This window comes from Pistacia vera, unplaced genomic scaffold (genome assembly GCF_008641045.1).
Source record: "Pistacia vera cultivar Batoury unplaced genomic scaffold, PisVer_v2 Contig483, whole genome shotgun sequence".
Taxonomy (NCBI): domain Eukaryota; kingdom Viridiplantae; phylum Streptophyta; class Magnoliopsida; order Sapindales; family Anacardiaceae; genus Pistacia; species Pistacia vera.
Genome location: NW_022196316.1, coordinates 370,912 through 443,000, shown reverse-complemented (window position 1 = coordinate 443,000; position 72,089 = coordinate 370,912). Strand labels below are relative to the sequence as shown.

Genomic DNA, 72,089 nt, shown 5'->3' with positions numbered 1-72,089 from the left:
TTTACCATTTTCAAATTAAACAATAACAATGGCTCGCCGTTTGTATGATATCCATCTCTAGAGGAAGATTGTTTTGCATTAACACATTGTTCTATATAAACATTTTCATAGAAATGTTCCCACTTTCTTGAAATCACCCAGATTAAACATAAATATTTCATTTTTACAAAATTAAACCATCTCCTCATACATTAATTTTATTTCAAACTATTTATAGAAACAAGTACAACAATCAAATTCTCTCTAATGCACTTTAATTAGATTCCAACTCCCAACTTCAAATAATCTAATAATTTAAAACTAATTAAACATCTAAAAGAGTCATTAACTCCCAAAGACAATTGTATTTTTTTTTTTTTTCCTTTTTTCAATTGATAAATAATCTTCAAATTCTAAGCAGAAAAATACTGAGTTCAGGTCCTCCGTTATTATCTGGATTCAACATGTAGAATGCCTCTGAGTCACGGCTACCAACAACTCGTTCAAATTTTGCCCTCATGTACAATAATTCTCCCTCAGACACACCGGTCTTCCGTGCGTCCTCCACCACCGGAATAACCCCTGCGCCTACCGACACGCTTTGCACGGTGCTCAAAACGTGCCAATCGGAATCCCCACACGCGCGGGACTGCGCATACCCACACTTCCTCCCATTACAATACATAGTCCACATGGGCTCATGAAACAGTTTCCCGGGCCGACCGCGTCCGGCCTGAACTGGAGCTTTCTCACACTCAAGCGCTATCCGAACCAAACCGGACGCCATTTCTTTAACCAGAGTTGATGTAGACATGGCCAGTTCTAACAACAAAACCGGTTCAGACCGGGGATCATCTTGAACGGCAAAACTAACATGGCCACGCCGGTTACCAAATAAAGTTCCGGTGACTTTCCGGCCTAAAGAAGGATTTATAGAGAGATGGGTCGGTATCGATAACCACTTGCACGTGGGAAGAATTATAGTGGGAAAAGTTATTGCATGGAGAAGTGAACGAATGAGAGAAGTGAACCTTGAATGAACTTTGTTTAGTCTTTGTAAAGCGATCGGTGAATCTCTTCTAACGAGAAGTTTACCTGAAAATTCTTCATTTTCAGGTATCGACGAGACCGACGTTGACCTGATGTAGTTTGAAGGAATGATTTTTTTTGAGCTTCTTTGCAGGTTGAGTTCCTGGTACTGTCTCATGTTTGTTGAAGAGGAAGAGGAGAAAGAACGATAACGACACCGTTTGTGTTGTGTTTTGTTTTGCTGTATTGGAAGGTATTGCAAGAAACACAAGAGGGAGAGAGAAAATGGTGGAGGTTGAAGAGAAGAAAGAGGCCGACAATGGTGATGATAGTGTTTGGAGGTGGCTAATATAAAGGGAAACTATGGAGGTTTGTGGTGATAATGATCTCCTTCTTAGCTTATATAGTGCATTGATGCTTTACATATTGTTCCCACAATTCATCATAGTGTTTCTTTGCTCACTGATAATCACACTACACTCATCCATCACCACCGTTCATCATGTGGTGATGCAACAGTGAACGTTGGTTTGATTGTTGAAAGAGAATTGATAATTAGTTTGGTGACCTGGGATTGATATGAGGTTAAGATATTTAAGTGATATAATAATGGAAGAATTTCAAACCCAACCCTCACTTTTTGCTAATCATCCCCCTTATGGCACTTTTCTAGGAAATATCAAAAACTACCCTAAACCCTAACATTATCCAATTCTGATAACTTGCAAGTCATAAAAATTTTATTTTACCCTCACTCTCATTAAATATAAAATATTATTAATATATATTTTGGTTAGAGTTTTGAATCTTGGAAATAGCAAAAACAATTTCAAAATATAACGAAAGTGAGGAAAAAATAATAATTTTATGTAAATTTCATCTTGCAAGTTATTAAGTTAAAGGAATTAGATGGCGTAAGGGTCAAGGGTGGTTCTTTGACAATTTCCCACAAAAGTATCATAAGTTTAGTTTAGTAAAAAGTGAGGGGTAGTTTCAAAATTCTCCCATATAATAATGTACGATGATGAATTCATGTTGACCGTTGGATTAGAGAAGTAGTTGGCTGGTTGGGACGTGATATAGACGTAAATAGTATAGTAAATTAATTAACCAGGTGTGATTGTATTTGTCCCAAGGTCGTGTTGAAGTGGTCTAATACACAGAGTCTAAAGCCAGCTGCCCAAAGTGGCCGTCAATGGACATTGGACAATTAATCTTCTAATAAATTTGAAGTCTTTTGGAAATTTTCCACTCTACCAAAAAATTATTTTGCTAGTCAAATTTCATCCATCTCCTGCATTATTGGCTTTGTCATCAAAATATATATGGCCTTTGAAAATAGTTATATAAACGAGCTCCGTCAATATTTTAGCTTGGCCTTTTGTGATCCATTATAACAATTGTTTTCTAATAATATGATATAATTCTCTCATTTAAGATCAAATTAATTACTAAATCCCAACTAGATAAACTGCGTGGAAACCTTTGGCAAAATATTAAAAGAAAATGCGATGATAATAATTGTTTTGGTTTGAAATACGGTGAGTAGTAGAAGTGAAGGAAAGTCAGTGAGAAACTTTTAGCGAGACCAAACTGGTTTCACATTGTCGTCTCTAACTTTTTTCTCCTAACTTCACTCAATTAGCTATGTTTTGTTTGGATGGAATTAATAAATATTTTGAATTTTTTTCAGAGAAAACATCTTTTGAGAACAAATCCACTTTTTAAACTAGCTTAATTATCATTTCATCATCTAATTAATCTCCTTTTAATTACAACTCTATTACAAAGGACATAACTTAACTCTCTTAGTCTTAGCCATGAGCAAGATGGGCTTGACTTTTGTGAGGTGCACCGGAGCCACGGAGGCGCGTGGGACGGCCACTCTTGAATGCATATATTAAATGTTAGATATGATAAAATAAAAGAAAGGTGACACGAGGGTGACGAACATGATGATGGGGGTCAATGTAAAATTATGATTGTGAGAGGCCACTTTGTCCCCATTCATTTGGAAACCCGAACATCAACCAACCTCTTAATCTATATTAATTTACTCATATTCATGATATCGCTTTATATATTATATACAATTAATTAACCATCATTGATACTGTTTATTATTCAATATTCTCATTACCTTTCTCTAAAATTTATATTAACATAAAGTTTTATACATTTTTAATTGTTCAATTATGAAAGTCTTGATTTTTTTTATAATCCCAATCAAATTAGTTTCTTGGGTTTATTTCATTTTTCTCGTTACAAAGATTATGAAAAAAAAAAAAAAACAAAACATCTTGATAAGGGTGTTTTTGTTATTTTTTGAATGAAATAGATAGGTTTAATACTAAGTGATCTCACAAACAATTTTTTTTTTTTTTATAACCGGGGTGTCTAGGCCAACTTACGCACATCTAAACTAATCTTTGAGGTCCATTGAACACTATACAAGCCTAAAGAATCAGGTAAACCACAATGTTATTGTGGTAGAAACATTTAGTTTTCTTATGTTAGAAAATTGTTATAATTTTCTAAAATAAACAATTTAATCTTTTAACCATCTTTTGACATGAAAAAACCTAATTTCAATTTCATGTAACTTACAAGAAACAAATCAATTGAATTTTTAGTGTATAAAATTTATACTAGCTTATATTCTTTTTTTTCTTTGATCAAATCTTTTATCTATATACATAGATTCTAATGTGGATGTCATTAAAATATAGATATTCTTATAATTAAGAGAAAGATTATCTTACATTAATAAAATGAAAATAATTTGGACGGTTCCAAACCAAGCATGCTAATGCCATGACCAATCAGATTGGTGGCCTAACATTTTAAAAGGCCAAAAATATATAATGATTTGTGCTACGTGGGTAATATGGAAACCACCAGAGAATTTTTTTATTCCAAGTATAACATCATGTCATCTTCAATTTGCATCATCCTCGCCATTATTTAAGAGTATATGCATAAACTATCACAAATCTTACTATGCTCAATGTTTTATAAATTAAGAAATCATGAAAAGGACTCTGGGGTTTTATCATTATGTGTGTAATTTAAATTTATGTGTTCTAGAAGAAATTTAGAATTGTTTAAGTATCGAGACTTTCCATTTCCGAAACAAAAATATAGATTAATTCATTTCTGAAAATTATACGAGTTCAATGTATCAAATCACGTGTTCATTTTAAAACTACTTGTGATTAGTCCAATAATATTAATTCAATTCGTTGGAATTGATCTTCTCTTTATAAATGGATTATCAAATTAAATAAATACTTATGGGTTATTAAAAAAAAAAGGAGCTCTATTAATGAATTTACCAGCTGAGTACCATTGGAAAAATTATAATTGAAGACCGGTAACTACATAGATGTATGGTTATATTACAGTGGCGAAACTACGAAATTGTATTGTTGTAATTAGGGGTCAAATTAAGTAAAAAAAAAAAAGTTTGATAAATTAAAAGGGTTAAAGAGAATAATTAAATTAATAAAATTTTAAAAAAATTTGTGGTACTTGAGGTGGTCATAGGCTCGTAGCCAAGGCCTAACCATATATCGGTCTCCCACCACTAGAGGCACTAAATGGTCTCATGGCAAAAATAATTTTATCTTTGATTTTATGATTCTCTTCTCATATTTTTTCTTGAGGCTAATCAAATTGAAGATTCTTTGGGTCTTGAATTCAACTCCAATGGTGGTCAGTGGGATTATCCTTCGGACTACATTGACTCACTTGTTAATTATGATAATTCCAAAAGCCATGCATTTTTATTTATTACATCATTTAATCAAAAGTTAATTTCAACATATCAAATATATAAATCTTGTTAGTAAATGGGTAAAAATGTCATCTGTTAATATGTTAGTCGATACCTTTCTGTTAAACATTTAGTTAGTTTTAACAAGATTAGTTAGAGGTTTGTTACACTTATATAAACACTATAAAAGTGTACAGTATAACAAAATGAATATCAAGAAAAAAGAAAAATACCAAGTTATCAGATTTCTTTCTTTCCCGTGTTTCTCTTTATCTCTCTTCCTTTTCTTTCTTACTTTACCCAAAGTCTCACTTGGTATCAGAGCCATTGACTAGCGTAAAAAATGGTTGATCTAACACATTCTTCTTTTAATTCAGCTAATTCAACTCATAAGGTACCCACTGGTTCAATCGATTGCGCAAGTTCCTCGTCAATGTCCCACTCAACTCTTCCAATAATTTCCCCTAAACTAACTAGGGATAATTACAGATTTTGGAAATCCCAAATTCTGTTCGTAGTTGGATCTCACGATTTAGAAGAGCACCTCACTGGATTAGTCTCATGCTCAACTCCATTTGTCAAGATTCAGGTTGAAAACTCGGAAGGAACCATGGAGAAAAGACCTAATCCAGAGTACAATCAGTGGAAGAAAACTGACAAATTACTTGTAAGCTGGCTTCTTAGCTCAATCTCTAAATCTATGTTTAATGTTGTTTCAAAATGTCAATTTTATGCCGACATGTGGATTACCTTGGAGAAAGAATTCCTTACTGAATCAAGAACCAAAACCTTGCATGTTAAGAATTTGTTGCAAAATACCAAAAAGGAAAATCTAAATATTCATGAGTATTTCGTTAAAATGAAAGGATTTGCAGAGATCTTGTCTGGTAGTGGAATTGTTGTTACCGATGAGGAGCTTTTGAACTATATACTTGATGGATTAAACTCTGAATATGATCCTGCTATAGTGAATATAACTACCAGATTAGAGTCTCACTTAGATCCATTAACAATTCAGGAAGCACAAATCATTCTGCAGAAGTATGAACTTAGGTTAGAGAAAGCAAATCTGGCCATGAATTATGATATCAACACTGAGTTTAGTGGGGGGTCAGTGCATCTTGCTAATATCACTACAAATGAACCAGACAAGAAGTATCAGAATGAATTACAATCTAAGTTCAATTTTGGACAAACCAGCTCTAAGCAATCTAGCTTTGGACATGAGGCCATTGTCGGATCCTTTGAGCTATCTATTATTCAATTATAATTTTGTAAGTCTACCTCATCTAAGCCTAAAATATCTCCACAAACATATGAAATAAAAAAAACAATTGTAGAATCTGAAGTCTCCATGCCATTGACGAAGCAATTGTGAATAAAGTTAAGTTAAATAAATACCTGACATGTATACATTCCTTCAATATATTAAACTTCACTTAGTTGGATCACTTCACTTTTCAGCGCATTCAAGCTTGGATTTGTCTCCCAATGTAAACCATAAAGCAAGCTTGTATTTTTTGTGCATGTGGTTTTGATCTGGTACACCGTGCCTTGTTATCCATATTGAAACTCAACATTTATTATTCACATTAGCGATTAGTTCTTGCATGCATTCCTCAGAGGAAAATGCGACTGTTGTTCCTTCTCTTGACTGTGTCCCAACGTTTCACGTTAAAGATTTTTGTTTTTTTGTGTATATTTATTGGGACAGGACGAGAGATAAAGGTGTTAATTGGTATAACTCTTAAAACTTCCAATCTAATATGAAGAGTGATCGATCTAATTATTATCCTAATTAACACAGATAATGTTACTTGAGTCTCTCTAAAGATGATTATACAGTTTCATTACCAAATTAAACAAAAATTATTTGATATATAATTACCACATCAATTATATGAGGAAATTATCTTTAGAAATTTGAAAAAAAGATATTGTAGAGGAAACTAAATATCGATCCTGCTAAAAATCTTTTTCCTACTTACTGTAATATAAAAGCAGCCACAAAAATATCTGAAAAAATATCTTCTGACCTAAAACAAATCTCATCCCGCTTTTGCCCAGTCTCCTACCTTCGACCTTTAGGAATCTATGAATATAAAAAAGGTTGTCTTAGTTATTAGCTTCACTTTTCAGCGGATGTTTTGGTTGGATTATTATAGTTTGTAAGCATGTGGGATTGATCTGCATGGAGCGTGCCTGTTATCCAGATTACAAGCCAGAATGGGAACTCCGTCGTTTTGTTCTTCCTCTACAGTTCAGGTTCGCCAGTTTATGCTAACTGACATATTTGTTGATCTTTGTTTTTATTATAAGTAAGTGCAGAAGGAAAGTACCCTTACATTCATATCATATTCGATGGAAGAATTTTACTATGTACTGATAGTCAGTGTTTGTAGATCATTAGATCAACATTAATGTGGAAATTATCTAATATATGGTTAAGTAAATAATTTCATGTATTAACATATGTACGCGATACATTATTATACTTATTTGTACTGTTAATGTAAAGATTCATGAAGTAATTCTCATAAGGGCACTAAATTTAATTGATTGAATCTATTTGAGTTGTAAAAGGGTTTTTCGAGGATGTTAATTCTGATTCAAATTATAAGTTTAACGTGTTATTTGATATATATTTTCAATAAGATCCATTTTCGCTATTAAAATCATCAAATTACCAAAAACATATGTATATCATTAATTAGTAAATATTTTAATAAATTAAGTATAAACATATTCATGTTTGCATATATTATTAATGTACATGCTAGAAAACATTATATTGTCTTTACAATTTCTCTACAATTCGGTCCAACTGACTATATATAGGAAAACACACTCGTACATATAATTAGACAATTTCCAATTCAATTAAAATAATGGAGCTGTTGGTGTGCCATTCCATTAGAATTTAAACTCCTCTAATTAAATGAAGCATGCAATCAAGTACGATCCAATCTCATAGAATTTAAAACCTTGTTTACTCTATTAATGAAAGTGTTCTCTTGGCTGTTTCCATTCTTTTCAAATCTGCTTCTTAATTTGTACACTTGTTTATATTTTCTTTTTTCATTATAATTAGTATCAAACATATAATTGTGTATCTGCTGAGCAAATAACAGCTGCTCGCTAATTAATTAATTACAATATAAATCCATATCAAAGGAGAAATGGCAATCATCAGATCCTTTTAAAATATGCTTTTAATTTTATACTACTTGCTTTTTCTTTGCGTTTAATTTTTTTATGTTTCTGCAAGCTTTTGTTTTTTTAAATAATTTCTTGCTTTTACTAGCAATATTTAATTAGTTAAATAGACATATTTGATCCACAAATTGCTTTACAATTCTTTAAAAGAAGAATAGAAAAACATTATGCAATATATATTGGTATTGAAGTAGTTGCAACTTTTGGGCTCCATGATACTGCCTAAAAAAATGAACTTCAATAATTGCAAAAACTTTGGTTCTTCAACTCGCATTGAAATTGAAATCCATGTTACTTTTTTTTTTTTTTTTTTTTTTTTTTTTTCTTGTGAGAACAATGGCGTGCTCATTACTTTGTTAATTACATAAAAGTTTGTAATGTGCACGCTTCACGCAGACATCCATCACTTTCTTTCTTTACCATTTTCAAATTAACAATAACAATGGTCTGCCGTTTTGTTATGAAAATCCATCTCCAGAGTGAACGAAATAGAGAAGCAACAGGAACAAATAATAATAGTTAAACAAAACAAACAGTAAAAAAGAAAGTAATACGCGCGATTTACCCTGGTTCACCAATGTAGGCTACGTCCAGCTGAGTCAATTATTGCAATAGTTCTCATCTCTGTTACAATGAATGAATGTTCTCACACCCATAACAAGAGGAAAAGTAGTTTATATACTAGGTTTAAGGGATTAAACCTAGTTTTAAAAAGAATTCCTATTCCTAAGCCCAACCAAAAAGGAATTAATAATCTAAAAGGAATCCTACAGCGGTTATACAGGAAAAGCCCAAAACCGCTACGGGCTCGGGGCGCTGCGGGACCCCCGAGTGCGTCTCCGTTACCCATTAATGGAAAGTAGTCGACAACTCCAACACAGAGGAAGATTGTTTTGCATTAAAACATGTTCATATAAACATTTCAAGAAATGTTCCCACTTTCTTGAATCACCCAGATTAAACATAAATATTCATTTTACAAAATTAAACCATCTCCTCATACATTAATTTTATTTCAAACTATTTATAGAACAAGTACAACAATCAATTCTCTTAAGCACTTAATAGATTCCAACTCCCAACTTCAAATAATCTAATAATTTAAAACAATTAAACATCTAAAAGAGTCTTAACTCCCAAAGATATATATTTTTTTTTTTTCCTTTTTTCAATTGAAAATAATCTTCAAATTCTAAGCAGAAAATACTGAGTTCAGGTCCTCCGTTATTATCTGGATTCAACATGTAGAATGCTCTGAGTCACGGCTGCCAAACAACTCGTTCAAATTTTGCCCTCATGTACAATAATCTCCCTCAGACACACTGGTCTTCCTTGCGTCCTCCACACCGGAATAACCCCTGCGCCTACCGACACGCTTTGCACGGTGCTCAAAACGTGCCAATGGAGTCCCCACACGTGCGGGACTGCGCATACCCACACTTCCTCCCATTACAATACATAGTCCACATGGGCTCGTGAAACAGTTTCCCGGGCCGACCGCGTCCGGCCTGAACTGGAGCTTTCTCACACTCAAGCGCTATCCGAACCAAACCGGACGCCATTTCTTTAACCAGAGTGTGATGTAGACATGGCCGTTCTAACAACAAAACCGGTTCAGACCGGGGATATCTTGAACGGCAAAACTAACATGGCCACGCCGGTTACCAAATAAAGTTCCGGTGACTTTCCGGCCTAAAGAAGGATTTATAGAGAGATGGGTCGGATCGATAACCACTGCACGTGGGAGAAAGAATATGTGGGAAAAGTTATTGCATGGAGAAGTGAACGAATGAGAGAAGTGAACCTTGAATGGACTTGTTTAGTCTTTGTAAAGCGATCCGTGAATCTCTTCTAACGAGAAGTTTACCCGAAAAATCTTCATTTTCAGGTATCGACGGACCGACGTTGAACTGATGTAGTTTGAAGGAATGATTTTTTGAGCTTCTTTGCAGGTTGAGTTCCTGGTACTGTCTCATGTTTGTTGAAGGGAAGAGGAGAGAAGAACGATAACGACACCGTTTGTGTTGGTTTGTTTTGCTGTATTGGAAGGTATTGCAAGAAACACAAGAGGGAGAGAGAAAATGGTGGAGGTTGAAGAGAAGAAAGAGGCCGACAATGGTGATGATTGTTTGGAGGTGGCAATATTAAAGGGAAACTATGGAGGGTGTGGTGATAATGATCTCCTTCTAGCTTATATAGTGCATTGACGCTTTACATATTGTTCCCACAATTCATCATAGTGTTCTTGTCACTGATAATCACACTACACTCATCCATCACCACCGTCATCATGTGGTGATGCAACAGTGAACGTGGTTTGATTGCTGAAAGAGAATTGATAATAGTTTGGTGACTGGGATGATATGAGGTTAAGATATTAAGTGATATAATAAGGAAAATTTCAAACCCAACCCTCACTTTTTGCTAATCATCACCCTATGGCACTTTTCTAGGAAATATCAAAAACTACCCCTAAACCCTAACATTATCCCACTCTATAAACTTGCAAGATATTATTAATATATATTTTAGTTAGAGTTTTTGAATCTTGGAAATAGCAAAAACAATTTCAAATATAACGAAAGTGAGGAAAAAAATAATTTTATTAAATTTCATCTTGCAAGTTATCAAGTTAAAGGAATTAGATGGCGTAAGGGTCAAGGGTGGTCTTGACAATTTCCACAAAAGGATCATAAGTGTGATTAGTAAAAAGTGAGGGGTAGTTTTAAAATTCTCCTATAATACTGGCGACGATGAATTCATGTTGACCGTTGGATTAGATAAGTGTTGGCTGGTTGGGACTTGATGTAGACGTAAATAGTATAGTAATTAATTAACCAGTGTGATGTATTTGTCCCAAGGTGTGTTGAAGTGGGTCTAATACACAGAGTCTAAGCCAGCTGCCCAAAGTGGCCCTCAATGGACATTGGACAATTAATCTTCTAATAAATTGAAGTCTTTGGAATTTTCCACTCTACCAAAAATATTTTGCTAGTCAAAAATACATCATCTCCTGCATTATTGGCTTTGTCATCAAAATATATATGGCCTTGAAAATAGTTATATAAACGAGCTCCGTCAATATTTAGCTTGGCCTTTGTGACCATTATAACAATTGTTTTCTAATAATATGATATAATTCTCTCATTTAAGATCAAATTAATACTAATCCCAATTAGATAAACTACGTGGAAACCTTGGCAAAAATTAAAAGAAAATGCGATGATAATAATTGTTTTGGTTTGAAATACGGTGAGTGTAGAAGTGAAGGAAAGTCAGTGAGAAACTTTTAGCGAGGCCAAACTGGGCACATTGTCGTCTCTAACTTTTTTCTCTAACTTCACTCAATGGCTATGTGTTTGGATGGAATTAATAAATATTTTGAATTGTTTTCAGAGAAAACATCTTTTGAGAACAAACCACTTTTTAAACTAGCTTAATTATCATTTCATCATCTAATTAATCTCCTTTTTATTACAACTCTATTACAAAGGACATAACTTAACTCTCTTAGTCTTAGCCAGAGCAAGATGGGCTTGACTTTTGTGAGGTGCACCGGAGCCACGGAGGCGCGTGGGACGGCCACTCTTGAAGCATATATTAAAGTTAGATATGATAAAATAAAAGAAAGGTGACACGAGGGTGACGAACATGATGATGGGGGGTCAATGAAAATTATGATTGTGAGAGGCCACTTTGTCCCATCATTTGGAAACCCGAACATCAACCAACCTCTTAATCGATATTAATTTCTCATATTCATGATATCGCTTTATTTATATACATTAATTAACCATCATTGATACTGTTATTATTCAATATTCTCATTACCTTTCTCTAAAATTTATTAACATAAAGTTTTATACATTTTTAATTGTTCAATATGAAAGTCTTGATTTTTTTTATAATCCCAATCAAATTAGTTTCTTGGGTTTATTTCATTTTTCTTGTTACAAAGATTATGAAAAAAAAAAAAAACAAAACATCTTGATAAGGGTTGTTTTTGTATTTTGAATGAAATAGATAGGTTTAATACTAAGTGATCTCACAAACAATTTTTTTTTTTTTTTAAAGTGGTGGTGATCTAGGCCAACTTACGCACATCTAAAATAATCTTTGAGGTCATTGAACACTATACAAGCCTAAAGAATCAGGTAAACCACAATGTTCTTGTGATAGAAACATTTAGGTTACTGTATAGATTTCCTCCATCTTTCCTGTTGATCCAGAGTAAATAATAAACTGACTAAAAAACCCAATCAAATCTACTGGACATCGAACAAGTTGAATCTGAAAAATAATTTAGAAAGAAGTGAATGAAAATTGACCACTAATAAAGATTGCCAAATATATGGTCCGTACAATCTTATTGGAAAAGAGTAGCCTAAATTTAGCCACATAATTCAATATTCATCTTATTAATCAACGTAAATCCCAATATAAAATGCTTATTCTTATCTGACTTGCTTTGAATTTAAACCACAATTTGACCTTTTGTCTCAACTCTCAATTATCCACATACAGTAATAAAAAATAAAACGACTTTTGTTTCCTTAATTAATTATACTTAATTTGCATTGCATCAACGTTACTGCATACACGTCCCTGTATAACTCTATAAGATGAGGTGGCATGTATTATTTTATTCTTGATTACTTTGACCAAAACAGGTCTATGAATATTCATATTTTCTTCCAAGCAAACTAATTAATATAATTAAATTAAATTTTATTACTATCTAAGAAATAAAATCTTTTTCGACATAATATTCTGCATGAGATCTGCAGGTTCAAGTCCAGAAATATGTTGCCTGCTTATAAGTTAGAAATCTAATTTCTATACGGTTTATGGATCTTTAATGTTGGGGATTGGTTAAACCACTTTGGTTTTGAATTATCCATTTTAAGTATAGAGGAATGATTTACTAAGTTGACTAAGAGATTTCTAGTTTTTAATCACATCAAACACAAGTAAAAAAAGTAAAGAACACAACCATATACATGGTTTAGCTAAATCCACTTTTAACCTATACCCATGGGACCTTATCTAGATCAAAGTAATCTACTAAGTTAAAAATACATTACAAGATATAGTTCAAAGCTCATTTAAGTTACAGTAAAAAGAATTTCATGTTCAACTTTACACTTAGCACCACACTTTGAATCCTTAACGTGTAGCAACTCTTTAGAGCTTTCTCTTGTGGGGAACACACCCGAAAACAGCTTATAAACCACGAAGTTTCAAGCACCGATGCCACACACCAGCATCAGCAAAGGAATCACATTCTAAGAGCCATCAAGTCTTTGTTTGATATGGTGAGGTTTTGGCATAAAATGAAAATGAATCTTGAACCTTAAGAGAAAGAATACTTTAAGAAAATTCAAAGTAAAATGAAATAAAAGATCAAAAGGTTATATTCATTTACACAAGAAATAGTATTATATAATGAAAGTTTTCTTGCTCAACAAAACAGTGTCATGTCAGACAACAAGGAGTTGACCCATGTTTGTCCAAATAAGGAAAGTATTCTTTCTTTTGGTTTGGACCACAAAACAAATTGGGAAATATAACTTTATTCCCTATGACCACTTAAGGAAAATATGACACATGTAAAAATGTCATAAATATCAAGAGACAAAGATAAACATAATAATATTTTTCTCTTTATCAGACATGCAACTCATATTGGGTTGCAAAAAGTCTGAAACGAGAGTGTAAGCACAGACCATTGTACACACACACTCGAGACGAAACAAACCAAGACACATGTCTGGCAAACTATGTGCACTAAGAATTGATGTGCACACACACAACAGATGAGACAAGACAAATAAAAAGATTGGCAGTAAATGTACACACATAACTGTTATGCACACACACAAAATTCATAAGTTTGACAAAAATAAATATTCTACATTTAATATAATATTGGAGTTCAGATATTTTCATTTGAAAGCACATCGCACACACTGCATTGCAAGTGATATTCCGATTTAATTGGAAGCCATGACTTACTACAAATTCCAAACTTAGTCATTATTTATTGGTGAAAACGTGATTTTGTGCTTCACCAGTTCATGCTACCCAACAAGGATTATCTCCATCTACCTCACAATTAAGTAAGATATTTTTGTCCAATTCTTAACAAACGACAATATAATGTGACATATTATGAAAGATAAATTCTATCCAAACTTTTTTTTTTTTTTTTCTTATCGTAGCTTTGATAAACTTGTGTTATTTTTATCTATCGATTATATATATCACAATTCACATCCACCACTTGAAACATTGTAATTATTTCTGATGCTAATAAACAAGAATTTTTTGATATATACTTCTTTTTATGATAATTTTTATATGGAATCTTAAATTTTCTTGATCTTATACGTACTCATACAAGTCTGGAAGGATTATTATAACTAATTAAACATCCATCACATTAGATATGACATTTAAGATCGGTATTGAGAGTGAAATTATTATAACTAATTAAATAGATCATCATATGCTCCTCTAATACGTACACTTTTCAATGAGTTATGCTTGGGGACTAAATTGTACTTGGGGAGGCAAATAATAACTAGATTAAATTATATTGAAATGGAGTCAATTAACTAGAATTTTATTTATAATACGACCAGGATTGGCTCCATTGATGCCACTGTGTTAGGTGATGAGTTGCAATACTGATGCCATTGTCGGATCCTTTGAGCTTATCTATTTATTCAATTATAATTTTGTAAGTCTACCTCATCTAAGCCTAAAAATATCTCCACCAAACAATATGAAATAAAAAAACAATTGTAGAATCTGAAGTCTCCATGCCATTGACGAAGCAAATTGTGAATAAAGTATAAGTTAAATAAATACCTGACATGTATACATTCCTTCAATATATTAAACTTCACTTAGTTGGATCACTTCACTTTTCAGCGCATTTCAAGCTTGGATTTGTCTCCCAATGTAAACCATAAAGCAAGCTTGTTATTTTTTGTGCATGTGGTTTTGATCTGCGTACACCGTGCCTTGTTATCCATATTGAAACTCAACATTTATTATTCTCACATTAGCGATTAGTTCTTGCATGCATTCCTCAGAGGAAAATGCGACTGTTGTTTCCTTCTCTTGACTGTGTCCCAACGTTTCACGTTAAAGATTTTTTGTTTTTTTGTGTATATTTATTGGGACAGGACGAGAGATAAAGGTGTTAATTGGTATAACTCTTAAAACTTCCAATCTAATATGAAGAGTCGATCGATCTAATTATTATCCTAATTAACAAGATAATGTTACTTGAGTCTCTCTAAAGATGATTATACAGTTTCATTACCAAATTAAACAAAAATTATTTGATATATAATTACCACATCAATTATATGAGGAAATTATCTTTAGAAATTTGAAAAAAAAAGATATTGTATAGAGGAAACTAAATATCGATCCTGCTAAAAATCTTTTTCCTACTTACTGTAATATAAAAGCAGCCACAAAAATATCTGAAAAATATCTTCTGACCTAAAACAAATCTCATCCCGCTTTTGCCCAAGTCTCCTACCTTCGACACTTTAGGAATCTATGAATATAAAAAAGGTTGTCTTAGTTGTATTAGCTTCACTTTTCAGCGGATGTTTTGGTTGGATTATTATTAGTTTGTAAGCATGTGGGATTGATCTGCATGGAGCGTGCCTGTTATCCAGATTACAAGCCAGAATGGGAACTCCGTCGTTTTGTTCTTCCTCTACAGTTCATTGGTTCGCCAGTTTATGCTAACTGACATATTTGTTGATCTTTGTTTTTATTTTATAAGTAAGTGCAGAAGGAAAGTACCCTTTACATTCATATCATATTCGATGGAAGAATTTTACTATGTACTGATAGTCAGTGTTTGTAGATCATTAGATCAACATTAATGTGGAAATTATCATCTAATATATGGTTAAGTAAATTAATTTCATGTATTAACATATGTACGCGATACATTTATTATACTTATTTGTACTGTTAATGTAAAGATTCATGAAGTAATTCTTATTAAGGGCACTAAATATTTTAATTGATTGAATCTATTTGAGTTGTAAAAAGGGTTTTTCGAGGATGTTAATTCTGATTCAAATTTATAAGTTTAACGTGTTATTTGATGTATATTTCCAATAAGATCCATTTTCGCTATTAAAAATCATCAAATTACAAACTAAACATATAGTATATCATTAATTAGTAAATATTTTAATAAATTAAGTATAAACATATTCATGTTTGCATATATTATTAATGTACATGCTAGAAACATTATATTGTCTTTACAATTTCTCTACAATTCGGTCCAACTGACTATATATAGGAAAACACACTCGTACATATTAATTAGACAATTTCCAATTCAATTAAAATAATGGAGCTGTGTGGTGTGCCATTCCATTAGAATTTAAACTCCTCTAATTAAATGAAGCATGCAATCAAGTACAGATCCAATCTCATAGAATTTTAAACCTTGTTTACTCTATTAATGAAAGTGTTCTCTTGGCTGTTTCCATTCTTTTCCAAATCTGCTTCTTAATTTGTACACTTGTTTATATTTTCTTACTTTTACATATATAATTAGTAATCAAACATATAATTGTGTATCTGCATGAGCAAATAACAGCTGCTCGCTAATTAATTAATTACAATATAAATCCATATCAAAGGAGAAATGGCAATCATCAGATCCTTTTAAAATATGCTTTTAATTTTATACTACATTGCTTTTTCTTTTCGTTTAATTTTTTTATGTTTCTGCGAACCCTTTTGTTTTGTTTTTAAATAATTTCTTGCTTTTACTAGCAATATTTAATTAGTTAAATAGACATATTTGATCCACAAATTGCTTTACAATTCTTTAAAAGAAGAATAGAAAAACATTATGCAATATATATTTGGTATTGAAGTAGTTGCAACTTTTTTGGGCTCCATGACACTGCCTAAAAGAAATGAACTTAAATAATTGCAAAAAACTTTGGTTCTTCCAACTCGCATTGAAATTGAAATCCATGCTACTTTTTTTTTTTTTTTTTTTTTTTGTTTTTCTGGTGAGAACATAGGCGTGCTCATTACTTTGTTAATTACATAAAAGTTAGTAATGTGCACGCTTCACGCAGACATCCATCATCTTTCTTTCTTTACCATTTTCAAATTAAACAATAACAATGGCTCTGCCGTTTTGTATGAATACCATCTCCAGAGTGAACGAAATAGAGAAGCAACAGAACAAAATAATAATAGTTAAACAAAACAAACAGTAAACAAAGAAAGTAATACGCGGATTTACCCTGGTTCACCAATGTAGGCTACGTCCAGCTGAGTCAATATTTTGCAATATGTCTCACTTCTCTCGTTTACAATGAATGAATTGTTCTCACACCCATAACAAGAGAAAAGTATGTTTATATACTAGGTTTAAAGGATAAACCTAGTTTTACAAGAATTCCTATTCCTAAGCCCAACCAAAAGAATAATAACTTAAAAGGAATCCTACACGGTTTATACATGAAAAGCCAAAACCGCCTACGGGCTCGGGGGCGCTGCGGACCCCCGATGCGTCTCCGTTACCCATTAATGCTAAAGTAGTCGACAACTCCAACACAGAGGAAGATTGTTTGCATTAACACAATGTCTAATAAAACTTTTTCATAGAAATGTTCCCACTTTCTTGAAATCACCCAGATTAACATAAATTTCATTTTACAAAATTAAACATCTCCTCATACATTAATTTTATTCAAACTATTTATAGAAACAAGTACAACAATCAAATTCTCTCTAATGCCCTTTAATTAGATTCCAACTCCCAACTTCAAATAATCTAATAATTTAAAACTAATTAAACATCTAAAGAGTCATTAACTCCCAAAGATATATATTTTTTTTTTTTTTTTTTCCTTTTTTCAATTGATAAATATCTTCAAATTCTAAGCAGAAAAATACTGAGTTCAGGTCCTCCGTTATTATCTGGATTCAACATGTAGAATGCCTCTGACACGGCTGCCAACAACTCGTTCAAATTTTGCCCTCATGTACAATAATTCTCCCTCAGACACACTGGTCTTCCTTGCGTCCTCCACCACCGGAATAACCCCTGCGCCTACCGACACCTTTGCACGGTGCTCAAAAACGTGCCAATCGAGTCCCCACACGTGCGGGACTGCGCATACCCACACTTCCTCCCATTACAATACATAGTCCACATGGGCTCGTGAAACGTTTCCCGGGCCCCCGCGTCCGGCCTGAACTGGAGCTTTCTCACACTCAAGCGCTATCCGAACCAAACCGGACGCCATTTCTTTAACCAGATTGATGTAGACATGGCCAGTTCTAACAACAAACCGGTTCAGACCGGGGATCATCTTGAACGGCAAAACTAACATGGCCACGCCGGTACCAAATAAAGTTCCGGTGACTTTCCGGCCTAAGAGGATTTATAGAGAGATGGCGGTATCGATAACCACTTGCACGTGGGAAGAATAATAGTGGGAAAAGTTATGCATGGAGAAGTGGAACGAATGAAGAAGTGAACCTTAATGACTTTGTTTAGTCTTTGTAAAGCGATCCGTGAATCTCTTCTAACGAGAAGTTTACCCGAATTCTTCATTTTCAGGTATCGACGAGACCGCCGTTGACCTGATGTAGTTTGAAGGAATGATTTTTTTGAGCTTCTTTGCAGGTTAGTTCCTGGTACTGTCTCATGTTTGTTGAAGAGGAGAGAGAAGAACGATACGCCACCGTTTGTGTTGTGTTTTGTTTTGCTGTATTGGAAGGTATTGCAAGAACACACAGAGAGAGAGAAAATGGTGGAGGTTGAAGAGAAGAAAGAGGCCGACAATGGTGTATAGTGTTTGGAGGTGGTAATATAAGGGAAACTATGGAGGTTTGTGGTGATAATGATCTCCTTCTTAGCTTATATAGTGCATTGACGCTTTACATATTGTTCCCACAATTCATCATAGTGTTTCTTTCTTTGCTCACTGATATTCAACTACACTCATCCATCACCACCGTTCATCATGTGGTGATGCAACAGTGAACGTTGGTTTGATTGCTGAAAGAGAATTGATAATTAGTTTGGTGACCGGGATGATATGAGGTTAAGATATTTAAGTGATATATAATGGAAATTTAAACCCAACCCTCACTTTTTGCTAATCATCACCCTTATGGCACTTTTCTAGGAATATCAAAACTACCCCTAAACCCTAACATTATCCAACTCTTATAACTTGCAAGTATTATTAATATATAATTTTATTAGAGTTTTGTTCTTGGAAATCAAAACAATTTCAAATATAACGAAAGTGAGGAAAAAATAAATTTATTAAATTTCATCTTGCAAGTTATCAAGTTAAAGGAATTGATGGCGTAAGGGTCAAGGGTGGTTCTTTGACAATTTCCCACAAAAGTATCATAGTGTGATTAGTAAAAAGTGAGGGGTAGTTTTAAAATTCTCCCATATAATACTGTGCGACGATGAATTCATGTTGACCGTTGGATTGAATTTGTTGCTGGTTGGGACTTGATGTAGACGTAAATAGTATAGTAAATTAATTAACCAAGTGTGATTGTATTTGTCCCAAGGTCGTGTTGAGTGGTCTAATACACAGATTCTAAAGCCAGCTGCCCAAGTGGCCCCAATGACTTGGACAATTAATCTTCTAATAATTTGAAGTCTTTTGGAATTTTCCACTACCAAAATTATTTTGCTGTCAAATTTCATCCATCTCCTGCATTATTGGCTTGTCATCAAAATATAATGCCTTGAAAATAGTTATATAAACGAGCTCCGTCAATATTTTAGCTTGGCTTTTGTATCCATTATAACAATTGTTTTCTAATAATATGAATATATTCTCTCATTTATCAAATTATTACTAAGTCCCAATTAGATAAACTACGTGGAACCTTTGGCAAAATATTAAAAGAAATGCATGATAATAATTGTTTGGTTTGAAATACGGTGAGTAGTAGAAGTGAAGGAAATCAGTGAGAAACTTTAGCGAGGCCAAACTGGTTCACATTGTCGTCTCTACTTTTTTCTCTTAACTTCACTCATTGCTATGTTTTGTTTGGATGGAATTAATAAATATTTTGAATTGTTTTCAGAGAAAACATCTTTTGAGAACAAATCCACTTTTTAAACTAGTCTAATTATCATTTCATCATCTAATTAATCTCCTTTTAATTACAACTCTATTACAAAGGACATAACTTAACTCTCTTAGTCTTAGCCATGAGCAAGATGGGCTTGACTTTTGTGAGGTGCACCGGAGCCACGGAGGCGCGTGGGACGGCACTCTTGAATGCATATATTAATGTTAGATATGATAAATAAAGAAAGGTGACACGAGGGTGACGAACATGATGATGGGGGTCAATGCAAAATTATGATTGTGAGAGGCCACTTTGTCCCACTTCATTTGGAAACCCGAACATCAACCAACCCTTAACGATAATATTTTACTCATATTCATGATATCGCTTTATATATTATACAATTAATTAACCATCTTGATACTGTTATTATTCAATATTCTCATTACCTTTCTCTAAAATTTATATTAACATAAAGTTTTATACATTTTTAATTGTTCATTATGAAGTCTTGATTTTTTTAATCCCAATCAAATTAGTTTCTTGGGTTTATTTCATTTTTCTTGTTACAAAGATTATGAAAAAAAAAAAACAAACCTCTGATAAGGGTTTTTTTGTTATTTTTGAATGAAATAATAGGTTTAATACTAAGTGATCTCACAAACAATTTTTTTTTTTTTTTTATAACCGGGGTGTCTAGGCCAACTTACGCACATCTAACCTAATCTTTGAGGTCCATTGAACACTATCAAGCCTAAAGAATCAGGTAACCACAATGTTATTGTGTAGAAACATTTAGTTTCTTATTTAGAAATTGTTATAATTTTTTAAAATAAACAATTAATCTTTTAACCATCTTTTGACATGAAAAACCTAATTTCAATTTCATGCAACATACAGGACACATCATTGAATTTTTAGTGTATAAATTTATACTAGCTTATATTCTTTTTTTTTCTTTGATCAAATCTTTTATCTATATACATAGATTCTAATGTGGATGTCATTAAAATATAGTTTCTTATAATTAAGAGAAAGATTATCTTACATAATAATGAAAATATTTGGACGGTTCCAAACCAAGCATGCTAATGCCATGACCAATCAGATTGGTGGCCTAACATTTTAAAAGGCCAAAATATATAATGATTTGTGCTACGTGGGTAATATGGAAACCACCAGAGAATTTTTTTATTCCAAGTATAACATCATGTCATCTTCATTTGCATCATCCTCACCATTATTAAGATTAATGCATACACTATCACAATCTTACTATGCTCAATTTTTTATAATTAAGAAATCATGAAAAGGACTATGGGTTTTATCATAATGTGTGTATTTAAATTTATGTGTTCTAGAAGAAATTTAGAATTGTTTAAGTTTGAGACTTTCCATTTCCGAAACAAAATATAGATTAATTCATTTCTGAAAATTATACGAGTTCAATGTATCAAATCACGTGTTCATTTTAAAACTACTGTGATTAGTCCAATAATATTAATTCAATTCGTTGGAATTGATCTTCTCTTATAAATGGATTATCAAATTAAATAAATACTTGGGGTTATTTAAAAAAAAGAGCTCTATTAATGAATTTACCAGCTGAGTACCATTGGAAAAATTATAATTGAAGACCGGTAACTACATAGATGTATGGTTATATTACAGTGGCGAAACTACAATTGTATTATTGTAATTAGGGGTCAATTAAGTAAAAAAAAAAAAGTTTGATAAATTAAAAGGGTTAAAGAGAATAATTAAATTATAAAATTTTAAAAAAATTGTGGTGCTTGAGGTGGTCATAGGCTCATAGCCAGCCTAACCATATATAGGTCTCCCACCACTACCAGGCCCTAAATGGTCTCATGGCAAAAATAATTTTATATTTGATTCTATGATCTCTTCTCATATTTTTTGTTGAGGCTAATCAATTGAAGATTCTTTGGGTCTTGAATTCAACTCCATGTGGTCAGTGGGATTATCCTTCGGACTATTGACTCACTTGTTAATTATGATAATGCCAAAAGCCATGCATTTTTATTTATTACATCATTTAATCAAAAGTTATTTCAACATATCAAATATAAAATCTTGTTAGTAAATGGGTAAAAATGTCATCTGTTAATATGTTAGTCGATACCTTTCTGTTAAACTTTAGTTAGTTTTAACAGATTAGTTAGAGGTTTGTTACACTATATAAACACTATAAAAGTGTACATATACAAATGATATCAAGAAAAAAAAGAAAATACCAAGTTCAGATTCTTTCTTTCCCGTGTTTCTCTTTATCTCTCTTCCTTTTCTTTCTTACTTTACCCAAAGTCTCACTGGTATCAGAGCCATTGACTAGCGTAAAAATGGTTGATCTAACACATTCTTCTTTTAATTCAGCTAATTCAACTCATAAGGTACCCACTGGTTCAATCGATTGCGCAAGTTCCTCGTCAATGTCCCACTCAACTCTTCCAATAATTTCCCCTAAACAACTAGGGATAATTACAGATTTTGGAAATCCCAAATTCTGTTCGTAGTTGGATCTCACGATTAGAAGCACCTCACTGGATTAGTCTCATGCTCAACTCCATTGTCAGATTCAGGTTGAAAACTCGGAAGGAACCATGGAGAAAGACCTATCCGAGTACAATCGTGGAAGAAAACTGACAAATTTTAGAGCTCTTCTTAGCTCAATCTCTAAATCTATGTTTATTTGTTTCAAAATGTCAATTTTATGCCGACATGGGATTACCTTGGAGAAAGAATTCCTTACAAATCAAGAACCAAAACCTTGCATGTTAAGAATTTGTTGCAAATACTAAGAAGGACAATCTAAATATTCATGAGTATTTCGTTAAAATGAAAGGATTTGCAGAGATCTTGTCTGGTAGTGGAATTGTTGTTACCGTGAGGAGCTTTTGAACTATATACTGATGATTAAACTTTATATCCTGCTATAGTAATATAACTACCAGATTAAGTCTCACTTAGATCCATTAACAATTCAGGAAGCACAAATCATTCTGCAAGTATGAACTTAGGTTAGAAAGCAATCTGGCCATGAATTATGATATCAACACTGAGTTTAGTGGGGTCGTGCACTTGCTAATATCACTACAAATGAACTAACAAGTATCAAATGAATTACAATCTAAGTTCAATTTTGGACAAACCCACTTAGCAATCTAGCTTTGGACAATCTCAAATTCCCAGTCCGTTATTCAAACTCATAGTTTCACACCTCATCCATAATCCTCTACACAATCCATTCCCAATCCTAACCACCCTATTAACCCATCATTTTACAACCTATCTTACTCTCCACAATTTGGTGGTGACCGATGTAGAGGCAGAGATTTTGGAAGAAACAGGCTGGGATGTCAAGTTTGTGGAAAAACTGGACACTTAGCATTAAACTGCTATCACCGATTTGATGCTAGTTTTACTGGAGCAAATAATGTGCCAGGCAGAAACAATTTTGCTCAGAATTATCTCAGAGCACCAAATAACTTTCAGCATAATTTTACCCTTCACATGTTCCTTACAACTCCAATGCACATAATCCTATGACTTCACAGCTTGACTTCTCCAATACTGTCTCACACAGTTCAAGTGCTAATTCAGTTGGATTTCCAAACAGTTCTCAATTAGCTCCAGTGTAGTCTCAACCATCTATGCACAATCCTCAGAATCAAGCATTTTTATCTCAAACACATGTTCCTCCTAGTTCTACTCCAGTTGCACATTACAATGCCACTCCAGCCCCAGTTCAAGATGTCTCTTGGTACATGGATTCTAGAGCAACAGACCATGTGACCTCTAATGTATCTCAACTTACACTGAACTCAAACTACACTAGCAATGAGCAGCTTCAGGTTGGAAATGGTGAGCTACTTCCGATCTCTCACACTGGTTTTACTTCATTTTCATGTCAATCTAGATCTCTTCATTTGAAAAATGTGTTAATGTGTGCCTTCTATTACCAAAAACCTATTAAGTATTTCCAAATTTACCAAAGATAATAATGTCATTGTTGATTTTTTTGCTGATCACTGTGTAGTTAAGGACAAGCACTCCAAAGCTATTCTTCTTCAAGAAAAGCTTAAAGCTGGCCTATACCAACTCCAAACTTCAACCAATCCATCCTCTTCAAACTCAAATTTGTCTACTGGTCAGTCAACTCCTTCATCTTTAGCTTTCAACTCGTCAGCCAAGACTTCAAGTTCATTGCCCCTTGAGCAATCTTTGCCATTTGTAGTTACACAGTCATGTCAAAATAATATTGCTAGCTCTTTGTATGATTTCAAACAGTCTACTGATTCAGTTTCTATTAAGGCTGATTCAGTTCCCTCTAATCTGTCCAATCTTGTATCTACTTGTAATAATGCTGCTAATGATAATAAAGGCAACATTTTTCAATCATTTCCAATAGAAAAAACCAACTGCATGTTGTGGCATGAATGTTTAGGACATCCCAATGCCACTATCCTTACTAAAGTCATGAGTTCCTTGCATTTCAATTGCTCAATTCAAGGATCATTAGAGTTCTACACAGCCTGCCAATTTGGAAAACTTCACCAATCCATTTTTCCCAGATCAGCCTCTAGAACTTCTCAACCTTTAGAATTAGTTCATTCAGACCTTTGGGGACCAGCACCCATTTCGTCCCTTGAAGGCTTTAAATATTACATCCAATTTCTGGATGATTACAGTAGATTTACCTAGATTTTTCCCTTAAAAACTAAGTCTAAAACAAACCTGGCTTTTCAACAATTTCATAAACTTGTAGAGAGACAGTTTAATAAGACCTTGAAAAGTGTTCAAACATATTGGGGAGGTGAGTTTAGGATTCTAACATCTTATTTTGCTAATCATGGTATTGTTGTAAGACACCCTTGTCCTTATACACATCAAAATGGAAGGGTTGAGCAGAAACATAGGCAAATAGTTGAGCAAGGGTTGACCTTATTGGCTCAAGCCAGCATACCCTTAAAGTATTGGTGGCATGCCTTCCAAACAGTAGCCTATCTCACAAATAGATTACCTACCCCTATTTTGTCCAATTCCTACCCTTTTCAAGTTTTATTCCAACAAAATCCAGATTATTCAATCATAAAAGTCTTTGGTTGTGCAGTCTACCCATTTATCCGACCCTACAATTCTTATAAGTTTGCATTTCACACAACTTAATGCACATTTATTGGATTTAGTATGCATCACAAGGGATACAAGTGTATGGACTCAAATGGAAAAATTTATGTCTGTTTAAGTGCTAAGTTTGATGAGTCCACATTTCCTTTTGCTCAAAATTCCTCTTCACCATCACAAAATAGTCTTCCTTTGTCATCACCAACATGTCCTTCTTATACCTCTTCTATTGCCTTTATTATTGCTACTCATTTGCCTATATGTGATCGACAATATTCAACTATGTCAAAATTCTGCTCTCTACCAGCAAATGATATGTCTGTATCTACTCAGTCCCCTCCTCCTATCACAAAACCTGTTGAGTCTTTACCTTGTTCTGATCAGTCTCACAATTCATCTATATCTGCTCAGTCTTCTCCTCCTGTTCCAAGCCTCACTAAGTCTTCTCCTTGTTCTGATCAGTCTCCTAATCCCTCTGTATTTGCTCCATCTTCTGCCTCACCTTCATTAGACACTTCTCCTAAAAATATCCATCTGACAATAGACCTACCCTTTGACCCTCAGTCTTCACCATCACAGCCCTCTCATCCATCTCACTTAGCTGACTCCTTGAAGGGTATAAATCTCACAGTTGAACTTCCTTTTGATTCCCAATCTCTCAACATTCACCCTATGCTCACTAGATCTAAGGCCAAACTTCATAGTTCCATGTTAGCTTCCTCCATAGTCTCCTCCTCTTCTCTTGGTACAACTGAACCTACTAATGTCTATGAAGCTCTCAATCATCCTTCCTGGAAAGCTGCCATGCAAAGTGAGTTTGATGCCTTGCAATCAAATAATACTTGGGAACTTGTCCCTACTGAACCTAACATGAATATAGTGGGCTGTAAGTGGATTTTTCGAGTCAAACACAACTCAGATGGTTCCATCCAAAGATACAAAGCAAGATTAGTTGCTAAAGGTATCCAACCCTTGGAGTTGACTATCTTGAAACCTTTAGCCCAGTCATTAAATCAACTACTATTAAAGTTGTGTTGAGCTTGGCTATCACGTATGGCTGGGATATTTAGCAAGTGGATATTAACAATGCATTTTTAAATGGTGAGTTAAGTGAGACAGTCTACAGGACTCAACCTACAGTATGCTCAAAATCCCCTTCATGTTTGCAAGTTAGTTAAAGTCTTATATGGGTTAAAACTGGCCCCTAGCGCCTGGTTTGAGAAGCTGAAAACTGCATTTCTTCAATGCGGTTTTGTACCTTCTATAGTTGACTCTAGTTTGCTCATCTATAGACATAATGATCAGAGACTCTATGTTGTTGTTTATGTGGATGAATCTTATTAACAGGAAGTGACTCTGAGTTGGTTAAAACTATGGTTCAGCAGTTGAATGATGAGTTTGCATTGAAAACACTAGGATCTCTCAAATATTTTCTGGGTTTTGAAGTCCATAGGATAGCCTCCAACATTCACATGAGTCAGAAGAAGTATGCCCGAGATCTCTTAATTAAGACAGGAATGATGGATTGCAATTAGTGTTCTAACCCTATGACAGTCGGCAATAAGCTCACATTTGAGGACAGTGAATGTTTTGAAAAACCAACCCTCTATAGAAGTACAATCGAGGCCCTACAATACTTGACATTATCCTAGCCTGACATTGCTTATTCAGTGAACAAGCTAAGTCAGTTTCTCAAGGCCCCTACTCATCTTCACTGGCAAGCTTGCAAGAGACTCCTTAGATACATTAAAGGAACTATGGAATTTGGAGTTACATTTCACAAAGTCCATAGATTTCACCTAGAATGCTTTACAGATGCTGACTGGGTAGGTTGTATCCAAGATAGGAGATCCACAAGTGGCTTCTATTTATTTCTTGGTCCAAACCTGCTTCAATGGAGTTCACGCAAACAAAAGGTAGTAGTTTTATCCTCCACTGAAGCTGAATATTGTGCCCTTGCATAAGGAGCCACAGAAATAGCCTGGTTTCGAAGTCTCTTCTCTGAAATGGGACCGCTTCTTCACACTACACCTATCATTTGGTGTGACAATCAAAGTGCTGGATCACTAGTTTCTAATCCAGCGTTTCATGCAAGAACCAAACACATAGAGTTGGATGCTCATTATGTTCTAGAGCAGGTTGCAGCCAATCATATCAAGGTCCAATATGTGCCCACTGATTACCAAAAAGCTGACATTTTTACCCAAGCATTATCCACTACTAGGTTTGAGGCTCTTTGAGACAAATTGACTGTTGTGGCTGGCTCTCTTAGTGATACAGATACTAAATCTGCTAATGTTAATGTTGTTGATGCTAACAACTCATTTACTAATGTTGTTGATACTGATAACTCACCTACTAATGCGAAATTGGTAACATAGTAAGCTTGATGCTCTTCTGATTTTGACAACAAAGATGAAGTTGGTAACTAAACTAGTAGCAGAATGTGATTGTGACTGTGACTATGATGAATGATGTTGTTGTTGTATTGAAGAATGAATGAAGTTGGTAACTGAACTAGTAGCAGAATGTGATTGTGATTGTGATTGTGATTGTGATTGTGATTGTGATTAATGATGTTGTTGTTGTATTGAAGAATGAATGAAGTTGGTAGCTGAACTATTAGCAAACTATGATTATAATTATGATGAATGATGTTGTTGCTGTATTGAAGAATGAATGAAGTTGGTAACTAAACTAGTAGCAAACTGTGATTTCGATTTTGATGAATGATGTTGTTGTTGTATTGAAGTTGTTCTCCTTTGACTTTGCTAAATGTGATGAATCTACTAAATGTTGAAGCTACAGAGATATGATTCAGTCCCTTTGAATAATGCTGATACAGAGAGATGATTCAGTCCCTTTGAAGAATGCTAATACAGAGAGATGAATCAGTCCCTTTGAAGAATGTTGGTTAATTTGATTCAATCCTTTTGAATAGTGCTGATTAAACTTGATTCAGTCCTTTTGAATAGTGCTAATTAATTTTGAGCAGGGGACTACTAAATGTTGAAGCTACAGAGAGATGATTTAATTCAATTTTGAGTAAGGATGTTGACAATTCTCCCAGGTCCAACTTAAGAGAAGATGTTTGTAAAGGAGTGAAAGTGTCTGTACTTCCTTCCAGGTTCAGCTTAAAGGAAGATGTTAGTAAAGGAGTGAAAGTGTCTATATCTCCTCCTAGGTCCAGCTTAAGGGAAGATGTTAGTAAAGGGGTAAAAGTGTCATCTGTTAATCTGTTAGTCGTTACCTTTCTGTTAAACATTTAGTTAGTTTTAACAAGATTAGTTAGAGGTTTGTTACACTTGTGTAAACACTATAAAAGTGTACAGCATAACAAAATGAATATCAAGAAAAAAGAAAAATGCCAAGTTATCAGATTTCTTTCTTTCCCGTGTTTCTCTTTATCTCTCTCCCTTTTCTTTCTTACTTTACCCAAAGTCTCACTAATCTAATTAATAGTTATAAAAGTTATTTAAAATTTGTGTAAAAACATATGATATATATTACATCTGTATAGGTTTTGAATATCGCCATTTGAAGTCATTTTCGTGTTTATACGTTCTTTTGTCATATACTCTCTTGTTTAATTTGCAGAGATTTGATTATGACATCGGAACAAAATGTTATTAACTTATCAATTATCATAGTCTTTAATTTTAATATTACCATCACAATTAGGTAGTTAACATCACCATTTAGGTGAATTAATCTATGTTTAATTATCAACTTAATTTTGGTTTTATTGAATTACTCTCCCTCTTGAAAAACTTTGAAATTCCTGTCAGAGTTTGAGCTATAAGGAAGGCAGAAGAGGCATAACACTACCGAAGAATGCCAATGGATGGAAGCTTGACAAAGTGACTGAAACAGTGTCAAAGAATGTCAAGAAAAGAGATAATAAAAGACTATAATTTTATGTATATTTTTTATATTGTAATGAGTACATCAACCAATTTATATAATGGCTTTGAATACAATAAAGGTAATGAAATAATACAGTAAAGGAAATGTAATAAGGTCTTAATTACAAAATATTACAATAATCAATCAAATAATTGTAAATCAATAATTGCTTGATTCCAGCATAAATGTCTTTAGCATTCCATATTTCATCACTCCCCCTCAAGTTGGTGGTTTTGTAGATGCCGAAAACCCCAAGCTTGTGTAGTAAGTAAGAATGCTGACGACTACATAAAGGCTTCATGAATATGTCTACTAGTTGTTCTGATGTTCACATGTGCATGGTCTTGATAATCCCTTCTTGAATTTTCGCCTTGACGCAATGACAGTCAATTTCTATATGTTTGGTTCTTTCATGGAAAACTGGATTTGCTGTGATATCATTAGTAGCTTTGTTATCACAGTATAAAGTGACTGGTTTTCTTATTTTCACTCCTAAATCTTTGAAAAATCCAAGAATCTAGACAATCTCACAAGTTGTTCTATGCCAATAACCACAACGAAGACAACGGGAAAATAAAATAAAATCCTAAACAGTAAACATGACAGCAGAATAATGAAAGGGGGTTGTAGTCAAGGCAAACTAAATAAAACAAAGAAATCTCTAATGGTAGAAAATATCAGGTTAAGAGCAATCAGTTCTCGGTTCAAGATCCACTTAAACATGCATTGGACATGAACTAGCCGTAACACTATTCTATCTCATTATTACTACTGATCCTAGGAAACAACAAGCTCTGTTACCCGAATTTTCCCTTAATTGTCACTACTGAAATAAGTTCTCCAAGTAGATCCCAACCCTTGAACAACCTAGAATAAGCTCTCCAAGTTAAATTCAATGGCAGCCTTAAGAATTAGGAAAATAGATCAATCTAAGCAACAATCTCGCAAGCTCGGATTATTTAACTTAGGTGATGTTATTCAAGGTGACAGACTGAAAACTTGTCCATAATCATCTATCACCATGTGTTACTCATTGAATAGAAATAGGACAATTACGTATCACAATTCCTAATTCTAATAGATAAAATTCCAATTAAACAATTCAACAGGCCATTACTAAATCACTCAAACAGAAAATTATAAACAATTAAAATAGAATAACATAAACAATTCCAATAAAAACGAGATTGAGAACAGTGTTACTGAAGTTAAGTTACACCAATGACATGAATTCAGGCTTCAAAATCTCCTTGAACTAAAGAAGAAAGATCAGCCTCACATCTTGACGTAGAAAGTAAAAGAAAACCGAAAAAACTAAAAATTACTATTGTCTCTTCTCCCCCCTTTTAACCTAACAACTCCTCAATAAATAACATGTTTTTTTTTCTTAATTCTACCCTAGGAATCACGGAAAATCTTGCGTAGACGTTTCCTAAAAGATAGACTTCCAGATTTGTCAAAATCTTATCAGATATGGAAAACAGAATTCGTCTCCAGATTGCACCAGGATTGTCACAATGAAAAGATCTTTTTTGGGCTTGGTCACTTCATAAAAATTGTAGTCCCAGATGTGTAAATGAATATGGGCTTTTGAATCACCCGCTTTTGATATCTAGCACTCTAGTTAGGCCTATTCGAAGATTCAATACTCAGCCAGGAAATCCTTCCGCGACTAGGATTCCAGGTCTAGTTTTGCAACAACTATTGAGGACCCAAACGAACTCAGATCCTCGACCATAATACCTTCCTGGAAATCTTGATTTGTCAACTTTACTTTTTCTGAAGAACACTTTTGCAATCGAGAAATCTGACTCTATGAAAAACCTGAAAAATGTAGCAATGGTCAGAATAACAAAAATCTGGAATTTCCTAATCTTTTCTCAATTATTTCCTAAAGTCTATCCAAATATGCCAAACTTATAAAATAAACTCTAATCAACTCAACTAGGCATAAAAAATAATAAAAAAACATAATATGGAAGGAATAAAAATATATAAATTACATTCTTATCAGATGTCGAAATTCCCATCTCGAGGTAAAATGAGTCCTAATCTAGGACATCCTTTTAAATACTTAAGTACCTTAATCGCTGCATCCATATGAGATTGTTTTGGTCCATGCATAGACTGACTTAGTATATGGACTGCATAACTTATATCAGGCCTTGTCATAGTGAGATAGATGAGTCTTCCTACGAGTCTCTGATAAGGAGATGGGTCTTGTAACAAAGGATCATTTTCTGAAGAGGCTGTCTTATGGTCATAATATTGTGATATGAGTTTGATGTTTTGTTCCACAGGAATGATGTTGGGTTTGCATGCTGATAAACCAGAATCGGACACAAGTTCTAAAACATATTTCCTTTGACTTAGAGATATACCTACCAGGGAACGTGCAATCTCAATGCCCAAGAAATACTTTGGTTCCCCTAGATCTTTTATACGGAAATGTTTATTGAAATGCTCTTTTAGGGTACGAATGACATCCTCACCGTTCCCAATGATTAGAATATCATCAACATAAATAATAAGAGCAATAAAGGTGGTACCTTTGTGCCATGTGAAGAGAGAGTAGTCATGCTTAGATTGAGTGAATCCCATGTTTATTAGAGCCTCTGTGAATTTTGCATTCCATTGACTGGATGCTTGCTTCAAACCATATAAGGACTTGCGTAGATGATAGACCATATTCTCCCCTTGTCTACAAAGTCCAGGAGGAAGATCCATGTAAATTTCTTCATGAAGATCTCAATGAAGAAAGGCATTATGGATGTCCATTTGATGAAGGGGTCAGTCATGTATGGCAGCAATGGACAAGAAAGCCCGAACAGTGACATGCTGGGCTACTGGAGAAAAGGTGTCTTGGTAATCAAAACCTTTTTACTGGGTGAAACCTTTAGCAACGAGATGAGCCTTGTAGCGCTCAATGGATCCATCGGCACGGTGTTTGATCTTGTAAACCCATTTGCAACCAATGGGTTTCCTATGAGAAGGACATGGAACAAGATCCCAGGTATGATTTTGAGAGAGAGCACTGAGTTCATCGTCCATGGCCTGACGCCAATGTATATGGGGAACAGCATCAGAGTAACAAGAGGGCTCTTGTTGGGTGGAAATCTGATTGATACAAATCCTGTGGGCAGGAGACAGTTGATCATAAGTAGCATAGTTGGAAGTAGGGTAAGTAGTACTTGTGGTAGTCTGGATGGTAGGGCAGACATAATCTTCTGTCCAAACAGGGGGGGGCGAGTGACCCTTGTAGAAGAAACAGGAACAATAGAAGTATCATCCAGCGGAGGCGGATTGGGAAACTGGTTCTCTAGAGATGGATTCGGAGATGTGGAAACTGGCTCTGAGGTCGACTTGGAGGGTCCCATATCATGAATGGGATACATGGTATAATATGGTCCTAATAGATCAGCTGCTAAAGGATCTTCCAAAAAAGGTGGAGACTGCGGAGATTCATTATAAGGGGACATGTCTAAAAAAGGAAAGGAATCTTCATGAAAAACCACATCCCTAGAAACCAAGAATTTCCCTGAGGTGATATCATATAGTCGATAACCTTTCTGATGCATTGGGTAACCCATAAAAACACATGAATTAGCCCAAGGAGAAAATTTATGATGCCCCTTTAAATTTGTAGAGTAGCATAAACACCCAAATACTCAGAGATGATCAACTGTAGGTGGTTTACCAAAAAGAACTTCATAGGGTATCTTGCCATCTAGAACCCGACTCGGCATCCTATTGATCAAGTAGGTGGCCGTGACCACATTTTCGCCCCAAAGGGTGGTTGGGATGTTGGCTTGGTGTTTTAGGGCACGGGTGACCTCTAGAAGATGTCGATGTTTTCGTTTAACTATGCCATTCTGTTAAGCGGTATAGACACAAGAGCTTTCATGGATAATACTAAGAGAGGAAAAAATGACCGAACATTGAGTGTTAAAAAAATCCCAAGCATTATCAGTTCGAATTCGTTGAACGGAAAAATCAAATTGGGTTTTGACCATGGACAAAAAATGTCTGATGTGAGTGAGTGCATGTGTTTTAGATTGCATGAGGTAGACCCAGGTTCCCCGAGAGTAATCATCAATGATGGTGAGAAAATATCTAGAGCCATCGTGATTGGCTATGTGAGATGGACCCCATATGTCCATATGAACTAAGGAAAATTTACGGGTGGTGGAAGGCGTGTGTTTGGGAAATTTTGTGCGAGATTGTTTTGCAAGAGGACAAATAGGACAATTGGGTTGAGGAATAGATGCACTATGACCCAGACGTTGATGTAAAATAAAAGAAGTTTTATTAATGTTTATATTAAAAATAGAACTGTTATTTTCAATAATACAAGACATTGAGTTTTTAGCATCAGAGGCACCTATCCAATAATAAAGACCTTGGTGAACTTTACCTGAGCCCATCAGATTCCCAGTCAAACGGTCCTGAAATTCACATTTGTTAGGAAAGAATTTTAATACACAGACATTATCTTGACATAGTTGAGAAACAGAGATGAGATTGAAACGGAAAAAAAGAACAAACAAGATATTATGAAGGATTAAGTGTTTATTTAGATGAACAGTTCCCATTTGGGTGGCTGGTGCATGTGTACCATTTGGCATGCGGACTGATGTGTAGGGTATAGGGGATGTGTGGGAAAAATGTTTGGGATCGCAAACAATGTGGTCATTGGCCCCTGAATCAATTATCCAAAAATTTTCTTTTGTAATATTGGAACAAAAAGATGTACCTGCATAGGATGTTGTATTGGCCTACAGATTTTGATTTAGCATCTGCAGGATCTGATGATACTGTTCTTGGCTAAACATAGGGGTTGCAATGTTATTCCCAAAAGTGACAGGGTGACTTACTTAATTAGCAATGGCAGATCCAGACCGTTGGTTTTGGTGGCGACCATGTAATTTCCAACAGGTGTCTCTCGTGTGGTTTCTCCGTTTGCAAAAATCACAATAACGATTTTTGTTGGACTTGAATGGCCCATGAGAGGAATTAAAATTGGTGGAGTGAGCTAGGCTATTTCCCGAATTTGGGCCAACTGCAAAGCTTGAGCCATTTCTGGAATTTGGGCTAGCAACTAAACTCGAGCTCAAACAGTTATTAAGCCCAAAGAACCCATTTGATTGTGAGCCATTGGATGAGGAGATGAGATCCAGGCCGCTCACTCCTCCATATAAAAGATTGCTTTCCCTTTCAAATTGCCCTAGCCTCCCTTTTTCATTTCCATGTTTCATCTCCGGTGGTCCAGTCTGCCGTTGTTGTGGGTTGACTGTGAAAGTAGTAGCCTCAATATTGGGTTGGGATTCAGACGAAGCCAATCTCTGGCTTTCGTCTTGCTGGCCAATTGGTAGGTGTGCTGGAGAGATGGCACCAGTGATGTAGCCAACATCTGTGTCCGAAAAGCCAAAAAACTGTCATTCAAACCAATCAAAAAATGGATTAACTTGTTTTGATCCTTAAGGTGCTTGATCTGGTGAAGAATCCTGGAGGGCCCTTCAAGCGGTTCTTCAACAGCATCGAGCTTGTTCCAAATCGTTGAAAGGCGATTGAAATAAACGATGACTAGCAGGTTGCGTTGTTTGATTTCAAGAAGATTTTTACGCAAAGTAAAAATCTTTGCGAGATCGAGTTGGCCATACATCTCTCGGATGTTTGTCCACATTTCATGTGCATTCTCTGTCTGAGGCAAGCCAGTAGCAATCTCCTAGGTCAGGGAGTTGTTGATCCAGATGCAAACTAGAGTATTGCACCGAATCCAGTGCTATGAAAGATGTGGTTTAGTGGGTTGGGGAAGGGTTCCATCAATGAACCCTTCCTTATTTTTGGTTACCAGAGCTCGCTGGAAGTCTCTGGCCCAAGTGGCATAATTTTGAGATCCAACCAATGGCTGTTTTACGAGCACAAGCTCAGGGCCATCCAAAACCGATGAAAAAAGGGCATCCCCTAGTTCCGGTCAACCGGTGGAGGCTGGAAGAAATTGGAAGATCAGGTAGGGATTTTGACCCATCGAGTTAGGGTTTTGACCCATAAACCTGAATGGAAATGGGCCGGGTTGAAAGTTGAATCCGAGTTGTTGGTTGGGCTATGGTTGATGGTTTAGACCAGTGTGGATGTTTGGGCATGTTGGAGGAGTGGGATTAGTTTGGTTGTGTGGGCCTTCATTTGTGGCTGTGGACTCTGAGTCTGGTTCTATGGGTGTTTTGGTTGGGTCCATTTTGTGATGTTTGGAAAAAAAAAAAAAAATTAATCCTACTGCCTTGTTTTGCATGTTCAGAGAAACAATGACTTAGAGAGGATTCTAGTGGAAGCAAAGATTAGCTTTGATACCATGTCAAAGTTTGAGCTAGAAGGAAGGCAGAAAAGGCAGAACACTATCGAAGAATGCCAATGGATGGAAGCTTGACAAAGTGACTGAAATAGTGTTGAAGAATGTTAAGAAAAGAGATAACAAAAGACTGTAATTTTATGTATATTTTTTATATTGTAATGAGTACATCAGCCAATTTATATAGTGGCTTTGAATACAATAAAGGTAATGAAATAATACAGTAAAGGAAATGTAATAAGGTCTTAATTACAAAATATTACAATAATCAATCAAATAATTGTAAATCAATAATTGCTTGATTCCAGCATAAATATCTTCAGCATTCCATATTTCATCAATTCTAACTTCCACTACTGGAAAATAGTTCTAAAACGACCCTCAGAATTTGTCGTAATAGGACTTTCTCATACCCTTTTTAGTCTAATAGGACTTTAACGAATGCACCGCTTTCAGTCTAACAGGACATCATGATATAAATTCCAATTCTTAAACTTTAGAGAAAGAAAAAATAGAAGTTTTCACATAACGTTAACGTTGTGAGAGTGTATAGGTAATATGCAACGTTGGGGAATATAATATGACATGCACATAAAACAAAAACATCTATTTCTATGAGTGATGCTATGGGTACTAATGGATGAGTACTAATTTGTGTACTAACTAAAGCATAGTACCCGTACTATGCGCACAGTACGGGTACTATGCTTTAGTTAGTACACATATTAGTACTCATCCATTAGTACCCATAGTATTATTCCTATTTCTATTGACCATGTTAACAAAACTAATTGAAAATAAAGTATTTGTCACTAATGGAAGGGGCTAAATTTCAATCCAAAACATAAATATATCACTGTCACTCTGATGCCACTTGACTTCCAGAATCATTGCAAATGGACTCAATCTTTGGTGCTTTCTTCTTGCGCCTAACATGAACATCTAATGATAACCTGTTAGACCCAAGAGATATTAGATAAGATTCAATCAATCCTTTGGTTGGTTGCCTAGAAAATTAAAGAAAAAGAAAAAGCCAAGAATGACTAACAAACAATTAGAAGACTAGAGAGAGTAATATCACTCATCTCAAAGTTCACATCCCTAACATGTCATCATATAAGCATTTTCTTTTCATTCAATATATTATTACTTTATTTACGTGTGAATATCATATATTATTTGGGATAGAAAATTTGGGATAAATTTTGGGAAGAATTGTATTAATATAGAAGATATATAATAACAAAAAATATATATAGAGAATTGAAAAAATGGTTGTTCATTATTCAAAAGCTCAACTTACCCCAAGTGCAATGAAGTATCTGAATAATTATCTTCCTCTTCTGATTCACCATGGCAATCGGTTTTCGAACTTGTGAAGGAAAATCTTTTCTCTAGAGGATTAAATTCAAGCAAAGGCGATCTAGGACATCGAAGCTCCTCCATCTATTGCACATTTAATTTGGTGAAAAAATAGTAAACAATCAAAACAATATCAAGTCAAATTCAAGTTCTTGTGGTTATTAAGATTATGGCTTACCTGTATCCGTAGAGTCTCATTCTGTAGCATGGCCTTTTGCTCATGAGTGTAATTAAAAACCAAACAAGGGAAACAAAGATTTTATACATAGTTTAGAAACATCTGAACAACGTTACAAATGTTTATGCCTCCATGTATAAATATGCAGCCTAATTAAAATCCATAAAATGAATGTCAGTTTAACAGTGATCTGGATCTCTTAACTGCTCCACTAGAACTTGCTCCTGCAACTGTAAAGTTTCAGTAAAAAGGTCTGACAACTTCTTTACAATATTCTTAAAAACATATGGGATTTATTAGTAAACGGTCCAACCAAATAGAAATTGTGCATTTTCGACCCATACCTACAAGGGTTTGTTTTTGAGTTTCATGCAAACGTCTTCACCTAAAACGCGTTTATAATTAAATTGAATCCTAGACTCAATTGTTAGACGATGTTGGATTTGACAAACTCCTGAACCTAGACATTAAATTGAATCCTACACTCAATTGTTAGACGATGTTGGATGTGACAAACTCCTGAACCTAGACTCAATCACAGACTCATTTGTTAGGCCAATGTTAGATGGGACAAACTTCCCACCATAAGGTTGTGAAATAGTGGCACCCACCTATTGGCCAGCAAACCCGAAACCAATTTTCAAATCTCAGGTGTAACTAAGGAGATATTTTTCATTTTGAGTCTAGACCCTTGTAAGGTTGCTTAATTACCTTCTTATCTTTGATACACAAGATCCCTTCACTTAATTGGTGCTCTAATTGTTGCAGCTCTTTGAAGCTCAAGTTATCCAGTTCCTTGCCTTTCATCCGTCTGAAAATAACAAATGTTTACAGAAAGTCGAAGAACATGATGCATGTTTTATATATTGACAAAAATTGTGAGAGAAACATGATGATAATTACTTACAAATATGCCAGCCGTAGCCTTGCAAATTATTTTTTCAAGGCATTTACTTCTATGATTTGTGATAGCTGTTTCTTCTATGATATCATAAACAATTGAAAGTTACTCACTGAAATCACAATCACTTAGTCCCCGCTGGGGATTATTAATTTCATTAACTTTTTTCCAAGAAAGAAGAGTAATATACAGTATATTGAATTTTCTGAAACAGTACTTTGTGAATGAAAACAGAGGATATATTTAATACGGACGATTACTATAATGTTTTGGAATATTTCAAAGAATGCAATTTAAAGCGCTAGCATAATTTTACAGATGCTTAAAAAGAGTTTTTTTTTTTTTTTTTTTAATTTTTTTTTATTTCTGCAAATGGTTTTGAGAAACACAAAAATCATCTTCTAAATTCAGAAACAAACGCCTATAAGATACCTCTTGGCGAGGCTCATCAACAGGAGGTTCTTGGCACTCCACGTCCATGCCTTTATTGTATCTTGAAAGAATTTATTTCATGCTACATTATAAGTAAAATAACTAATCATTCAGAAAATCCCACTAACATAAAGTAGCTAGGGTTAATTTGTTTATACTTTCATTTGAATTTATTTAAAATCTTGAAAATAATGACATGAAGTCAATATGTTATATATGACATTGTTGAATATATAAGGGATAAAGATTTTGGTTGAGCCCCAATACGGTAGAAATTTCCTAAATCATGTATACTATCAAGTGACAATCTCTTCTATCAATTCTTGAATTTTTTATACAAGAGAGGTTATTGAGTTTTTAAACTTCATATATTGTTGCCCTATATTGGAATAAGACTCTGTTTGGATCAAGATATAAGTTGGGAAAACTTGAAAAATAAATATAGAAAATACGGAAATGAAAAATCATTTCCTTAGGATATAAGCAAACAAGTTCCTTGGTTTCCTTAGGCACAAAAAAGGATCACCTTCATTACAGCTTTATCTTTCTTTTTCCCCATATATCGTTTACTAACATTTTTCCCCAAAAAAAGAAAACTTAACTATTAAATTTATCCAAATTGTGATTGAATACGATTCTGTTCTAGGGATTAATCACACGACTGATGAAAACTATATAGTTTTGAGTATGACTTAATTATTTTGTTTATTAACTTGTTCATATATTACAGTTCATAATTAAAGAACTTTACATAACATACTGAAAATTAACCAGATTAAAAATCAGCAACAGATAAAACTGACCAAGATGATTTAAGCAATAATACCTGGAACTTGAAAACTCATAAAGCTTGTCTGTGCTTGAGAAGATGATGACACCAACCTCCGCATCGCATAAAACCGATAACTACTTGGCCTTTTTGAGCAACCCATTGCGGCGTTTCGAGAAGGTGACTTGCCTACTGTTCAAGTTCTCAATTCTCTTGATCTCAATTTTGCCTCTTCCCATGTTGTTTGATTATTACTTTTTTTTTTCTTTTTCTTTTTTTTTTTTCTGAGAAACAAAACAACAAAGAAAGAAACGAAGAATACAGATAGAAGAAATATGCAATTTGTCTAAATATAAGTAAGTTACTTAAATTGATAGGGATTGTATGGGACGAACGAGGGAAAGAGTGACCAAAATTAGGGAGATATTATAGAAAGGTGACAGATAAGATACTATATCTAGTAATTATCCATATATGGTATGCCTAGTACTTAAGGACTTTTTTATTTTCCTTCTTTTGGAATCTGTGCTAGGGAGTTTTTGGTTGTTTACAGGTTAAAATAGCCAAAAGCACTTTTAGATTATATTAGGGTGGACAAGCACTTAAAAAAATGTTAAGGAATTTTACATTAATTGATGCTGCCAATTTTACATCTTGATATATATACGAGTCTTACATTTAATGTTACGTTTAATCTTAATTCACTGTTATTAATCAATAATATTCAACATGCTATAAATCTTATGTTCTTATATCTAATGACTTTTATGTTTATTTTTTACTGTTTACATTCTTCATGAATAGAATATTTGAAAACATTGTAATAATATGAAAAACAATTTTAAGCAGATTCTAAGCCTTAAATATATGAAAAATGCTAGGTCTATAACCTAATCTCATAACCCCCGACGTGATAACTCATAATTAGTCAATTCACAAATGCATCATGTCTACTTGCTGTGGGTCTCGTCTATCTAACCAATTGTGAGTTGTCATATCGGAGATTGTGAGAGAAGATCATGAGATTAGTTTGTGGACCTAGCATTATTGTAAATATATTTGGTTCGTGAGGTTTGGACTTACTTTTTGGTCCAGTAAAATTTCAAAGTAACACTCAAACCAAATATGATGAATCAAAGTTATTTAACTCAAATTTCTAAATGTTGTTATCAACTATTTGAAACATACATAATTTGACAGGGTATTTGTTTGAAATGAAGTTATATCATGAAATTCTCATAGGAAAATTGATTCAAATCCTAAAATAGAGTAATTAAATTGGACTGTAAATATAACCAAACACATCCTTACCAAAATTAATGGCATGTTGTAGTATAAATCTCCATTGATAGAAAATGTAAAAAGGAAAGGTTTCCAAAGGGTTTTGGATAATAATGAAAGTAAATACATAAATATACAAGTAATGAAATCCCTTAGGAATATTCTTCCTTTGTAAGAAGTGTTGCTTCTTAGGCATGGTACAATTAGAGAAGCAAATTTTGTAAAAATTAAATATATAGGTTAACACTACAAATTTAAATTGGCTCTGGGATTACCATGCCATTATCTATAACTTAATGCTATACATAATATGAAATAATAGTAATATTTGATAAAAAAAATTATTTGGATTTAGTTTATTCATCTCCTTTTTAGTACTCAGGTTTAAGAATTGAAATAGAGAAATAGGAGAGCATATTTCTCTTAAATTTGATCAAACTTTAGAAAGATGTTGAAATGCAAATGACAGAAAAATATATGTTTTTTTCTTAATAGTTAAGTAATGTTGAGTTTACTCTTTTAGGAGATACTAATATTATTAGAACAATAACATTTTGCTTACAATTGAGTCATACAACTAGACAAAAATTATATCAAATTCATGTAAAATGATTACTCTATTCTTTGTTTCTTGTCTAGTTGTATGATTCAGTTGTAAGCATAACATTACTCTTATAAGAATATTTTACTTAACTTATTTTATAGTTTATTTTAGAATAAATAGACAATATTGATTCAATTATAATCAATTCAATAACAATTGAATTCACTAAATTATCTCCTTGAGTCTCTTTCTTCTATTTTTCACTCTTCACTGCTCATAATTCCAACAATATATAACCATTTCAGGATATGTTATGAAAATTTTCAGATTATGAAATGCTCTTTCTAATCAATTTCAAACTAATGTGCATATATTTTAACTTAATTTCAATCGGAGTTAATGAAATTTTCCTATGTTATTTTTCAATCTCAAATTCAACTAGTATCATAATAATTAGTGTATATAGCATAAAAATTACCGTACACCCTAAATTCAAAGATCATTTATAATAAATAATTTTTTTTTTCAATTTCTTACTTTATTTTGTGCTTCACTCTCATAATTCTTTTTAATCAATTTTATGAAAAATAAATAATTACTAAATTTATTTATTTAAGACTATTTTAAATATAAATGGGATTTGTGTAGATAGTTATATAATTCTAAAAATTTGGGTATATATAAAAATTGAATTTAATAAAATAAAAGAATTGAACAAATAACATCACATACAAGGGCTGGTTGTGGGTTATATGAGATTACTCTAGTAATGTTATCTTATATTACTAACATTACTAATATAAGATTTTGGTAATCTTTTAAAACCAATAATAATCATTGTTAGTTATATAGCTGGTACTCTGAATACCCTAGCCACCTAAGAGTACTGTTGACCGTTGGCCACCACCGTTAATCGCTGCTTACAATCACCGGAATGGTGACCAACTAGCCGAATCTGGCTGGTCATTTGCAAATTTGGTCATTCCAGAAAAGGCCATATTGACTCACGAATGACCAGATTCGAGTAGTCGTGCGCCGTTACGCCGACTATCGGTCGCAACTAGGGTGTTTTGTAATTGTACATATCAAAAAAGAAATCTAATTTAGGGTTTGTTATTTTACGATTTGAGGAAAAAGTTTAGAAAGCTCTCTTCCCTCTGTCGACTACAACTTGTCGTTCGTCGATCTCCGGTGCCATTCTCTCTCGTTCTTAGACCTCAATGCCATTCTCTCCCGTTAGTGGAATCTTCGATGCCTCTTTGTTATTGGGCGTATAGTTTTATTCTCAGTTCTTCCTCCCTAATTCTATCGAGACTTTACTTTGCACTTCAACAGGTATGCCACGAATTCTTTTTGCTTTATATTTCTTTTTCAGTTTTTGATTTCTTGGCTAGATTTCTTGGCGTAATGATTGTGAATTTGTGAGAGAGAGATTTCACTGTATTTTCGTATTCTATTTCCTGTTGTCTTTGAACTAGATGAAATACCCATGCGTTGTGCAGGTATATTTATTATATATTTTTATATTATTATTGTTTTTTTTTTTTTTTGTGTTTTAAATATATATTTTCTATATTAAAGTTTATTTTACATTGAATTGATAATTAAGGAAATCAATAAAAAAAATATCATATATGAAATAAATAGTATATATTTATTGTTGGTGTAAAGAAATATTATTTTCAAAAGAAGTAATATTAATTTTATCCTATTTTATAAATAAAAGTTATGTTTTCGGTATTTATGAATTAGAATATAACATAATATGTTGAGTTTGGTTTTCGGATTGGCTAAGAAGCTTATGACAATGATAAACCACCAAGCTTTTTAGCAATGGCAACTCTGTTGTATGCCACCCTAGGTACAAACTTTTGAGTTCTGGTAAATCCACAAGTTGCAAGAAATTTAGTTGAGGAAACTCAAACTTAGGAGGCGCTTCTACTTTCTCCATGGCAACAATTTCCTCCAACCCACAAGAGTTTATCTCAATCTCTTCTAAGTTTCCAGAGACCTGCATCTATAGAGACTGGAAAGAGGTTTTTCATACTCCAACATTTTGTAACCCTTACAATTTCTTGATTTTGAAAGGTGTGAAGTCTTTGTGGATTCTTTGGTAATCTTCTGAGTGTGTCAGGACAAACAAAACTGGGTAATTTTTCACAAATTCAACTCTCAAAACCTTGAGTTTGCAAAAAGAATCTGCTTCCAGTTTATTGTGCCATATTTACGGGATGTTATCCAAGTGTGAGAGTATCATCTTCTCCAAGCTTGGACAATGAACCTATATAACACGAAGCAGAAGATGAATAAGATGTCCATGTATTCTATTAAATGAGCTTCTGAAAAAAAAAAAAAAAAAAATACATTCTCATCAAAGAAAGGATGTATAATTGTAGTGTCATTCTCTAAGTTCATTTCTTCACATTCTTTCATGGGGAAGAATGTCTTCAAACTTTGACAACTCTTAATGTGAATTGCATTCAACGATGGGAGTTCAACCACAATAGATGGAAACATAAATTTCAAAGAATGACATACCTTCATAGTCAACCTTAAAAGTTTTGGGAACACAACCTGCAGACACAACTCTTGTTCTGTAAACAAACTTATAAATGTATTAAAATACCTGGAAAAAAAAAATAGTAAAAACATACCCTTTGATTAGCATGTTCTGTAGATTCTTCAATTTCTTCATCACTAAAAATCTCTTTTAGGTTCTTGCAATCAGTCACTTCGACTTTTTGGAAATGTGAAAGGTTTCTTGCCATAGAGATTGAGAAGCTATGCTCTAACTCATCACATTGTCTAATTATTATGGTCCTTAATTTGGTAAATGACTCTACATATAGTCGGCCTTCACATATCCCAGAATGTCTAATTGTTATGTTGTTGAACTTTTATATACATAAAGCAACAATAGCAATAAGCACTATCTTCTGCCAAAATCAGCATCACTTATTCACTTACAGGGAAAAAGTTTGTATTTTTTTTATATTCATATATGAAAAAAAACCATACACTTGCAAATGAAATGACATTCTAATAGATCACCACCCGTAAATATGGTCTACAAGTTGAGGGGTCGTAAAAGGGGCAGTAAGGGGTAATGGGTGTGAGTAAGAGTTAGTTACGAGAATATGCAAGTGGCTGGATAGAATAAGTTTTGTTAGCATAAGGTTAGTTTGGTAAGTACATGAGTATATATAGCTAGAGAGTGTTAAGGGAGGGATCAAGTAAATTCTTCATAGGTCATTAAGGGAGGGATCAAGTAAATTCTTCATAGGTCATTAAGGGAGGCTCCCCAGCTTCTCGAACTATTAGGAATCTATCTGTTTGGGTGCTATTTTCTGGAATTGTTATTTCAATCATTATATTAATATCAATTCAGTTTATATCAAATTGTGTGTTCTCTTTTTATTTGCTCTTTGTGTGTTGTGGTTGGATTTGGATTAATTTGATAGGAGGTTCCATCAAATTGGTATCAGAGCTTGGTTGGGGAATGGTAAAATCCAAGATGGAGAACAGAATGGATAATGTTGAAAAGGAAATGAAAACGATGAGGGAAGATGTGAGTACGTTGAAGACAGATTTATGTAGTGTTAAGGAGTTTCTGGTGGAGATGCGGGAATTGATATGTATGAGGGAGGAAAGGGATGAAAAAGGATACGAGGAGAAGGAGAAATCATCATCATCTTCAAAGAATCATAATTCTGATGGTGACAAGGGACATGAACGAGATCACAATGGTGATAAATGGGAAGGAGGACAAGAGGATTCGTAAACTTGAGCTGCCAATTTTTAACGGAGATGATCCTTTTGGGTGGACCTTCAAGCCTGATTGATACTTCACCATTAACCGATACGAAGAAGCGGAGATGGTGGAGGCCGCCGCTATGTGCATGGAGGGGAGAGCCTTAAACTAGTACCAATGGTTAGAGTCTTGGAGACCAATTCAGAATTGGAGGGATTTCAAAGCCACCTTAATTGCCAGATTCAAACCATCCTTTCAAGGGATAGCCTATGAGGAATTGGTGGAATTGAGACAAACTATGTCGATGACGGAATATTGCGAAGATTTTGAAGCACATACAACCTCCTTGAAAGAATTGGGGGAGGAGATGCTAATGGGTATCTTTGTCAATGGGCTAAAACAAGAGATTAGAGTTGAATTACGCCTAATGTAGCCCACAGATTTAAGTGAAGTTATGGAGCAAGCCCACCGAGTTGAAGAGAAAAATTGGGTGCTGGATAAGATCAGGCCCAAATTAACTAAAGCCCAAAGTGTAAAAAATGAGACTTATTCACGAGTTTTTGCAAGCCCAGAGGTGGGATGACCCGGTTGGTGGCCCAACACAACTAAATCTCTAGAACATGAGTATTCATCGTTAAATCGATTTACTAACAAGAGAGAAAAACCACCAGAGAAGGCAGCTTCTAGTTTCAAAGGGGACAATTTTTGGAGGCTAACAGAGGCAGACATTCAATATAAGAAGGAAAAGGGTTTGTGTTTTAGACGTGATGAAAAGTTTGGCCCTAACCACCGATGTAAAAGCAAGACTCTGTAGATTTTGCTGGCATGGAAAGATGACAATGCAAAGAAGGAAGAACCCATTAGACATCGAAAGGGAAACCACTATTGAAGGTAATCCTTTAGCCTTATCTATGAACTCTATTGTTGGAATCACCTCTGACAAAACTTTGAAAATAAAAGGGGTGATTGAGGGGGTAGGGGTTATTGTGTTGGTTGACAATGGAGCATCCCACAACTTTATTTCACACGACTTGGTGCGAAAGTTGGGAATGCAAATTGAAAAGGGAAAAATGTTTGGAGTGATGGTGGGAAATGGTGTCACGGTGAGAGGAGAATGTGTTTGTAAGGGAGTACAACTAGAGGTTCAAAGGGTTAAGATTACCTAAGATTGTTTTCCTTTTAATTTGGGTGGTGCTGACCTGGTGTTAGGGGTAACCTAGTTAAGTTCTTTAGGCGATGTGTGTGCAAATTGGAAGAATTTTACAATGAAGTTTGAGGTGGGGGGCAGAAGAGTGAGTCTACAAGGAGATCCATCCCTAGTTAAGACGGTGGTCTCTCTTAAAGCCATGTTAAGGTCACTGTATACTGTAGGGGGAGGATATTTGGTTGAGTTTTGTTCTACTTAAATGTTCTAGAACAGAGAGGAGAAGCGATCGACCCTAGGATAGTCTCAGTGTCGAAAGGGTATACCCATTTGTTTGACAACCCACTAAACTACCCCCGAAACGACAACATGACCATGCCATAGTCTTTTAAGATGGAGCCCGACAACCCAATATATGACCTTATAGATATCCTTATTTCCAAAAAACGAAATCGAGAAAATGGTAGGAGAAATGTTGGTGGCAGGAATCATCCAGCCTAGTTCCAACCCTTTCGCCAGCCCAATGTTGCTAGTCAAGAAAAATGATGGGAGTTGGAGATTTTGCGTAGATTACAGGACACTCAATGAGATAACTATCCCTGATAAGTTTCTCATGCCCATTATCGAAGAACTGTTAAATGAATTAGTCGGGGCAACTATTTTTTCATAGTTTGATTTACGATATGGATACCACCATATTCGATTAAAGGAGGAAGATATCCCCAAAACCGCCTTCTGAACTCATGAAGGCCACTATGATTCCTAGTCATGCCTTTTGGCCTGACAAATGCACCCTCAACCTTTCAAGCCCTGATAAATACTATTTTTAAGCTTATTCTGAGAAAATTTGAGTTGGCCTTCTTTGATGATATTTTCATCTACAATCCTGATCTAGATTCCCATGTGATACACCTCAAACAAGCCTTTAGGATTCTACAAGACAATGAACTAGTAATGAACAAGAAGTGCCTATTTAGACAGAAGAGACTTAAGTATTTGGGCCACTTAATTTCAGCTAAAAAAGTAGAAGCAGACCCACAAAAGATTGAGGCAATGGTTAATTGGCCTGGTCCAACCAGTGTGAAGGGTTTAAGGGGATTTTTGGGACTTACAGGGTATTATAGGAGATTTGTCAAGGGGTATGGCAGCATTGCACAACCATTTACTGAGTTGCTCAAAAAGGATTCTTTTAGCTGGAATGGGGAAGCACAAAAGGCCTTTGATAGGCTCAAGGAAGCAATGACTTCAGTTCCGGTATTGGCAGTTCCGAATTTTGAGATTCCCTTTGAAGTACAAACTAATGCTTCTGGCCAAGGTATAGGAGCAGTTCTGGTCTAGCAATCGAGACCCATAGCCTATCTAAGCAAAGCATTTTCACCACAAGCAAAACAAAAATCAGTTTTTGAAAGAGAATTGATGGCGATTGACTTTGTAATGCATAAGTGGAGCCCTTCCCTCTTGGGCAAGAGATTTATCATCAAAACTGACCAAAGGAGTCTACAATTTCTAACAAACCAGCGAATTATAACACCTGAACAACAAAGTGGCTGTCCAAATTAATAGGGTTCTCTTTCGACATTCATTATTGGCCAAGAAATACAAACAAAGTAGTTGATGCCTTGTCAAGGAGAGTGGAGGGACCAAATTTGAATACCATTTCAGTGGTGCAGTTTACAAAGTATGAAGACTTAGCTAGTGAAGCACAACAAGATCCCAAGCTGCAGTCTATCATCTAAGGCCTACTCATTGACCCTAATAGTAGGTCACACTACAAACTTCGTCAGGGGTGTCTACTGTACAAAAACATAATTGTCTTACCAAAAGGATCTAGATTCATCGTGAAACTCTTGGCAGAATTCCACTCCAGCCCCGGTGGAGGTCATTCAGGGTTCTTTAGGATGTACAAAAGGGTGGCAAACATTGCTTATTGGGAAGGGATCAGGCAAGACATTCAAGATTTTGTGAAAACTTGTACCATTTGCCAAGTCAATAAGCATTCAGCCCTCAAGCCGACTAAGCTTTTACAGCCTTTACCTATACCTACTCAAGTCTTTGAAGATTTGACGATGGATTTCATAGGAGGTTTACCAAGAGACAAGAGGTTTGATAGTATCCTAGTTGTGGTTGATCGGCTCACAAAATATGGTCATTTCATCCTCTTATCTCACCCTTTTGGTGCCAAGGAGGTAGCCACGATATTCATGAAGGAAATTGTTAAACTTCATGGGTTTCCCAAGTCTATAGTTTCGGACTGCGATAGACTTTTCATGAGCCAATTTTGGCTATAAATCTTCAAGGCAGTGGGGACCTTTCTCAAGTTCAGTTCAGCATACCATTCACAAACGAATGGTCAAACCGAAGTGGTTAATCGATGCTTAAAGGCATATTTGAGATGTTTCTGCAGTCTGCAACCTAAATAGTGGCCAAACTAGCTTTCTTGGGCAAAGTTTTGGTACAACACAACGTACCACCGCTCCACTAAAATGACGCCCTTCAAAGTCTTATATGGAAAAGACCCTCATCTCCTCCTCAAGCTTACCGATTACCCTTCCTCAGTAAAAGATGTGAACCAATAGATCCTTGCAAGAAATGTCATCCTAAATGAGCTTAAACATAACTTGGAAGTCGCTCAAGGGCGCATGAAGGAGCAGGCTGATCATCATCGCAGAGATATCAGTTTCTCTCCAGGAGATTATATGTACCTCAAACTTCAGACCTACAAGTTCAAGTCATTAGCCAGGAAACTGAATGAGAAACTCAGCCTTAGGTTTTATGGGCCTTTTACGGTGGTGCAAAGAATTGGCCAGGCAACTTACAAACTGGATCTACCTCCCACAACTCGTATTCATCCAATGTTCCATGTGTCCCAACTCAAAAGTGGCATACACAACTCAATTCCAGTTTAGCCAATTCCCACTTTTCTCACAGAAGATATGGAGCTCTAGGTGCAACCACAATCAGTTCTCTCGGTGCAGTCCCTACTCAATGGCTCCAAGGAGGTCTTCATTCAATGGAAGGACCTGCCCTCTTTTAAAGCAACATGGGAGTCGTACGACATCATCAACACCCAATTCCCTCAATTCCACCTTGAGGACAAGGTGGCTCTTCTAGAGGGGATATTGATAGATCACCACCCATTAATATGGTATACAAGTTGAGGGGTCGTAAAAGGGGCAGTAAGGGGTAATGGGTGTGAGTAAGAGTTAGTTACGAGAATATGCAAGTGGCTGGATAGAATAAGGTTTGTTAGCATAAGGTTAGTTTGGTAAGTATATGAGTATATATAGCAAGAGAGTGTTAAGAGAGGGATCAAGTAAATTCTTCATAGGTCATTAAGAGAGGCTCCCCAGCTCTTCGAACTGCTAGGAATCTATCTGTTTGGGTGCTATTTTCTGGAATTGTTATTTCAATCATTATATTGATATCAATTCAGTTTATATCAGATTGTGTGTTCTCTTTTTATTTGCTCTTTGTGTGTTGTGGTTGGATTTGGATTAATTTGACAAGAGGTTCCATCACATTCACATAACATTAGCTTGCGGTTAATAGCCAGGACCATAAATTTCCAAAGAATGGTAAATATATGTTCTCTAATCATTGTGGTGAATAAAACATAATTTGTGACATACCACATCACGCTTAACTGTTTTGGTGATGGGATCTGACTTCAATTCTGTTGCCAATGGCTGATCTATTAAATATAATGTAAAAGGAAAAAAAGGATTAGATTTTTCCATGGCATCAAATTATCAAGATAATAATCATATCAGAGAAGCAAATTCAGATAACAATACAAGGAAATCGAGTTTGACAATCAAAACTCTAATCAATAAAATCGATGGTTAAAGTATAAACTCCCCACTTGCATGCCAAAAGTACATCTAATCCAGTGAGCTTCCAAAAGATAAATTCATGTGTCCATGTCATAATAATAATCGAATAAATGAGATAAATATGACAACTTAATCATACAATCATTTCCAACAATCCACATCAATTCAATTACTCAACAATTCAATATCCCAAAACAATAAAATCATCACGAGGGTTACTAATCTTCACTAAATTTCCAACATAGAAATCAGCCTTTCACTAATCACACAGTTCCATCCACTCACCACATCCAAAATACCCATTGGGTAAGTCAACAAAGCCAACCTCTTCTTTAGAAGAACTAAACAATAAAATCATCAGGAGGGTTACTACTTACTAATCTTCACTAAATTTCCAACATAGAAATCAGCCTTCCACTAATCACAAAGTTCCATCCACTCACCACATCCAAAATACCCATTGGGTAAGTCAACAAAGCCAACCTCTTCTTTAGAAGAACTAAACCATAAATCATCAAGTTCGCATCCCATTAATAAAACAGCTCCATCCTCTTCATCACATCCAAAAATATCAACTTTTGTTTAATAGGATAATAAAGAAATCTCCCAAACCCACTAAGCAAACTTAGTTTTGACACTAAGCCCCTCTGCACAAACCCTACAAAGTTTCAATCAATTAAAGCTCTACTTATCAAACTAATAACTTAATCGTACACATTCTCTTAATTATAACACGAATCAAAGACGGATCTGGAAAAAAAAAAATGAGTCGGATAAAAGACACTCGTAAAGTCTTAACTTTATTAGCATCAAGCTTATGGCTTTTTCATCATTAACTGATTGGTGTTTGTTACAGTCTTTCTTTATTTTGCATCAAGCATATGACATAACAGAAGTTTGTAACCATTCCAATTCTTAGAGGCATTTCTGCAGTCATTTGGTGCTCCTCCCCTTCTGTTTTCTGTTTTCATCTTCATAAACTGAAAGACTTGAGGAACATGTTTACATATCACTAATTCAAATTAGTTCCATGCTGTCTCATCTCTTTTGTTGGTTTACACTAAGCAAGAGCCATTACTGAACCCCTACTCAACCAACAAAGATTTGTAACCCAAAATACAATGCAGGCATATCAAAACATACCAATGCATTTCTATTGTAACACACATCTAGAGAAAATACACTACTTTGATGTGTACTGTGCCATAGAATATCAATATAATGGAGACAAGATTCTGGGCATTTATCACTAATAATACTATGTGTAATTTTTCACTACATCATCTAAAGAATTTGGAGGCTAACTCAGCTTTGAAGAGTCTTGTGAAATGTGTTCATTACAATTCATATACTCGTTTGGCCTAACATGCTGATCATATCAATCAAAAGAATTCTGGAATAATGAGAATCTTACTGGAATCAATGTCAATTCCAAGAATACTCCGGCACTGAAACTTTTTTGCTGCACAAGAAAAAAGAAAATTATCTCTTCCAAAAAATTAATCAAAGTTTTAAATAAAAAATATTTAAAAAATATATATACCAATTTGAATGGTTATAATGCCGCTGTTACAACCGATGTCGAGACCATTTTTGCATTGAAACCACTCCTTTTTAAAAAACCTTAAGACGCAGATCTTCATCTAAGCCCTCACCAATCTTAACGAAACACACACTCAAACTCATACTCTAAAAATCGAAACAAAGAAAATGAGAAGGAGCAAGTAGTTGCACGATAGCGGTAGTAATTCTTGTAATTTCCGAATGGAAAAACTTCTTTGCGTTTCCTCCACCTCTTCTCATTAGCACCACACGCAATGTCCTCCGCCTGCTTCGTCTGTTTGTTCTTCTTGCTTCTCTTCTTCTTCTTCTTCTCGTCCTCCATTTTGTTCTGCTCAAATCACAATTCCATCCAAAAACAACTCGTTTAATCAAACTATTTCAAACATCAACGTATAAATGAGTCTAAATCAGCAAGTATAAAACCCTAACCCTAGAAATTCGTCAAAAATGCAATTAAGATTGAGATGAGTGTGGATTAATGGATTAGTAATCCAATTATATATCTGTAGAAAGTGATTCAGTGAGATTACGCTTTGAAAATTTGACGTTAGTGAGCGTTTCGTGCGTTGATTAACTAACCTTTGTGAATAAATAATCTTCAATTCCTTTTACTTGAAGAAGAAGATGGAAGGATCTGATAATTGCGTGGAGTCATTTCTGAGGTTGAGATATGTAACAAAGAAGAAACGGAGACGGGGAGCGTTTTAATTTAAGCGAATGTATGGTTTAAACACCTTTTGACGAATTTTTTATCTTTTTATTAGATTTTTGAATTACAATGTAGAAATTAATCAATGTATCTTTTTATTAGAATATCAATGCAGTAATTATTAATGTAATAATTAATATCTGTCAACATCACACATTCTACCTTGAATCCTACGTGTATTTTGTTGGTATCCTACATGATGTCCAAATAGAGAACAAGAAAGATTATATAGATATTGTACATTGATTTGATTTCTTGAAAATAGAAAGAAACGGTTGGACTAAGTTTAGGAAAAGCGTGATTTAATTTCTTGTTTTGGACTGCATTTTTTGGGTCATTGAATTTTAAGAATACATTCAAATTATATGTCAAATTATTATTTATTATTATGGATTAAGGTGTTTTTGGGTAGTGAGTATTTAACAACAAATTTATTTTTACAGTGATTTGTACACTTGGAACAACATTGATAATGCAACTCTATTGAGTAGTATTGACTGTAACACTTGTGTTGGATTCGAGATATAAATTGGATATAGAGCAATTCTATGTTGGCAAGTTTTATGGTCTTGAATCAATTGTGGCTAAATAACAAAGTGAAGAAGTTATAAATCTTTGTAAGGAGTTAATGAATGAGTAATAAATTAAGACTTTTGAAGGATTGATGAGTGATTAGGGAAACGATGAGACGAAAAAATAGATCTAAAAATCATTGAATACATTTAAACTTAAACCAAATTCGTGATATAATGTCAGTTCTTGTTCTTAATTGGTGGACCACATACCTTTATTTCTTTAATTAGAAAATCTGGACTTACTTATTTAACTCACAAATCAAATTGAGTGATTTATTCACAAGGGTTTTAGATTGATGCAATGAAGCTAGTGACTGTGTGTGTATGCGGTTTAGTGGTTGTATTTTTATAATTATGATAAGACAAATGACATAATCGTATTTTTATTATAATTGTTTAAGTTTTGTTAACGTTCAATAGAGTTTTGTGGCCATTCAAAACCATTAGATTCGTTTAAACTTAACCCAAATTATAAGGTACTTATAATCTTTATAATTTCATGATATAAATACAATAATTGGTCTTAATTGGTGAGTCACATGCCTTTTATTTCTTTAATTAGAAAATTTGCACCTACTTTAACTAACCCACAAATCAAATCAAGTGTATAAGTTTACGTAGTTTTAAATTGATGCAATGAATATTAATGATTATGTGTGTGTGATTTTTCTTGTTTTGGACTGCATTTTTTATACATGAATATCTAATTAGAAGTTGTGCAAGTTAATGTATTGTGATTTAATTTCTCTTTCACATACACTAAATTACAAAACCATAATTATACAACTTAAGATAAATATTGCCTAATATCTTCATTTTCTATGTTTACAAGAACAATGTTTACAAATAGAGATGACAGTGTCGAGATGCCTAATATTCGTAGAGAGGTGGCATCAACTCCTTGAGACATCAAATTACAAGATTCCAATTGTCATCTTTTAATAATACCATAATATAATTAATTATCTTAGTAACAATATAATAATTTAAATGAATTTGTATGATATGGAGAATAATTAATTAGGAGGTTTCATATTTGTATCTTGGTCACTTGAAATAAAGTAATCAATCATATTTGTATTTTTGTTTTTGTAAACAAATGGGGTGTATTGATAATTTTTAAAGGTGTTTTTGTAATTTTTTAAACTAATATGGACTATCTAGTAATTATCCTAGGTACCATAGACCGGTTCACAGGTTCCGATTCCTCCTATTTAGGAATCGAAACTGACCGGTTCCAATTTCAATTCCATATTTCAAAAACCAATCGATTCCGGTTCTTTCAAAAAATCCAAGGTACTCGGACTCGATCACCTGTGATGGTCACAACTCAATTTTTGGTAGTTTATTAGGTGTATTAGAATAGTATACTGACTACATTTTCATTATTAAAAAAGTAAAAAACAATTACTATATCGAATTATGATGTTTTTATGTACGTTGTGACTTCGGCTAATATTTATTTACCTCATTTTAGTACTCAAGTTTGAGAATTGAAAATTGAAATAGAGAAATAGCTAGAAACTCAACTTTAGGAAGATATATAACCATTTAAAAATATGTTATGAAATTTTTTCGGAATATCATATGGTGTTTCTAACAAATTTCAAACTAAGAAGATGTGCATACAATTTAAGCTTAATTTGAACCGGAATCAATGAAGATTTTCTATTTTTATTTATTAATCTCAAATTCAACTATCACAATAATTAGCATATATATTATTTAAAAGTTATTTTAATTGGAGCATAGCATAGTTCCATTATTATTCTTATACTAATAAATAAATTATCGTACACCTTAAATTCATAATTTTTTTCAGCATCTTTCAAAATTAATTTCATGGAAATAATGATTGATAAATTTATTTTATTTATTATATCAACTTTTGTGTCATCTTTGATTTAGATGAAACTTCCAAATTGTTGTTCATATCACAAGAATAGACTCATGAGAAGGAAATTAATTATAATGTTTTACTTATAATTGAATCATACAAAAGACAAAAATTACACAAAATTTATGTAAAATAACTACTCAATCTTTTGTTTTTTTCTGTTTGTATGATTCAATTATATAACTCAGTTATAAGCATAGCATTGCTCAGAAATTATTCTTATAATAATTAACGGAAAAAGTAATACAATACTTATAATTGAGTTATACAGTCAGACAAAAAACAAATAATAAAGTAATTATTTTACATAAATTTTGTATAATTTTTATTTGATTGTATAATTCAATTATAATCAAAACAAACATTATTAGTTTTCTATTACAAACTACAAAGTATTCAACTTAATACATTTAGGGGGAGTTTGAATCATATAATATTTTTTTATCTTAGTAATAATATTATCGGAAAGAAAGATTACATTGTAGATTACCGAGTTTAAATTATTATTGTACTTGGTTCAATTGGGATGTATTAATAATTAATGTGTTTGGTTGATAGTAATAACATATGTCCTGAAATACCCTTTTACTAGAATGCTCTTTAGATGATTACTAGATATAAATAATTAAGGGCTTGTTTGTTTTATTATTTCAAACCCTATTCTCTATCCTATTCCAAAATACTTGTTTGTTTAATTATTTGGGAAATACTATTTTATTTTTTAATTACTTTTAGACCCCTTAAGTTTATTAACTTAATTAAACACCCCCAGAAAAAAGTTTAAAAACTAATAAAAACAACCCCACCCACCCATAGTTGTCAGATTCCGGCAACCATCGTGAGTGGTGGCCGGAATCTGTTACAACGGCCTAAAAACGACCGAAAATGGTTGTTTATTCACCGATCTGGCGACGGCCAACTCTTTAGTTGTCTCTAACGGTCAGATCTGGCCTTTTGCGGCCGTTGACGGCCAGATCTGGCCGAAAAAAGCCAGATCGACACATCACCAGCCAGATTCGACCAGTTTGAGTTGTAACGGCAGATTCCGACCAGATTCCCGCGGTGGTGGTCGGAATCTAGCACTGTGGTGGTGAGGTGTTTTTGTCATTTTACAAATTGGGTGTTTTGTAATTATTAACAAAGCCAAGGATATTTTCGTCCACATTATCCACTGTTTTGGGGCAAAATTGGACAGAAATTTGGATTACCGAAGTAATATTTTAATACAACCCTCCCTCCAGGTAATATTATTCCCGGTGATTTACCCCCAATTTGGCACTGTTTGACATTTTTTTTTTTACCAAACATGGTTATCTACCCAATTTTAAATATATTACCCTCGTTATATAATATCAATCGGATCCAAATGGCCCCTTAGATTTAAACATTTACATTATATTTTATTCCCACCCCAATCATGCCCTTAGGAGTCTTAGCAACAAAGCTACGAACACCGAAATAGTTGCACCGAAATTGTGTACCGGCTTACGTGTAACACGCCTCTGAATTTTTTTACAATTTTTTTCTAGTCAACGGTCGTCCATCTAATTTGGACGGTCGTTCACTCACATGGGACGGGCATCCCCATTTAAAGGACGCCCGTCCTTGATTAAAATACAATTAAAAAATTTGTTAAACATTAGGGACGGCTGTCCATCCATTATGGACGGCCATCCATTAATTTTGGATGGGCACCCACAAATAATGGACTCCCTCCTTCACCCAAATATGGAAAAAAAAAAAAATCTTTGGGGATGCCCATCGACCAATTGTGGACGGCCGTCCCTTACTTTTGGACGGGCGTCCGTAAGAAATGGATGCCCGTCCATGATTTTGCTTTTACAAATAAAAAAAACTCTTTGGACGGCCATCCCAAAATTATGGACGGCCGTCCTTTCACTGTGGACAGGCGTCTGTAAGTAATGGACGCCCATCCATTATTTAGCTTTTACAAATCTAAATAAAAACGATGGATGGCCGTCCACAAATTGTGGACGGCCGTCCTTTTATTGTGGATGGGCGTCCATAAGTAATGGATGCCCGTCCATTCTTTTGCTTTAAAAAAAAAATAAAACAAAGGACGGCCATCCCTTTATGGTGGACGGCCGTCCCTTTATTGTGGACGGGCGTCCATAATTAATGGACGCCCATCCATTCTTTATGGACAGCCGTCCATAAGGGATGGATGCCCGTCCCTTATCTAAAGGACGGCCGTCCCACCCTTATGGACGCCCGTCCGCAACTGTAATCAAAATAAAAAAATCACATTTTAGGTTAAAAATTTTGGGGAAGTTTCAAAAATTAAAACACCTAGCCGGCCATTACCATCTTCTTCGTCTTCCATCTACGTTACTGCATCTTCGCGCTGTTGTTCTTCTAGACTCCTGTTCTTCGTCTTGGTAATTAAACACTTTCCCTTTTCAATTTTTTTTCATTTTTTTTTTTTTTTTTTTTTGGGTTGGATGAATGTGTTGAATGGAGTTGAGTTGATGAAATAAAATCCAGTCAATTTGGTGGGACTGGTTTGTGTAATTGATGAATAGAAGTATTCTGCCATTGATAAAGAGAAATGTAGTTTATTTTATGTGCTGGTTTGTGTGAACTACCATGAAAGGAAAATTGATTTTAGGCATATTTTAGGAAAATTGGTTGTGGAATTATGGAATTTTGGAATTTGTGTTTTGTTCTTCATTGATCTGTTCATGATGAGATTCATGATGAGATCTGTTCATGATGAGATTCAAATCGATGGAAGGACCTTGCACTAAAAAAAAAAAAAATTACAATGTTCTTCTCATTAATTTCTCTCACCCATCACAGCCTTATAAACATGTACATACAAAAATCTACAACACGCCCAGTTTTCCCAATTTACAAATATCTACAGCGCACACCAGTTTGCTCTCTTTTTTAATCAAACAGAATACATTTTTGTTTTGTCGGTATCTTCACAAAGCTTGATGAACTACCTCCAGGCCCCAGCCATTAAGAAACTGCAAAACAAATGGATAATGAATCTTAGATTTATAAGTGTATTTGAGGTCCCAGAAGAACTTTTCCATACACCGTCTGTTAGAATCATTATCTTCAGGGTATTTAGTGTTTATATAATTCATCACCTTCTCTAACTTGTCCCCACATTTTAGTATAATACCCCATTCCGGTTATAACTGCTCCTATCACACTGTAAATGATTGTTATACCCTGTTTTGGTCGAGGAATTATGTTAAAAGCGAAGAAATCAAAGTTTAATTAAGGTACTTACCTTCCATAGCGAAGAGAATTTGTAAAGAAACCAACACCGAAAGCAGTTGCAAACACAATACGAAAGGGTTTGAACATGGGCACATACAAAGGGCCCTTCATCTGTGTACACGAGATGTGGACAGTTTTGCTTAGTGATAATTGTTAGCTTTAAACTTCTGCAGGTTGTGTTAAGCTGGTGTATTGGCTGAATTACTACCAATATTGATATACATATTTGAAGAGTATTTGTTTGATTGTTCTATGTTGGTTATTGTGTTTATATGAAATTGTTATTTGTGTTGGTTGTGGAATTCTAGAATTCTGGAATTTTTGCTGAGCATTGAAAGAGAAATTACATTTTCTAATTAAGCTGTGCTTGTTTGTTACAAATATGAAAACAAATGTAGTCTAAATGCAAAACAAGTGCCTGAAGAATGAACCATTCTCTTATTGTTTGAGAAATTAGTTGGGTATTCTGTTTTTTGCTTGATGATTAGCTCATTAGTTTCTGATTTAATTTTGGACATTTGTTAACATTACCAGATTTTACAGTGCCATGTAGAAATTGATGATGAGCTCAAAATGTATATGTTAAGAGTAATTGGCTCTGTGTCTTTGGCAGATTATGATGACGACGATTTTTTTATGTATACAGGTTTTAGAAGAAAGCAGAAAATGGTGAGGGGAAAAAAAAAACAACCATTCATCAGGAAGGCACATCCTCATCTGCAATTCAATTTTGAGACTTGCGACATAAAAAACAATACGAGAATGTATCGAAAAGAGATATTTGCCTTGGAAGAAGTTTGGATTTAGGACTTCTAACAACTTTAGGTTTAGGTGATGAAATCAATGGTTGGATTAATCATTTGAAATGGGACCATTTGGTTAGTATGAGATATGATGGATATAAGCATTTGATATATGAGTTTTTTGGTAGTTTGGAAGTTGCAGAGACAGACAGTGATGAGTTTCAGGCGTATAAAATGTTCTTTAAATTAAAGAATCAGAACTTTGTAGTTACACCACAAGATTTAGCAACCTGGATAGGATTTGATTATGAAGGTTTGGAAAACGTACCTAGAAACTGGGATTCCAAACAAGCTTGGATTGATGTTTTCGGAATAGGGACTTACCATCCACATAGGTATAAATCTACAAAGTTATAGAATCCTGCTATGAGAATATTTCACAGATACTTGACTTTCATATTTAATGGTAGGAAAGAGACAAATGGAAATGTGACGGTTAAGGATTTATTGTTCATGGAAGCAGCAGTTAGTAGGGAGGCAAGTTAATTCAGCGAAGTTATTGATTAAGAAGTTGGGAGAGATCACCGCAGAAAAAGGAGAAATATATTGGGGGATGCTGGTTACGTTAATATGTGAGAAGTTGAATATTGAGATCACCCCTGATGATGCAACAAATAAGATTACGTTTTCTACGACTAATGTGTTGGGGGATGTGACATTGAATAGAATGGGTTTGATTAAAAAGAATGTGGTAGGACAATGGTATCTGATTAGGGATGAAATGGAGAGAGATGCAACGGTTTAGGAAGGTGTCAGTATTCCAGAAGGGGTTACTGAAGGACAAGTCTATGTGCGCAAAAAAAGAAGAACGAGTACTGAAACTGGACCATCTGAGAATGTAGAAGATATGGCTTCTCATACTTTACAGGGAATAGAAAGCAGATTTGAGTGGACGGAAAAGTTTCAAAAGGAGCGTTTTTCACGTATTGAGAGGCAAATGCAAGAACAACATGATCAATTGCAAAGTGATTTCAACATGTTTACATCAAGAATTGACGAAACAGTTGACATCATTGGAGACCGCATGACAGAGATTTTCAGCATGATGAAGAACCTCTCAACAGCCTCCTCATCCTCCAGTCAACCTCCACCCCCTGCACCATGATGAAGAATTTTTCCCTTTTGTTTATAAATAGATTGATTTGAGCGGATGTTGTTAATAAAGATTGTAGTTTGTTTATAAATAAATCTATCTTTTGTTTATAAATAGATTTGTCTTTGTTTATACATATGTCAACAACTCTTTTCAATGTATATGTAATACTAGACATACCCAAAGGCATAAAAATTCAAATCTCAAAAGAAATGCATATCCAAAATGCCATGTACAACCGGAGTCTACAATGTGACGATAGTATATACTGAAAACACTCATAATAAGTTACATTAACGTCATTATCATGAATTCACTATCCTACACAATCAATGACGAAAATACAAAAAATAAAACAACTGTATACGCATACAACTCAACTGCATTCGGTAGAAATTAACCAAAGCATGAAAAATTTCTACCAAATACAATTCTATATGCTCCAACCTGGCAAAAATATCAAACATCTCCTAACGAGACATGTTCATCATTTACAAACTCCTGTCTAGTATAGAAATTACTTTGTCCTGCGAGATTTGGAACCGGAGCAGTGGACATCTGTCATTGTTTAATAACCACAATTTAGCACACGTTATAGAAAACTTAAGGCAATTACAATTATACAAGATACATAACACATACCTATGTAGTAACAACATCGTTTGACAACACTTGAGTTTCTGCATCGGCCACGGAAGTATATAAAAGAAATTGTTCCTTTTGTCGCTGTACCGATGATCCTTTTCCTAAAAAGTATCACCGATGATCCTTTTCCTAAAAAGTATCATAACACATTAATAATCAAGTTGAAATTATTCTAAACTTCAAATAAGTAAATAATGTTTCATAAAAATACTGAAATAATGTATAAGTCATACCCATTCTTTGTTTTTGTAATTTTTTCTTTTTAACCCAACGTATAATTTCTTCAATCTTCTACTGCTTTCTTCTACATGGAGGACGACCTTTGCTACAAGCTGTCTGTGGACTAATGATTAGGGTATTCCCCTCTTTAGGGGGATTGTCCCCATCTTGACTAGTCAAACCGGTTCTGGAAGAGATGTTCACTGTTGTACCAAGCCCTCCCTCACTTTCCTTTTGCTCCAACTGTTTCCTCATGTCAATCATAAACTCCATCATCATATTATAATCTTCCTCATTGTTTGATGCCAGATCCGCTATTGTCAGCATTAAATTAGACAACTTATCAAAACGTTATCCTTCAATGTTGGTGCTCCACCTATTATAACTGACCTTAATTTTCGTATGACATCTGTTCACATTTTTCCTGCAACGTCGTAAAATGTACTTTTCTGGAACGTGTGAAACCCTTTATGAATCAACACCATAATGACATGTCTGCATAAAATCCCCCTGAACTCAAACAACTGACAAGTACAACGAATATCACATGAACTTTCTTCAAAGTATACTGCATGAGGAACACGGCGACTATTATCTCCAAACCAAACATCTTCCCAAACTTGAAACTCCTCGCATGAATCACATTTTTTTAGAAAAGATAACTCACAATAAATCTTCCCCGCAATCTCATCTTAAAGCTCTTTAAACTTTGCAGTTGTGTATGCAATTTGAAATTGTTTCTCAATGGGGTAATTAGTTATGCATGGTATCCAAGATTTGAAAGATCTAAAATCAGCCTCCCTTTCTTTTTCCACTTTAGCTCGCAATGCATTATCATATTGTTCCACAAATTGTTTCAAAGTGGTTTTGGAATTGACATACCCATAAAAAAATGCATGCATACTTTCACTACGTTGGGTAGTAGACATACCTGCCCATAAAATATCTTTAAGAAATGCAGGCACCCATCGTACTCTTTCTTTGTACAATCCACATAACCATACATTATCATGAAGATTGTGCACATCAACAAATTGGTTCCACCGCTCTTCGAACTCTTCACGCGTAAAGGAATCATACACAACATTTTGCAACTTAAACTTGATAGTTTCATATTCCTTATACCCCCTTAACTTTTCAGGCAGTTTCTTCATTATATGCCACAAACACCACCTATGTCTTGTACCAGGGAAAACAATCTCAATTGCATTTTGCATGGCCTTATCTTGATCAGTGATTATTCCATTAGGAGCGACATCCATGCATTCAAGCCAAGAACGAAATAGCCATACAAATGTCTCAGTGTCCTCATGAGAAATTAACCCACAACCTAACAACGTTGAATGTCCATGATGATCAACCCCCACAAAAGCAGCAAATGGCATGTCATACTTGTTCGTCAGATACGTTGTGTCGAAGGTGATAACATCACCGAATTCTTTATATGCACCCCTACATCTAGCATCAACCCATAACACATTCTGTAATCGACTCTCTTCATCTACATCAATCATGTACCAGAAATTTGAATTCTCCTTTTGCATTTTCCTAAAATACTCAAGTACTGCGGAAGCATCTCCAACTCCAAGTCGTAACTTTCTCACTTTTTCAATGTAGTTCCTACAATCTTTTTCTAGAAACGTCAAATTCTCTACACCTCCCGCCTCAACTGAACATGACTTAAAATTCTTACACGGTCTAATCCCAGCCACATCATTAACTTCAAGTCGCCTTTTCACATAAGGTTGTATCGTTCGGTTAACCTTGAAATATCTTCTTTTTGTCGGACTTGTAAGATCATGGTTATGTTCAAGTACAACTGATTTAATTTCCCATTTGCATTCACCATTCAAAGCTGCACTAATCCGACTCTTACAATCTGTTTTGGCAACAGGTTATTTTTTCAAGGTATTTCTGGACTTACATCTCTCCTTTCCAGAACAAGAACATGCCACTGTCACATATCTCATCTCTCCATCTTCGCCTTTCTTTGACGTACGTATCATTGCTTCAAATCCTATTTTGTTACCATACCATTTGTAATACTTCACCAGACTATCAACTGAATCAAACACCATTCCAATATGAGGCTCTACTTCTTCCTCTGCACATCTCATAACTTCTAATTCATCACGTTCATTTTCCTGATTTAATAGTTTTATAATACATAAAATTAGAATGTACTAATACAACACATCAAAATAAACAATACGATACAATAAATTTAAAATCATGTTAACGAAAAAGTACATTTCGAGCACAATTTACCTTAACATCATTGAAATGAGGCAAACTGGACTCTTCCATATTCTGAGGCAAACTGGACTCTTCCATATTCTGAGCCAAACTGGACTCTTCCATATTCTGAGCCAAACTGGACTCTTCCATATTCTAAGCCAAACTGGACTCTTCCATATTCTATAATTTAATGCAAATTCAATACTAGTGTTCACGTTCACGAAATCTGATTCATAACAATCACCAAGAAATTTTCTCTATCGGTTTTTTTCTATTGTAACATAGATTCAATCCAAAATATAATACAAAACAAAATAAATGGATAAGTTATATAAAAATTTCCACTGTAAAAAACTAAATAAATGCATAAATTATATAAAAATCGATTATTAACCTGGACAAATCTTTCTAATCTCCCTTTCCACTGTAAAAAATGGATCTCTCTTTCCACTATAAAAAATGGCTATGGTTTGATGAAAAGTTTATAGCTTTCGTTCTTCACACAGTAGCTGGAAAATGAGGAAAAAACGTTTGTTGCAGGAAGAAATGGCTGAGGAATGCAGACGCAACACTAAGGCGAAGAATAGACGGCAACGATAAAGTAGAAGGGGACGACGAATTTTGGCGCTGGTTTTCTTTCGCTCGAAGAATTTTAGCGCTTGTTGTTGGAGAAGCGTATTAGAGTAGCTAATGTAAACAAAAAAAATTTATTAAAAAAAATTAAATGTTTTTTTACCATTTAGGGACGGCCGTCCAGTGTTAAAATTTTTTTTTTTTAAGAATTACTTTTGGACGGGCGTCCATTAGTTACGGACACCCATCCGCAATAAATGGATGGCCGTCCACAATTTGTGGACGGGCATCCATCATTCTTATTTAGATTTGTAAAAGCCAAATAATGGACGAGCGTCCATTACTTACGGACGCCCGTCCACAGTGAAAGGACGATCGTCCATAATTTTGGGACGACCGTCCAAAAAGTTTTTTTTATTTGTAAAAGCAAAATCGTGGACAGGCGTCAAAAGTAAGGGACGGCCGTCCACAATTGGTGGACAGGCGTCCCCAAAGATTTTTTTTTTTTTCCATATTTGGGTGAATAATGGACGCCCGTCCAAAATTAATGGACAGTCGTCCCTAATATTTAACAAATTTTTTAATTGTATTTTAATCAGGGACGGGCATCCTTTAAATGGGGACGTCCATCTCTTGTATATGGACACCCGTCCATATAATATGGACGGGCGTCCATGTGAGTGAATGACCATCCAAATTTGATAGATGACCGTTCACTAGAAAAAAATTATAAAAAAATTCAGAGGCATATTACACGTAGATCAATACACAATTTCAGTGCAACTATTTCGGTGCCCGTAGCTTTGTCGGGAGTCTTAGAGGGGGTCTTTGCATCTCATATCGAAACACAACAAAGCTAACTCTGTAAATAGTAAAAACAAAGTTCAGATTTTAATCTTTTATCTCTCAGTATCTTGCGATTACCAACCTATCTTTCCTCTCCATTGTCTACTTCCATCTCTCTCGCGAAGCAACATTGAACTTTTCGGTATGAATTTCTTCTTTTTTATTCTTTGTTTAAAACTTTACATCATTTTTGTTTACTTCATTTGTAAGTGGGTTTACTCTGTAATGTGTTATTGGCTTTTGTGGGTACCGAATGTTTGAATTTGTATAAGTTTTTATTGTTGTTCACCAAGTGTTCGATGAATTGCTTGATCAGTACACTATTTATTTATTTGAAATTTATGTCTCAGCTAATTCTTTGCCTTTTGTTCGGTATTAATATTAATGGGAGATAAAAAGAAAAATTGCTCTAAGGAATCGTTGGTTAGATTCTTTTTACTTATCTGTCATTTGTGAATTTGAGCGGACTGGGTCTGTTGGACTCCGCTGTGTGTGCTTAAAAGTGAATGGTGTTTGGTTTGGGTGGGATCATCGTTTCCCAAGCACCCTTTTTTGTTTGCTAATCTCTATACGTTACTATGGATTGTGTTCAAAGTCCGTTCATTGGTTTATTTCTAAAAATTGGCCGACCATTATGTGGGTTATACTTTGGTTGAGCGTTTTATTTTTCAGCTCATTAAAGGTGTCGGATTACACTTCATTTTAGAATAATGTTTTGCTTGTGTTAAACCCTTTTGCAGCCATTACAACACCTGACATTTTTGGTCTCTAAAGTTTGAATTGAAGTGATGGGGGTGAAGAAAATAATAGTAAAGAAAGCATTGGGAGAAATGGGGTTCGCTAAAGATGGTGGAATCATCAACTGGTTCCCAGGCCACATGGCTGCCGCTACTCGAGCCATTAAAAACCGTCTCAAAGTCTCCGACCTCGTCATTGAAGTCCGCGATGCTCGGGTCCAGTGCACAAGCTCTCACCTCTACTTTTGCTTATGTTTTTATTTGTCTCTTTTTTTATAACATTCCTTTTTGGCGTAAGCAGATTCCTTTGTCTTCGGCCCACCCAGATTTACAGCCTCAGCTCTCTGCCAAACGCCGTGTCATTGCTCTCAACAAGAAAGACTTAGCCAATCCCAATATTTTGAATGTAAACTTTTTGCTTCTTCTTCTGCATGATGCAAAATCTGAGAGTTATTTTATTTTATCTTCGAAGGAAATTGTCATTAGTTTCAAATGCAGGTAGATCCCATTAGTTGGGAAATTCTTCAGAAACCTTGTCTGAAATTTGTGAAAATCCTTTTTACGATCTCCATTTATCTTTATTTTTGTTTTCTAATTGAAGTTGTCCATCAGTAAAAAGGCTCAATCCTTAGGGAGATGAATGGAGTTTATGTTATATTATATTTTCATTTTCACTGGTTCAATGTTATGGGTATTTTACCATGAATTTTATTTTAATATAATTTAATGTTTATTTGTTTAATTGTTGCAGAAATGGGTACGCTATTTTGATTTGTGCAAGCAAGATTGCATTGCAATTAACGCTCATAGTAGGAGTTCTGTTAAAAAGGTTAGCTTATGTGTTCAGTAAGGTTCTATGCCTTACACAATTCAGACCATATTGTCTTACTGGTTAACTATAGGTTTTGTTTACCATGGTTTATGCTACTATATGTAGTCTTCAAATGTTGATATGTATACAAATGCAGAACACTGGAAGCTGTCTTTTTGTTTTTGGAATATGAAGTTGTTTTCCTATATTTGATTGACTCTTGATATATGGTTGAAATTTATTGATGATTTATTTTATTTACTCTTTTCACTTGCATTCTTGTTGATAATATTTCTTCCTGGTTCATTTGCTGAAGCTTCTTGATCTTGTGGAGTTAAAACTGAAGGAAGTGATTGCAAGGGAACCTACACTCCTTGTTATGGTGGTGGGTGTTCCTAATGTTGGGAAATCTGCTTTAATCAATTCAGTCCATCGAATTGCTTTGTCTCGCTTTCCTGGTAAGATGTAACTATGTTAGGTGTCTACACAGTATTTTGTTGACTAAAATGTAGCTCAAAATTTGGTGCAATTAAGTTTTCAGTTTATTTTGTCTCAAATTCATGCTTATTAAGCAATAACATTTTTGAATCTTCTACATAGTGCAAGAGAAGACAAAGAGAGCCACAGTAGGTCCATTGCCTGGTGTCACTCAAGATATTGCAGGATTCAAGGTCCTTTTTTTTTCTGGAGCTCCCTTCTTCTTCTTCTTCTCTTTCTCTCCCCATGATTACGTGCACACATATTCCACAAATTCTCTATAGTCTTGTAAGATGAAGATAATGATATTGTCTATAACATTGGTAAAGGGTAACAGTGGCCTGGCTTTGCCTTTCGTGTTGTCATGTCTATGGTCTTCTTCTTTAGCTTTTATTTATATATCTATTTTTCTTAGTTGCTAGAATTTGGAGTTAAAGATGTGAACTTAGCAATCGTTTTTATTTTTATTTTTTGACAGAAAAAGGGGAGCAACATAGCTTTGGCTCTTTTCTTTTTGGCTTTAACATGAAAGTATGTGAAGAAAAATCATTTGCCTAAACCTTTATTTAGATATTTTTCCTTTGGTCACCTATTAATATGGCTATTTCTGATGCTGCTTTAAAATTTCAGTATCAATTTGTCAAGTTCTTAGAGAGCTTCTTTTGTTTTTCAAATTAAAAAATATGAACTTTTCCTATTCATTTTCCCTAGTCTCTGTGGTTTGCCTTTTTCTTGTTATCATTTTGCCTAATGAAAACCCTTCCCCTTCATAAAATTTGGATGTTGACTGTTTTTTCCCCCTTATTTAATACAGATTGCCCATCGGCCTAGCATATATGTTTTAGACACGCCAGGTGTGTTAGTTCCAAGTATCCCAGATATTGAAACAGGGTTAAAGCTAGCTCTTGCAGGTTGAACCCTCTTTCAGAATTACATTCTAGTTCTAATTCCTGTATTTTATCCTCTAAATATTGTTTCATTCACTTGTGGTATGTTGTTTATGAACATCTGAACATGCTTTTATATTTATCAACAATTATATGTTGGTAAGATTAAGTTAGGATGATTCTGACCATGATGCACTACATTGCAGCAATGAATTAAATACTACAGAATTTATCTAAATCTTTTGTTATTAGAGAAAGGTATTTGGGAAGCAATTTCTGCAAACTGACTCAGCCATATGTTTGTACTGATGTAAATTGAGGTTTATATTATCAGGATTCTTTTAATGGTTTATAGGATCGGCCAATTAGGATCTCGTTATTTACCAAGGTTTTTTCATAATGCATATATAGGGTCCGTTAAAGATTCGGTGGTAGGTGAAGAGCGCATCACTCAATACTTACTGGCAATATTAAATATTCGAGGCACCCCCCTTCATTGGAGCCACTTGAGTAATAGAACTGAAGTGTCTCAAAACGAATCTGATGGCAAACATGAGTATAATCTTAAAGACCTTCGTCAAAAGAGGAGAAAACCACCTGACATTTCAGATGTGCTCTACATTGAGGTAATGAAGGTCTCTCCCTCTAAAATGTGGATGGCATAGACTATTCAAGAACTTCTTACATAGAATTGTAACTTCTTATGATCACTTAGAATTACATCATTCCGTCCTAAAAAGCTCTTTTGTTTGCTAGTACATATTTAGTTAGTTTGTTACTATCAAAATAGTTATTTTAGGTTCTAACCAGAGCAAGTGTGGAATTTTCATCCGTGTTGGTTTTCCATATTGGATGCTCTAATTTTGTGTATTCTTCTATAATTTTCTTATGAGTAAATTTGTCAATTATAAATCTAATTTCATGAAAATTTGTTTCTGTATAATTTTAGTTGTTCACTTCCACATTCTTTATACATTACCTTGATGGTTGATCTGCAATTTGTACCCAATACTCCCATTTTATTTGCATAATTAAGCTCAATCTTGAAGTGGCGTTTTATTTCTCTGACTCTGGGCTTAGTATAATTGGTCTTACAGAAATGTTAGAGTTTCTTTTACAGAAAATTCTTAAATTGTATGGGAAAATTTTTCTTTAGTTTTATAGAATTCAAAGAAAAAGAAATGCGTGCTATATCCAGATATTAGTCTGTGGTAATAAAATCAAAGGATTAATTAAAATTATTGTTAATTATTTATGATATATGGAGACTAAATATGTCAATTATATATATTGCTCATTAACTTCTTTCTAACTGTTAGAAAGATGTTTAATTTACCATGAAGAGATTCATCCATTAATATTTGTACGAATGGCTAATCAGAATTGCTTTTCAAGAATAATGCTTGTTCTTCTGCATATCACTCTTGCCAACTTTTAGTTATCTTCAGATATTGTCTCATTTCTAAATTTTAGTGTTCTACTTGTTCATTTACAGGATCTTGTAACAGAAGTCCGGCGGTCATTATATGAAACTCTGAATGAATTCAAAGGTAATGTAGAAGATGAGAATGACTTGGAGAGTCTCATAGAACAGCAGTTCGAAGTACTACAGAAGGCCTTGAAGATACCTCATAAAGCATCTGAAGCTCGGTTGATGGTATCAAAAAAGTTCCTTACTTTATTTAGGACTGGTAAACTAGGTCCTTTCATTCTCGATGATGTTCCTGATTCTAACTCTAGCTTGTGATATCCTTCCAGGAAGTTAACATAGCCCCCTTCCTCTTTCAGTCGAATGTTCTTAGGGTGTGTTTCGTTCAGGGAATGTTAGATTATAGGGAATGTTAGATTATTAAAATCTTATATTACCTTGAAGATTACTGGGAATCTTTAGAAAAATGTATTTGGTTAGTTGGTGGGTATGTTATATTAATATGTTTGTTTATGAAGAATAAATTGGTGGGTATGTTATTTAAATTACTAAATTGCCCTCTTTTTAAATATTAATATAATATTATTTTTATTATTAATTTTTGAATAATTTTTTTTAACCCCCAATATTTCAGATTTAGCTACCGTTTATATAAAACTTTAATTTATAACAAAATCATCACACCCTTTGTCGTTGCTTGCGCCCACCGCAAATCACAGCTAGAAGTCTCTGAAAGTTGTCGTGAGTAGCTCACCCTGACCACGAGGCTTTGCTATGGTCGTTTTTTGCTATATTGATGGCCGAAAACGGCCATATGAGGCCAGAGCTGGCCATTAGCGACCAGATGCCTTTGACGGCTAAATCCCTGGCCATTACATATTTGGGCAAGATCTGGCCTGATATGGCCATTTTCGACCATTAATATGGCCATAAACGGTCATATCGAAGCCTCCCAGCGACTCTCGGTCATTTTTAGGGACTCTGATGACTTTTCGACGACGGTCCGTGGTGGTTGGCCCACTGTCGACGGTGGTGGCTGGATGGCGGTGATGGTTTGTAATTTGTTTTAAATATAAGGACATTATTGTCTAAAAACTTAATTAAACAAGGATAAAATTGAAATAATATATTAATGTAAATTGATTTTAAATAGGGTTATTATTGTCTAAAATTTTTATTAATAAGGGATAGAATTGTAACAAAAATAAGATTACTAATACCTAAGAAAATTGAGGTAATCAGATTATTTCTAATATTGTCAACAGTAACAACTTAACAACTATTGGTAATACAAGATTATCGGAATTTTATATTACTTGATAACCAAACATGATAATCAAGTAATATAAGATGACATAATCTCAGTATCTTATATTACCTTCAACTAAACGCCCCCTTAATCATATGTCGGTCCAAATTTTTCTATATATTGTGACTTCAAATAACACCACAGTCTCTTAAAAAAAAAAAAAAAAAAAAATGAGTGGTTCAATTTATCTCATAGAATTAAACTAAAGAAGTTCTATTTAATATACTTCATTTAAAATTTTAATGTATTTTTATTTTTTATTTTTTTGGTGCTTATAACACCCTACAAATTCTATAAATGTGGTTCAACTAATTATTTTCTTTAAAACCTAACTACTTAATAACATTGTTTTAAAACCTGGACCGAAGAGCAACTTGTATTGATGCCCAGGTCACGGGTCAACTGGTCCAACCGGTTGGACCGGTCGGTTGGACTGATGACATCAGCGACAATTTTATTTTTAAAAAATTACATATTAAGCTCTTAAATTTTAATATATTACAAAAATTCCCCTAANAGCCCCCTTCCTCTTTCAGTCGAATGTTCTTAGGGTGTGTTTCGTTCAGGGAATGTTAGATTATAGGGAATGTTAGATTATTAAAATCTTATATTACCTTGAAGATTACTGGGAATCTTTAGAAAAATGTATTTGGTTAGTTGGTGGGTATGTTATATTAATATGTTTGTTTATGAAGAATAAATTGGTGGGTATGTTATTTAAATTACTAAATTGCCCTCTTTTTAAATATTAATATAATATTATTTTTATTATTAATTTTTGAATAATTTTTTTTAACCCCCAATATTTCAGATTTAGCTACCGTTTATATAAAACTTTAATTTATAACAAAATCATCACACCCTTTGTCGTTGCTTGCGCCCACCGCAAATCACAGCTAGAAGTCTCTGAAAGTTGTCGTGAGTAGCTCACCCTGACCACGAGGCTTTGCTATGGTCGTTTTTTGCTATATTGATGGCCGAAAACGGCCATATGAGGCCAGAGCTGGCCATTAGCGACCAGATGCCTTTGACGGCTAAATCCCTGGCCATTACATATTTGGGCAAGATCTGGCCTGATATGGCCATTTTCGACCATTAATATGGCCATAAACGGTCATATCGAAGCCTCCCAGCGACTCTCGGTCATTTTTAGGGACTCTGATGACTTTTCGACGACGGTCCGTGGTGGTTGGCCCACTGTCGACGGTGGTGGCTGGATGGCGGTGATGGTTTGTAATTTGTTTTAAATATAAGGACATTATTGTCTAAAAACTTAATTAAACAAGGATAAAATTGAAATAATATATTAATGTAAATTGATTTTAAATAGGGTTATTATTGTCTAAAATTTTTATTAATAAGGGATAGAATTGTAACAAAAATAAGATTACTAATACCTAAGAAAATTGAGGTAATCAGATTATTTCTAATATTGTCAACAGTAACAACTTAACAACTATTGGTAATACAAGATTATCGGAATTTTATATTACTTGATAACCAAACATGATAATCAAGTAATATAAGATGACATAATCTCAGTATCTTATATTACCTTCAACTAAACGCCCCCTTAATCATATGTCGGTCCAAATTTTTCTATATATTGTGACTTCAAATAACACCACAGTCTCTTAAAAAAAAAAAAAAAAAAAAATGAGTGGTTCAATTTATCTCATAGAATTAAACTAAAGAAGTTCTATTTAATATACTTCATTTAAAATTTTAATGTATTTTTATTTTTTATTTTTTTGGTGCTTATAACACACTACAAATTCTATAAATGTGGTTCAACTAATTATTTTTTTTAAAACCTAACTACTTAATAACATTGTTTTAAAACCTGGACCGAAGAGCAACTTGTATTGATGCCCAGGTCACGGGTCAACTGGTCCAACCGGTTGGACCGGTCGGTTGGACTGATGACATCAGCGACAATTTTATTTTTAAAAAATTACATATTAAGCTCTTAAATTTTAATATATTACAAAAATTCCCCTAAAAAAGTTCAAATTAATCCCTAAAATTTTTATTTATTTAAAATACCCAATTAATCCTTAAACTTTTGACATATCGCCAAAACACCCCTATAAAATTTATTAACCCTTATAATTTTAAAATATTACAAAAACCCTCCTAAAACCTGAACCGAACCAGAGAAGTTGCTAGGTCCTTGTTTGACCAGCCAGTCCGGTCCAGTTTTTAAAACAGAGCTTAATAATCTTCAATGTGCAATTTGCCCTCTATTTTTTTATTTTTTTTTTTCCTTTTGGAACACAATTTTAATTATTCAAATTGAGAAAAAAAAA

At 34.2% G+C, this 72,089-nt stretch overlaps 2 protein-coding genes, 1 long non-coding RNA gene and 4 pseudogenes across 4 annotated transcripts; 1 reads left to right on the top strand and 6 right to left on the bottom strand.

The window, feature by feature from the left end:
• Positions 1-123: 123 nt before the first annotated feature.
• Positions 124-1,368, bottom strand: LOC116146791 (protein MIZU-KUSSEI 1-like). Its single transcript, XM_031432235.1, has one exon. The coding sequence runs from the start codon at positions 1,184-1,186 to the stop codon at positions 386-388; it is 801 nt and encodes a 266-aa protein (XP_031288095.1). The 5' UTR covers positions 1,187-1,368; the 3' UTR covers positions 124-385.
• A 7,712-nt stretch (positions 1,369-9,080) lies between these two features.
• LOC116146848 lies at positions 9,081-9,975 on the bottom strand (annotated as a pseudogene).
• Positions 9,976-17,942: 7,967 nt separating this feature from the next.
• On the bottom strand, positions 17,943-18,629 carry LOC116146847 (annotated as a pseudogene).
• A 17,749-nt stretch (positions 18,630-36,378) lies between these two features.
• On the bottom strand, positions 36,379-39,400 carry LOC116146717 (annotated as a pseudogene).
• Positions 39,401-42,848: 3,448 nt separating this feature from the next.
• Positions 42,849-43,861, bottom strand: LOC116146731. Its single transcript, XR_004130563.1, has 3 exons — positions 43,641-43,861; positions 43,525-43,560; positions 42,849-43,267 (listed from the first exon to the last, which is right to left on the bottom strand). It is a non-coding gene; the product is annotated as an uncharacterized LOC116146731 (long non-coding RNA).
• A 7,023-nt stretch (positions 43,862-50,884) lies between these two features.
• Positions 50,885-51,985, bottom strand: LOC116146876 (annotated as a pseudogene).
• Positions 51,986-64,095: 12,110 nt separating this feature from the next.
• On the top strand, positions 64,096-68,953 carry LOC116146794 (short integuments 2, mitochondrial). 2 transcript variants are annotated; one of them, XM_031432238.1, is made up of 9 exons: positions 64,096-64,272; positions 64,871-65,083; positions 65,169-65,273; positions 65,619-65,696; positions 65,995-66,136; positions 66,279-66,349; positions 66,970-67,066; positions 67,454-67,668; positions 68,538-68,953. In XM_031432238.1, exons 2-9 carry the CDS (start codon positions 64,919-64,921, stop codon positions 68,787-68,789), a joined length of 1,125 nt encoding a protein of 374 aa, XP_031288098.1. In that variant the 5' UTR covers positions 64,096-64,272; positions 64,871-64,918; the 3' UTR covers positions 68,790-68,953. The 2 variants fall into 2 exon arrangements, with proteins under 2 accessions (XP_031288098.1, XP_031288099.1); XM_031432239.1 differs by lacking the exon at positions 65,169-65,273.
• The last annotated feature ends 3,136 nt before the right edge of the window (positions 68,954-72,089 follow it).

Excerpts from the sequence above, each read along its gene's own strand:
- LOC116146794 (XM_031432238.1), top strand. The coding sequence starts at position 64,919 with ATGGGGGTGAAGAAAATAATAGTAAAGAAAGCATTGGGAGAAATGGGG. Across the intron at positions 65,084-65,168 it reads TTGAAGTCCGCGATGCTCGG|ATTCCTTTGTCTTCGGCCCA; the intron begins GTCCAGTGCACA and ends TGGCGTAAGCAG. Across the intron at positions 66,137-66,278 it reads TGCTTTGTCTCGCTTTCCTG|TGCAAGAGAAGACAAAGAGA; the intron begins GTAAGATGTAAC and ends TCTTCTACATAG.
- LOC116146791 (XM_031432235.1), bottom strand. The coding sequence starts at position 1,186 with ATGAGACAGTACCAGGAACTCAACCTGCAAAGAAGCTCAAAAAAAATC.